Source organism: Heterodontus francisci, chromosome 4 (genome assembly GCF_036365525.1).
Source record: "Heterodontus francisci isolate sHetFra1 chromosome 4, sHetFra1.hap1, whole genome shotgun sequence".
NCBI classification, from domain to species: Eukaryota; Metazoa; Chordata; class Chondrichthyes; order Heterodontiformes; family Heterodontidae; genus Heterodontus; species Heterodontus francisci.
In genome coordinates this window covers 135,784,733-135,856,821 of record NC_090374.1, presented here as the reverse complement: position 1 = coordinate 135,856,821, position 72,089 = coordinate 135,784,733, and the positions used below count along the sequence as shown (strand labels likewise).

Below are 72,089 nucleotides of genomic sequence, written 5' to 3'. Positions count from 1 at the left end.
GTGGATCTCTCTGCTCGAAAGCCACACTGTGCCCCAGGGTAGATACGTTCAGCCAGCTTTCGGAGCCTGTTTAAAGCGACTCGAGCGAAGACTTTACCCACTATGCTGAGCAGGGAGATTCCACGTTAGTTGTTGCAGTCACCGCGGTCACCCTTGTTCTTATAAGGGGTGATGATATTGGCATCACGCATGTCCTGTGGTACTGCTCCCTCATCCCAGCACAGGCAAAGCAGTTCATGGAGTGCTGAGAGTATAGCAGGCTTGGCACTCTTGATTATTTCAGGGATAATGCCATCCTTTCCAGGGGCTTTTCCGCTGGCTACAGAATCAATGGCATCACTGAGTTCCGATTTTGTTGGCTGTACGTCCAGCTCATCCATGACTGGCAGAGACTGGGCTGCATTGAGGGCGGTCTCAGTGACAACATTTTCCCTGGAGTACAGTTCTAGGTAGTGCTCCACCCAGCGGTCCATTTGCTTGCGTTGGTCAGTGATTGTGTCCCCTGATTTAGATTTGAGGAGGGGGGGCGATCTTCTTGATGGTTGGCCCAACAGCTCTCTTAATGCCATCATACATTCCTCTGATTTTAATCGCTCCACCATTGGTGGCCTCACTTTCAACTGCCTTGGTCCTAAGCTCTGGATTTCCCTCCCTAAACCACTCTGCCTCTTGACTTCTCTCTCCTCTTTTTAAGATGGTCCTTAATAGCTACCAATTTGACCAAACTTTTGGTCATCTGCTCCGAACTCTCCTTCTGTGGCTCAGCATCAGAAATATTTTTACTGATAATGCAGTTTAAACACTTTGGCACATTTTGCTACTTTAAAGGCACTACATAAATGCAACTCGTTGTTGTTACATTTCCATCAGTTGTGCGAGCCAAAGGAATGACAATATTTAACCAAAAGTTGCTAGTGATCACAGTCTGCACCAGGGATTGGGACCAGTCAAACAACAAGTGGTACCATGTACTATCCAATGAAGTAAGACCAGAATGCCAAACTTGTTGACTTTAGCTACACTTTAGGATAGATATCAAATGGTTTATAAACCATTGGTTACAGAACTATTAATGGAATAAAAAGGGGAAAAAAAAGTATTTTAAAAAAGATAAGAACACACAGCACTTTTTAATAGCTTTTTATTTCTTTTCCTCTTTATTCAATTTAATAAATCTGTAACCTGTGCCATATCGGTCATTTTGTGTACTCTTTAACTTGTCTTTGCCATTTCCTGTTATCACAAACTAAAAAATGAACAAGAATATTCAAGTGTCAGGAGCATTTAACATAAGTGGGAAAAAGAACAGTATCCTTTCTCCCACCTCTGTCACACTGCTTCGTCCTTCACTCCCCCATGCTCTTCCCAATGTCTCTTACAATTTCTGCCATAACTTTCCTTAACTGCCTATTTCTGTCCACCTTTCACCCCTTAATTATCTTCCTCTAATGCAATTAATGAGCCAGTTAGCGGAGACCATACAACTCCCTCAGTTTATGGTGAGTCAATTACAAAGCTATCACTGATGGCAATGAAAATTTGCGTGGGACCAAATTCTCTGGGAGTGGGTGAAGCACTGGAGAGCGTACGGAGGAGATTCACCAGGATGTTGCCAGGGCTGGAGCATTTCAGCTATGAAGAGAGACTGGATAGGCTGGGGTTGTTTTCCTTAGAGCAGAGAAGGCTGAGGGGGAACCTGACTGAGGTATACAAAATTATGAGGGACATAGATAGGGCAGATAGGAAGAAACTATTCCTCTTAGTGGAGGTGTCAATAACCAGGGGGCAAAGATTTAAGGTAAGGGGCAGGAGGTTTAGAGGGGATTTGAGGAAAACCTTATCACCCAGAGGGTGGTTGGAATCTGTAACACACTGCCTGAAGGGGTGGTAGAGGCAGGAACCCTCACAACATTTAAGAAGTATTTAGATGTGCACTTGAAACGCCCTAGCTTACAAGGCTACAGGCCAAGGCTGGAAAATGGGATTAGAATAGATAGGTACTTGATGGCCGGCACAGACACGATGGGCCAAAGGGCCTGTTTCTGTGCTGTATAACTCTATGACTCTATGACTGTATGACCTCTTATTGGTAGCATGAAGTTTTGATTGACAAGCCGGAGCATGCTATGAGGTATATAGCAGCAAAAAGTACTAAAATAAAGCGGGACCTTTAGTAACTGTAGTTATAGTAAATATAGTTATAGAAAAGAATAAAGTCCCCTATATCTGCCAAGAATAAACTAACACTGCATGCAACTGAGTATTTGCCTGACTCCAGTTGTTCAATCCAATCCTTTCTCTGCTGCTGTAAGCAGAGTGGAACCACTGCTAAGGAACATGTTCTGGGCCAGCAGCATTAGGTGACATGGAACAGGCATGTGATGGCTGGGAAATTGAGAAGGGATCCATTTCTGTCCAAAAACTTTCTTATGTTAATGAGTGGAAATGACCCTAGTGTGATTTAATGGCTGTTTAGTACAGGATTATTCAAAGAGTTTTAAGGATAGTTTTATTTCCATTTCTTTTCAGTAGCTTTTGAGCACGTTCTAAAATATTTTTTGTTATCAGAACGGTTATGTAGAAATAAAAGCAGTTGAATATTTGGTGAAAGAAATCACCAAAAAAGCTGACTGATTGAAGTATTTACAAAATTTCAGCAGAACAGGGAGATCGTAAAAGAGGAGTGGAAAGAATACAAGTTTCACTCCACCTCAGGGAGTGACAAGTCTTCTAACTGCAAGTTACGCATTCTTCTGCCAGTTGGCAAATCAATGTGAAACTAATGGTGGAAGTTGTTATGAAGTGTTCAAATTCCATATTTGAAAGTTGAAGCAATAAAAGATGAAGGAGAGCAAGCCAGGGAGATCAACAGCCACCAGATCCAGACCATCTGCATCACTAACTATACCACTAACTATGGGCTGGATTTTGTTCCCAGCCTGACGTCGGGTTCTGTGGTGATGGGGCGGGGCGGGGGTGGGGGGCCGGAAAATCAGAGCTTCAGCAGCCGCCATGGAATGCAATGCCGGATTGCCAGGCCCAATCTTCCCGGCAGCGGGGAAGCTCCATGGCGGCCCCTTCACCGCTCTGTGACTGGTCCCAAGTTTGCATATTTAAATTATATTTTTGCATTAATTAAAATGTAATGCGCAGCAATCTTATCTTCAGTTCCCAACCTTCAGCGCGTCATGTGGCACTCATGCGCCTTCGCTTTCCCATCCAGGAAAAGCTGGTGCCATCGTGGTGGGGAAGGAGTCAGCTCTGCACTATGTAATGTATGGGGGGGTGGGGGAAGGGGTCAGCTCTGCACTATGTAATGTATGGGGGGGGGAAGGGGTCAACTCTGCACTATGTAACGTATGTGGGGGGAGGGAGTCAACTCTGCACTATGTAATGTATGGGGGAAAGGGGTCAACTTTGCACTATGTAATGCACGGTGGGGGGGGTAGAGGTCAACTCTCCACTATGTACTGTATTGGGGGGAATTGGTCAACTCTGCACAATGTTTTGTGTGGGGGGGGTGAAGGGTCAACTCTGTGCTATGTTTTTTGTGGGGGGGTGAAGGGTCAACTCTGTGCTATGTTTTTTGTGGGGGGGTGAAGGGTCAACTCTGTGCTATGTTGCGATGTTTGCAGGGTTGGCAGCCTTTTAAAATTGGAGCCAGTACCTGCTCCGTCAACAGGTGATGCCGTGAACAGTGTCGCTGAGACCGCCCCCACCACATGATTGCTGGGGGCGGCAACCATGCATATGCAAAGTGCCTGCCAGACTCAATATCGCGATGACGCGACGGCGCGATGGCACAGGACCCATATGTGGAGGCCACCATTTTCTGCACCCGCCGCCGGGGACAAGATCTAGCCCTATATCTGGTAATAACTGAGGACAAATGTATCTGCAGGCTCCAATTCAACATGGAAGTAACTAAAGAGCACTGCCACCTGCTGCAAGGACAATGTCAGCCAACCTGCAACACAGAGACAAAAGCTATCAACGTCAAGTAAATTGCACTAGTGACTGCTGTGACGAAACCACAGCTGCCAAATGAAAACATATCAATTTCGTCCTATGGAACACTATTTGACCTTTTACTGGACATTGACCATAACTTGTTTAAAAAGACCACAGAGCTGAATAGCTGAAAACATGGCTGCACATTTGCATTCTGAGAGACAGTTGAGTAGAGAGACAATGGAAGTGCTCCCTGATTCAATTAACAAGATTGAGCTGGTCAATAGTGACGATCAAAAGACATTGTGGGCCATTGTCTATGTAAGAGCCAGCGCTCCACCACCCCCACCAAGTGTATCTAGTAAGCTCTGAAGAATCAACAACCCTCGCTGGCGATGCTGTTTCAAACCAAGAGCTGGTCACATGACTAACCTGCTGGACAACCTGGTAATTGATTGAATTGTGCCTCACAGAAAGGTTTGGGGCAGACTGAAATTGAACTTCAGGAAGAAAGCACTACTCTGTCCCTGTATCTCTCTCTCCAGCAAAGTTCCAGGGACCCACGGAAGCAGCTTAATTGGACTTCTTCAACCTTCTGGTACCAGTGAAACAAGTTTGAAAATGTGAACTGGGCCCCAACGAGAATTGCAAGACGTAACTTCAATCAAGGACTTTACATCCAAACTAAAAGCAGTAACTGAATTCCACTTACTACTCCAACACCACCCCCCCCACTTTATTCTTTCTTCCCCCTCTGTATCTATTTGTGTGTGTGTTTATTGCGTATGCATGCTAGCATGGTTGCGTCGCTTATTTTTAGTAACTTTAACTCAAATCTACATCTTTCCTGTTTAAACCTAAGAAAGCCTGTCTGATTGGTTCATTTATAATTACAATTAGAGAGCAGTGAGCAAGGACTCACTGAGGTGAAGCTAAAAACACTGTGTTTTTGATGAAAGATCACTGACCTGAAACATTAACTCTGCTTCTCTGTCCACAGATGCTGCCAGACATGCTGTGTATTTCCAGCACCTTTTGTTTTTACTTGAAGCTGAAAGCACAGTGTTTTAAAAGTTAAACCCTGTTACAACCAAACCAGGAAAGAGGTGAGAGGGGCGCCTGAGACTCCTTCCTCACCCGGTCGTAACACTGCAACATTTTTGTCTTAAGGGGATCATTTCATAGTATGTTACGGTCAAGTGAGGAGGGGTCGAAGGGCTTCCCTCTTTTCCCTCTCGTTATTTGACCACAACAGATTTAATTCTTTCTTAAAGTCGATGTACTGGCCAATTCAGTAGGTGTTTGATTACTTACTTGCTATGATCATAACAAGAACCAACTGGATAGATTTTCTTGAGTTTAACAAACAACGAGGTTAACTTTATTGTCCCTAAGCTGAACTAATGAAAATAATAAACTGTGCGCTAACTTTCACTCTCACACACACACACATACACACACACACACACACATTAGAGGTTTACACATACACAAATAGGTTACAGAGTGGGGAAAGGTAGATTGGGAAAGTTAGAGTCCATAGAAAAAATGGGTATACAGTCTGTGGCCTTTGGTGATTCAGCTGACTTTTAGCTGAATTCAGTGCTCCTGAGGCTTTTAGTTTGAAGAGGTAGTTGACTGGTTTGGTGATCTGTCGGAGACAGCGATGCTGATATTTTCCTCCAACAGGGTTTCTGATTGTAGCCAGAGTATGCAAAGGTGGTCAGTCAACAGGCAGAGTTTGAAAGCTGAAATGGAGAGAGAGAGAGGGACCCCCACATGGGTCTGCACGTGTCAAAGTCCAGAAGCTTCTCCTTTCAGCTGCAGAGAATGACAAGCTTAAAACCACAGATGGGGACAGGCTTGTCACATAACAGTCACTCAGTCATTCAAGCATAGTAGTTAGCAGTATTCTTTCTTGCTAAAAGAAAGTGAAAGAATTCCTTTCCTGGGCCTTGGTTCTTGCTGGGGATGAGCAGACATTTTGTCTCCCTCTTCAGAGTCCTTGCAATGTACGATACAGTGTTGCAAATTAGGTGGCTCTCTTAAGCTGCTAGCAAAATCACCTTTTTTATCTGTTCTGTTTTAAATTTCTGCAAAAAATATATAATTTCAGATCTCCAGTCAGTGGATTAAAGAAAATTATCATTCAACAAAGCAAGTTGGCATGACAAGTATTCGTGTTGTTCACAGGTAATTAATGATGTACTGTTGAGCATGAACAACATTTCAGCTCCTTTCCTACTGAATAGCAATAGGAGTTATGGCTGCCCAAATCACTACACTGCTGGATTTCTCAAAAGTACAGGCGGTCACTGATGGCAGCTACATGGCATGTGCTTAGCCTGGGCCAGATTACGGAATCATTCAGATTACCAGTAGCACAATGGCTTTGTTCTAAACAATTGTGAACATTGCTATGATTTTGTCTTAATGCAATAATATTCTTGTATTTGTATCGGTCACAAAATGTGTAAAAAAAATCTTTATTCGTAGTATGCAGAATGTTCTACAGTATGATGTGCAGATCTGATTTTTGATAGTTTAAGAATTAGTTATCGTAACTCAACAAAAGAAATACTTTACCTTTAAGATATTAATCATACAGCAGGCATTGCCCTCTAAGCCCTTCCTTCTTTATGCAGTGATAGAGAATTATATGAGTCACTGAGGTCTGAAGTGTTCACAAGCACCAAATTCTTTCCAGTTGTTAGGTTGTATCTGCATACTGACTTTTCCAAAGTGCAACATTCCATTAAAGCTTGTGACTAGTGCAACACCTGCATCCATTGTAACCAGATTATACCTTGAGCAAGTTCAGATGGGTGTAGTTAATGCTTTTTATTAGTATTTGATCTATTGCACAAACTTCTGAGGGGTCTGAAAAGTACACAGACATCAATCAGCTATGGTAAAATATAGGCAGTTAACATGTTAGCAGAGGAACTGTATTAAATTATAATCAGACTCAGTGCAGAAGCTGAAGTGGCTGTAGTGCATAGAGATATTTCAAATTAAAATTACATTTATTAGTCAATTTGTGAACCCTTCAACAGTACAGATAGTAATTGTGATCATGTAATCGCAATATGTCTGAGGTATATCATAGTTTGTGAACAATTTGCAATGTTCTCCATTGTTTTGAGATATGTTGTGCAGAAGTTTAACTTTTGGCCATAATATTTCAGTCTTCCTTAGACTCGGGGGGTGGTGCCAGAGGACTGGAGAATTGCAAACGTTACACCCTTGTTCAGAAAAGGGTGTAATGATAAGCCCAGCAACTACAGGCCAGTCAGTTTAACTTCAGTAAAAGCAAAATACTGCGGTTGCTGGAAATCTGAAACAAAAACAAGAAATGCTGGATTCACTCAGCAGGTCTGGCAGCATCTGTGGAACGAGAAGCAGAGTTAACGTTTCGGGTCAGTGACCCTTCTTCGGAACTGACAAATATTAGAAAAGTCACAGATTATAAACAAGTGAGGTGGGGGTTGGGCAAGAGATAACAAAGGAGAAGGTGCAGATTGGACCAGGCCACATAGCTGACCAAAAGGTCACAGAGCAAAGGCAAACAATATGTTAATGGTGTTTTGAAAGACAAAGCATTAGTACAGATTAGGTGTGAATATACTGAATATAGAACATCAGCAAGTGCAAACCTGAAGAAAAACAACCTGAAAAAAACAGTGGGTAAGCAAACTGAACAAACTAAGATGAAATGAAATAAATGCAAAAAATGTAAAAAGGAATGCAAAAAAAAGGAAGAAAAAATAACTAAAAATGACTAAAAATGAAAGTAAAGTGGGGGGCTGTCATGCTCTGAAATTATTGAACTCAATGTTCAGTCCGGCAGGCTGTAGTGTGCCTAATCGGTAGATGAGATGCTGTTCCTCGAGCTTGCGTTGATGTTCACTGGAACACTGCAGCAATCCCAGGACAGAGATGTGAGCATGAGAGCAGGGGGGAGTGTTGAAATGGCAAGCAACCGGAAGCTCAGGGTCCTGCTTGCGGACTGAGCGGAGATGTTCCGCAAAGCGGTCACCCAGTCTGCGCTTGGTCTCCCCAATGTAGAGGAGACCACACTGTGAGCAGCGAATACAGTATACTACATTGAAAGAAGTACAAGTAAATCGCTGCTTCACCTGAAAGGAGTGTTTGGGGCCTGGGATAGTGAGGAGAGAGGAGGTAAATGGGCAGGTATTACACCTCCTGCGATTGCAAGGGAAGGTGCCCTGGGACGGGGACGAGGTGGTGGGGGTAATGGAGGAGTGGACCAGGGTGTCGCGGAGGGAACGATCCCTTCGGAATGCTGACAGGGGAAGGGAGGGGAAGATGCGACTGGTAGTGGCATCACGCTGGAGGTGGCGAAAATGGCGGAGGATGATCCTTTGGATATGGAGGCTGGTGGGATGAAAAGTGAGGACAAGGGGAACCCTGTCACGGTTCTGGGAGGGAGGGGAAGGGGTGAGGGTAGAGGTGCGTGGAATGGGTCGGACACGGTTGAGGGCCCTGTCAACCACAGTGGGGGGAAATCCTCGGTTGAGGAAAAAGGAGGTCATATCAGAAGCACCGTCATGGAAGGTAGCATCATCAGAGCAGATGCGTCGGAGACGGAGAAACTGGGAGAATGGAATGGAGTCCTTACAGGAGGTAGGGTGTGAAGAAGTGTAGTCGAGGTAGCTGTGGGAGTCAGTGGGCTTATAATGGATATTGGTAGACAACCTATCCCCAGAGATGGAGACAGAGAAGTCGAGGAAGGGAAGGGAAGTGTCAGAGATGGACCATGTAAAGGTGAGAGAAGGGTGGAAATTGGAAGCAAAGTTGATAAAGTTTTCGAGTTCGGGGCGGGAGCAGGAAACGGCACCGATACAGTCATCAATGTACCGGAAAAAGAGTTGGGGGAGGGGGCCTGAGTAGGACTGGAACAAAGAATGCTCGACATATCCCACAAAAAGACAGGCATAACTAGGACCCATGCGGGTACCCATAGCGACACCTTTTACTTGAAGGAAGTGCGTGGAGTTGAAGGAGAAGTTGTTCAATGTGAGAACAAGTTCAGCCAGGCGGAGGAGGGTGGTGGTGGATGGGGACTGGTTGGGCCTCTGTTCCAGGAAGAAGCGGAGAGCCCTCAAACCATCCTGGTGGGGGATGGAGGTGTAGAGCGATTGGACGTCCATAGTGAAGAGGAGGCGGTTGGGACCAGGAAACTGGAAATTGTCAAAATGACGTAGGGCGTCAGAAGAGTCACGGATGTAGGTGGGAAGAGACTGCACCAGCGGAGAAAAGATAGAGTCGAGATAGGAAGAAATAAGTTCAGTTGGGCAGGAGCAGGCTGACACAATGGGTCTGCCGGGACAGTCCCGTTTGTGGATTTTGGGAAGGAGATAGAAGCGGGCTGTCCGGGGTTGCGGGACTATGAGGTTGGAAGCTGTAGAGGGAAGATCTCCAGAGGAGATGAGGTCAGTGACAGTCCTTTGGACGGTGGCTTGATGTTCGGTGGTGGGGTCATGGTCCAGAGGGAGGTAGGAAGAGGTGTCTGTGAGTTGGCGTTGAGCTTCTGCAAGGTAGAGGTCGGTACGCCATACAACAACAGCACCACCCTTGTCTGCAGGTTTGATGACCATGTCGGGGTTAGACCTGAGAGAACGGAGTGCCTCAAGTTCAGAGGGGGACAGGTTAGAGTGAGTGAGGGGGGCAGAGAAATTGAGACGACCAATGTCTCGCCGACAGTTTTCAATGAAGAGATCAAGAGCGGGTAAGAGGCCAGGGTGAGGGGTCCAGGTAGAGGGAGAATACTGGAGGCGGGTGAATGGGTCTGCTGGTCGGGGGGAGGACTCCTGGTCAAAGAAGTGAGCCCGGAGGCGGAGGCGACGGAAGAAGAGCTCAACGTCATGCCGAGCGCGAAATTCATTGAGGTGGGGGCGTAAGGGGATAAAACTGAGTCCTTTGCTGAGTACAGAACGCTCAGCATCAGAGAGGGGGAGGTCAGAGGGTATAGTGAATACACGGCAAGGGGTCAGATCAGAAGGGGTGGGGTCAGAGGGAAGTGAAGCGGAAGGAGGATCTGGAGGGGCATTAGTCCCCATCAGCTGCTGGAGCTTGCGTTCCTTAACACCTGAAAGGAAGAAAAAAAGTTTTTTGTTAATGCGTCGGATGAGACGTAAGATGAGATGAAACTGCGGAGTAGAACAGATTTGAGATAAGGTGAGACGGTGCTGCTGGAGAGAGAGGTCCAGTGTGTGCATATGGCGGCGCATAGCACTGAGTGTAGATCTCAGGATGCGGCGAGAGTAGCAGTCCGAGGAACGTTGTATTTCTCGGAGATACCTGTGATCCTGGGTGGTTTCAAAGCATGATGGGTGAAACTGCAGTTGGAATCCACGTGGAATCAGTCGGAGCCGGAGACAGTCACTGAGGAAGGAGATGTGGCTGTGAAAACGAGTTTTGGTAGATACCTTATCAAACACCAGGAGGGAAATAGAAAGCAATGAAGGTGAACAAGGTAAAAGAGACAAACGAAAATCCCGTCGGAGAGAAGAGCAGAACTTCTTCAAGGTAGGCATTCCTGGAACTTCAGTGGTGGGAAAACTTCTAGAAAAAATAATTTGGGACAAAATCAGTAGTCACATGGACAAATGTGAGTTAATTAAGGACAGCCAGCATGGATTTCTTAAGGGAAAATCATGTTTAACTGACATGCTGGAGTTTTTTGAGGAGGCAACAGAGAGGGTTGATGAAGGCAATACTGTTGATGTGGGGTACATGGACTTTCAAAAAGCATTTGATACACTGCCACACAACAGATTTGTGAGCAAACGTGTAGCTCGTGGAATAAAAGGGACAGTAGCAACATGGATACGAAATTGGTTAAGTGACAGGAAACAAAGAGTAGTGGTTAATGGATGTTTTTTGGGCAGGAGGAAGGTTTGTAGTGGGTTTCCCTAGGGATCAGTGTTGGGACCCTTGCTTTTCTTGATGTATATTAATGACCTAGACCTTGGTGTACAGGGCACAATTTCAAAGTTTGCAGATGATACGAAACTTAGAAGCATTGTGAACTGTGAGGAAGATAGTGTTGAACTTCAAAAGGACATCGACAGGTTGGTGGAATGGGCAGACAGCTGGCAGATGAAGTTGAATGCAGAGAAATGTGAGGTGATTCATTTTGGTAGGAAGAACATGGAGAGACAATATAGAATAAAGGGTACAATTCTAAAGGGGGTGCAGGAGCAGAGGGGCCTCGGTGTATATGTGCATAAGTCATTGAAGGTGGCAGGACAGATTGAGAGAGCAGTTAATAAAGCATATATTATCCTGGGCTTTATTAATAGAGGCATAGAGTACAAGAGCAAGGAAGTTATGTTAAACTTGTATAAGACACTAGTTCGGCCTCAGCTGGAGTATTGTGTCCAATTCTGGGCGCCGCACTTGAGGAAAGATGTGAGGGCATTGGAGAGAGTACAGAAACGGTTCACGAGAATGGAATCTAGGGATGAGGAATTACAGTTATGAATATAGGTTGGAGAAGTTAAGACTGTTTTCCTTGGAGAAGAGAAGGCCAAGAGGTGGATTGATGGAGGTTTTCAAAATCATGAGAGGTCTGGACAGAGTAGATAGACAGAAACTGTTCCCACTCGTGAAAGGATCGAGAATGAGAGGACACAGATTTAAAGTATTTGTTGAGAAGCAAAAATGACATGAGGAAAAACTTTTTCACGCAGCGAGTAGTTAAGGTTTGGAATGCGCTGCTTGAGAAAGTGGTGGAGACAGGCTCAATTAAAGCATTCAAAAGGGAATTAGACAGTGATATGAAAAGGAAGAATGTGGAGGGTTATGGGGAAAAGGCAGGGGAATGGGACTGAGGGAATTGCTCTTTTAGAGAGCCTGTGCGGACACGATGGGCCGAATGGTCTCCTTCTGCACTGTAACAATTCTGTGATTCTGTGATTCCGGACCTGCTCGCGGCAGGAGAGACCGGCAGTAGGTCAGGAATCCAAAAGCTCTTGGAATGGGCTTTGCTGTGGCTTTTAACTCCGCCAGGGCATTAACATCCCGCTTACAGTCGGTCGGTGTAGGCGGGTGTGATCATGACTCGCACTTGACAGTTCAAGCCTCACTATTTAAAGGGACCCTGGAAGGGGTTAGAATGGATCCATTCCACAATTATCAAAACTGAGACAGCTACCATGCTGATGGAGTTTCAATATGGGAAGGCAGCACCCCGGTTCTCTGCGGCATCCCTGGAGGTAATGCTTCTGGCTGTAAGGGTCCACAGAGAAATATCCTTCCCAGTGGATGGGAGGAAGAGGCCAGCCTATGCGACCAAGCTGGCATGGCTGGAAGTAACTAAGAAGGTGAGCAGCAGTGTGTGATGACTTTCTCATGGATACAGTGCCATAAGACATCATCAGGGCAGGAAAGGCGAATAGCATACCACATTCAAAAGCCAACCCCCTCACTCTGACTTTTCCAGCTTTCTCCTACATAGCATTCCTCAAACAATCTCACCTTGCAGCTCCACACATTCCTTTCCCTCAAAGCAACTCCTCACATCCCCATCTAAACAGCCAACACTGACACTCTCCCTCATCTTTATACCATCTCACACTCATCTCTCACAGTCATACATCACAAATATTGTTGTTCCATCCTCTCAAAATATTCCATTTCTCACACTTACAGTTCTCTTCTTTCTCTCCTTGCAAGAGATGAGAGTTTCCAACTCCAGGGAGAGGCATAGAACCAGGGGTGAGCCTCTTGCCATTCTGACTGCTGCAGAGGAGGAGGCAATGAAGATCAGCAGAGTGGCAGAGTGTATGGGTATTGGAGATAAAGGAATAGGTGTCTTCCAGATGTCTGGTGACAGAATTACATATCGCACAGCCAAATGGCACACAACAACTGCTCATGTAGACTTGATGTCGTGAGTAACTGAAATATGATCATCTGCGCAATGATGACTTTGAGCCTTGTTAGTTCTAATTCATGTCTTTCACCTCCCACAGGTCCTTCAAGCGTCATGTAGAAGTTGGAGCAAGTGGAGTTCCAGGAGTCCTCAGAGGATGTTGTGCACTCTGAGGAAGAATTGTCACATGACTCATGTGCGCCTTCTCCCAGCTCAGATACACATATCTAGGTTGGGCTTCCAAGTCCGGGTTGTGACACATTATGTAAGCAAGACCAGGTTCTGGAGACAGGGACAGCAGTGAAGTACCCGCCAGAGGATGCAGGACCCTCCAAGTTCCACACAGCTGAGTGGGGTTCATCAATGAAGAGGACTATTCTGAAAGCAGTAGCATATCTGTGTGATTTTGTCAGCATTTCCAGAGGCACTGTGCACCATTGGAGAGAGACTGGAGAAGTCTGAGTCCAGCATGAGTGTCATGATGTCTCAGACTTCTGCACTGATAACCATCTCTATGGAAGAATTGGGGACCTGTGTGCAGCATCAGACACACAGGCGACCAAGTGCATACTGGACCTCACTAATGGCCTGCAAACTCAGTCTGCCTGTTTAAACAGGATGGAGGAAAGCCTCGCCTTGGCCATTCATCACCTCATTGAAGTGCAGCAAAGTGCTCTCCAGCTCTTGGCTAGCTGGGATGTGTAGGTGCATCAGAAGCAGGAAGATGGAGAAAGGGCACATGGAAGTGGGGACTCTTCTCACCCCTTCAGCTGGAGCCCGACATGCTGACTCCTGCCCCAATGACTAAAAGTCTCCCCCTGCACAGGTGCAGTTAGGGTAGTCTTTGGCAGGGTCTTCATGGGCTGCAAAACCCAGAGGACGTCCACCATGAGCATCTCATGTGTCAGAGCAGGGGAATGAGAAGACTGCCTCCAGCTGTGCTGGAACTACAGGAGAAGTACGTAGAAGTAATAGGAAAAGGAAGAGAATGAATTTGTAGCTTCACAAGGGAAATCATTTGTGTGTCTAAATGTCTGTTAATGCGTCAATTTTATTGTGAATGTTTATGCACTATCAACTTTATTTCAAGTCTCTATTGTCCAGTCATCTCCATTGTTGCCTCTCACCTGCCCACAGGCCATCAGCCTTGAGGAAATTGGTATAACAAGAGTAGAAGATAATCAGTGGGCATTGTCACAGGTGTCATCAGCCAGGTCCTCAGAGGGTAGCCCTTGTCTCCAAGGAACCATTTGTTGACTCTGCTTAGAGGTACAAATATCTGTGGGAGACTTGACTGGCACAGAATGAAGGCATCATGGCAGTTCCTGGCTATCTTGCACAGATATGCATGATAATCTACCAAAGATTACATACATTCCGAGCATTAATGGAATGGAATCCCTTTCAATTAATGAACAGTCCTAATTTTTTTTTTTATTCGTTCATGGTATGTGGGCATCATTGGCTAGGACAGCATTTATTGCCCATCCCTAATTGCCCTTGAGAAGGTGGTGGTAAGCCACTTTCTTGAACCGCAGCAGTCCATGTCTGAGGGTTCATTGAGTACCACGTGTTCAATCTATGACTCCCTGTAGCTGTGGGAATCCAAGGGCCTCATCAGCTGCAAAATGGGCATAGTTGACACCTCTGGCAAACATGGTGCCATGTATTTTGTGCAATCCTGCAGATGTCACCAACAGGTCCCTAGAAGGAGGCAAAGAAATTCAGGGCTGTGGTGACCTTGACAACCACAGGCAATGCATGCCCACTTGATCCACTTGGGAGGAGGTTTTGTTCCAGGAGGCTGCAAATATTAGCAATGACCTGCTGAGAAACTGAGTCTCATGAGGCAGCAGTGCTCAGTCATGTCCAGAAAGCTGAACCTCTGTCTGTATATCCTGTGCTGGGGGAGCAGTGTCACCTGCTGTGAGCTGCAACTCTGTGTTCATCCCCACTGTCCAATGAAGTGGCAGGTGGCTGAGGAGAAGGCAGCTGCTATTCCAGCTCCTGCTGCTCCTGGTGTTGCTCCTGCTGCTGATGCTGCTGGTGCTGCTGCTGATGTTGCTGTGCTGCTCCTCTTGTTCCTCATTGGAGGGCCTAAGTAGAGCTGCTTAATTTGCCTCCATGCTGCTGAGCAGACTGACAGCTGGAAAGTGCAGATGAGAGTCAAGAAAGTTCAAGGTAGCAGAAATGACCTCCAAAGTCTTGGAAATCACTTCTATGGCAGTGAAACACACTCTCAGAACAAGTCCTGTGAGCATAAGCCTTTCAATTAGGCAAAGAAGCAATGTCATGGTTCAGTATTTGGAGGTTTTCCAGCCTGTCAATTTCATAACCACATTAATCCCCGTTGTATTCTCACCTTGTTGACCCTTGCAAGTTTCAGATGGCCAGGAAACATGGCACTGGCAGTTAAAGCCAGAATCCAGGATTAAATCTTCAGTCAATTGACTTTTTGCATATTTAAATTGCAGGCCCGCCTGTCCCACAAGGGATTCTTACGGACTTTGAAATGCACAGCAGTTAAATGAGGAAATTGTCAGGTTCCTTTCGGCTTCCTAATACCCTGGCATTGTTTGATGTTTTACCCCCATCCCAAATGCACTGGCACCCAATACCCACTCCTGCAGGTTAAAATTACCCCATTCAGTCAGCTCCTTGAAAGGGAAGAATCTAATTGCTAAAAGATCTGATTAAAACCAGTCCAGTCCTGAACATTCAGAAATCAAGAACTCACAGAGGATGTTAGTAAGAATTTTCTGATGCCCAATTTGTTTTATATTTAAAGATATGTTAAGTGTAACCTTTTTCATGTTATTAATTTTATTTTATTTTGCTTGCTGTTTTATATTTTCTCTTTTCCTTGTTGCAATCTCTCTCCATGTTGCACCAACATGTGGATTGAATGGAGACCTATTCCTGGGTGTCCACTAATTCTGGTCTGCAGCTGGTCAGTACAAGGTATGTAACAAGATGGACTTCCCTCTGATTTTCCATCCTTTCATTATAGAGTTCTCAGCAGAAGTTCACTGTAATCCAGTCCACTTTGTGTGCATGTTTTCTCATGTCCATACTTTTGGTCTATGCCTTTCTGTATGTTTCTGTCTGTTTAATGGATTGAAGTAATTTCTTTTTGGGTGGGGAGGCATAACCCATTCCAAAATATTTTTTTCCAAAAGTATACTTTATTCATAAAATTTGTAAAAAATACATACAAAACAATTCAAACTGGACATTTCAGGAACAGCAATAAAGATCAATTTCTTTCAATACAGAACATGAGGTGCCTCATAACTCTTGCCATTCCAGGTTATATTTACACTGTTCATTTGCATTGCATACCAAAAACCATACACGGGTTCCAGCCCCTCATTATACTATGGTGGGACGACCTGACACAGTGTCCTTTCCCCATTGAGCCTTTGCGGCGGCTGCCCCAAGCTTTAGTGCATCCCTCAGCACGTAGTCCTGGACCTTGGAATGTGCCAGTCTGTAACATTCGGTCCTCGACAGCTCTTTGCACTGGATGACCAGCAAGTTTCAGGCAGACCAAAGTGTGTCTTTCACCGAGTTGATGGTCCTCCAGCTGCAGTTGATGCTTATCTTGGTGTGCATCCCTGGAAACAGCCCATAGACAGAGTCGTGCATTACGGAGCTGCTCGGGATGAACCCAGACAAAAACCACTGCATCTCTTTCCAGACCTGCTTTGCAAAGGCACATTCCAGGAGGAGGTGGACAACGGTCTCTTCCCCACCGCAGCCCCCTCGAGGGCATTCCAAAATATTACAGGTCTTCTTCAGCAATTGAAGCCATGATGTGAACTGAATATGTGGAGCAGCGTATGCATGAACCCACATCACATCACTCCTAACACTATGCTGAAGTTCAAATCACCGTGTCGTTCCCCAACATTGTATTACTGGTTTTAGTTTTTTGTATGTCAATATATTCTAGAAGTAACAGAAGTTTTGCAATATGATTTAGAGAAGATGTTAGAAAGAGTAATAAGTCTTTATGTAAAATTAGTCAATTGACAGAAGGGATTTGCCACTCAGTCGAGACATACTCTGACAGAGGGCAAATTTACATGTGTTCATTTCCCAGGATCTATCATTCTCATTTGTAGCAAAATCATGAACACAAGTATAAAGAATGCATTTATATCATTACAAATAATGAACAGAGGAAATTTTTCTTGAAAATTTATTTTGTCAGGGTTCTCTATATGCATTTTACGAAACATTGTCAAGTAGTTAGTATATGGGATACATGTGTCTACAGAGCTTTATTCATAAAAGTCACTGACCTCATTTCTCGATCCATCCTTTTTGCACCTGTGTTAGTAAAGGTCAAAAATGTCTGGCCTGTTTCACATAATTCAGTGATTGATGTGAAATATAAATATACTGAAAATAGTAAATTACAGAGGAGATACAAGAGAATTTCATGCACCTTTTGGCAGAGAGTGAGAAAACAGATACTGCTGAGGTCTGAGAACAGAATGCCTGCACTCAGTCAGTAAGGAAATGGTGCTTGGTGTAAAGGAATAGTGGGCAGGGGGTAGTGGTAATGTTACCGGACTAGTAATCCAGAGGCCTGGACTAATCCACTGGAGACATGAGTTTAAATTCCACTATGGCAGCTGGTGGAATTTAAATTCAATTAATTAATAAATTTGGAATTAAAAGCTAGTCTCAGTAGTGGTGACCATGAACATATGAACTAGGAGCAGGAGTAGGCCATTTGGCCCCTCGAGCCTGCTCCTTCATAAGATCATGGCTGATCTGTTTATCGACGCAACTCCACTTTCCTGCCTACCCTCAATACCCTTTGACTCCCTTCTTTGTCTAGAATCTGTCTACCTCTGCCTTACAAACATTCAATGACCCTGCCTCCACCGGTCTCGTGGGAAGAGAGTTTCACAGACTCACGAACCTCTGAGAGAAAAAAATTCTTCTCATCTCTGTCCTAAATGGGAGACCCCTAATTTTTAAACTTTGCCCCCTAGTTTTAGTCTCTCCCACAAGGGGAAACATCCTTTCCACATCCACCCTGGCAAGTCCCCTCAGGATCTTATATGTTTCAATGAGATCACCTTTCATCCTTCTAAACTCCAATAAATACAGACCCAACCTGTCCAACCTTTCCTCATAGGATAACCCTCTTATCCCAGGAATCAGTCGAGTGAACCTACTCTGAATTGCTTCCAATGCAATTATATCCTTTCTTAAGTAAGGAGACCAAAACTGTACTCAATACTCTAGATGTGTTCTTAACAATGTCCTGTACAACTATAGCAAAACATCTCTACTTTAAATTCCATTCCCCTTGCAATAAATGACAACATTGCATTTGCTTTTTAATCGCTTGCTATACCTGCATACTAACCTATTGTATTTCGTGTACTAGGACACAGAATCCTCTGCGTCTCAAGAGTTCTGAAATCGCTCTCAATTTAAATAATATGTTGCTTTTCTATTCTGCCGGCCAAAGTGGACAAGTTCACACTTTCCCACATTATACTCCATCTTAAAATCTTTGCCCACTCACTTAACCTATCTATATCCCTTTGCAGACTCCTTATGTCTTCTTCACAACTTACTTTCCTACCTATCTTTGTGTCATCAGCAAATTTAGCAACCATACATTCTGTCCCTTCATCCAAGTCATTGTTAGAGGGCTGAATTTTACAGAGCCCCTGACATCGGGGCTTGTGGCGGCAGTGGGAGTGAACGGAAAATGCTTCCGAGAGAGGGCCATCACACACCCTGATGCTGGGAGCACCGGCCCAATATTGTCGGTGGTGGCGAGGCCTCGTGGCAGACACCCGCCGCTCAGTGACAGGACCCCCCAATTACATATTCAAATAAATTAAAATTAATGCATTAATTATACTTAAGCCGCCACCTACAGTCCCGGTGAGATCTTCCTGCCGCTGGCCGGCGCACCCATGCCTTTGGATCCCAGACTGGGGAAACAAAGCGGAACACTGGGAACACTTGTGAGGAGGGGGGAGGAGGTAAGTTTCTCAGTGCGGGAGGAAGGGGAACGGGGTCAAAGTGACATCATTGGTGTAGGGGAGGGTGGGAAGGGTTTTAGGTTAAAGTTTATGCACTTTGTGAGGGGAGGGGGAGGTCAGGTGGACAAGGTAAGTGTTTTGGTGGGGGAGAGGGCAAGTAATTAATTTAACTGTTATTGGGGGTGGTAGAGGGGCAAAATAAATTTATTTAATTTTTTTTCATTCACTTTAGCTTTAAATATTTAAATTTAATGGTAGGGCTCAAAGCCCTTTCAAAATGGCGTCAGCGCCTGCACACAGACAGCTGACGCCATTGCTGGGGACGGACAGCACATCCACAGGTTCCCCTTTATCCATGTTGCTTGTTAATTCCTCAAAGAACTCCAAAAAATTAGTCAAACACAATTTCCCTTTCACAAAACCATGTTGACACTGCCTGATTGCATTGAGATTTTCTAAATGACCTGCTATAACCTCCTTAATAATCGATTCGATCATTTTCCCTCTGACAGACGTTAAGCTATCTGGCCTGCTAGTTTCCTGCTTTCTGTCTTCCTGCATTCTTGATAGTGGAGTTACATATGCTATTTTCCAATCTGATGGGACCTTTCCAGAATCTAAGGAATTTTGGAAAATTAAAAGCAATGCATCCACTATCTCAGCAGCCACTTCTTTTAAGAGCCGAGGATGAAGTCCATCAGGACCTGGGGACTTGTCAGCTTTTAGCTCTAATAATTTTCTCAGGATGTGGTGTAGCTGGATTTCCAGAAGGCATTTGACAAGGTGCCGCATCAAAGGTTACTGAACAAAATAGAAGCCCATGGTATAACGAGTAATATATTAGCACGGATAGAGGAATGGTTAGCTAACAGGAAACAGAGAGTAGGCATAAATGGGTCATTTTCGGGTTGGCAAGTCAAAGTGCCACAGAGATCTGTGCTGGTGCCTCAACTATTTACATTCTAGGGGCTGAATTTTAGAAACCCGCTGACAAAATCAGGGGCTGGCGAAAACAATGGTGGCCCGCCCTTTCCCTGGTAATGGTAATTGTTCTAAGTTCCTCCATCCCTTTCAACTCCTGAATCACATTTATTTCTGGGATGTTATTTGTATCCTCTACAGTGAAGACAGATGCGAAAAATCTGTTCAATTCCTTCTCCATTCCCTTATTTTCCATTATTAACTCCCCAGATTCACTCTCTAGAGGACCAACACTCACTTTACTTACTCTTTCCTTTTTAAATAGCTGTAGAAACTCTTATTATACATTTTTATATTTCTAGCTAGCTTTCTCTTGTACTCTAATTTCGCTCCCCTTATTATTCTTTTAGTCATTCTTTGCTGTTTTTCATATTCTGTCTAATCTTCTGACCTGCCACTCTCTTCTCTCTCTTTGGCCTCCTTGTCTCGAGAGACAATGGGTAAGCGCCTGGAGGTGGTCAGTGCCACTACTGCCACTACTCTTCATTGAATTGTACACTTTTTCTTTCAATTTAATACTATCTTTAACTTCCCTAGTTAGCCACCGATGGTGCGTCCTACCCATAGCTTCTTTCTTTTTCACTGGAATGAATCTTTTCTGAGTGTTATGAAATAGCTCCTTAAATGTCTGCCACTGCATCTCTACTGACCTATCCCTTAACTTAATTTCCCAGTTTACTTAAGCTAGCTTTGTCTTCAATCTCTCATAATTACCCTTATTTAAGTTTAAAATAAACTACCTGATTATTGTAAAAATAAAATCTAATTCACTCATGCCCTTTAGGGAAGGAAATCTGCCATGCTTACCTGGTCTGGCCTACATGTACCTCCAGTCCCACAGCAATGTGATTCACTCTTAACTGTCCTCTGAAATGGCCTAGCAAGCCATTCAGTTGTACCAAACCACTACAGAAATTGATACAGCATTGATCTAGGCACTGGAAACAACAACAGCCCACCCTGCCCAGTCGACCCTGCAAAGTCCTGCTTACTAACATGTGAGGACTGGTGCCAAAATTGGTAGCGCTGACCCACAGACTAGTCAAGCAACAGCCTGACATAGTCATACTTACCGAATCATACCTTACAACCAATGTCCCACACTCCTCCATCACCAGAGGTGGCAGCACAATGGTATACAGTCAGGAGGGAGTTGCCTTGGGTGTTCTGAATCCAGACTCTATGAAGTCTCATGGCATCAGGTCAAACATGGGCAAAGAAACCTCCTGCTGATTATCACTTACTGCCCTCCCTCAGCCGATGAATCAGTGTTCTCCATGCTGAACACCACTTGAAAGAAGCACTGAGGGTAGCAAGGGTATTCTGGGGTTAGTGGGGGACTTCAATGTCCATCACCAAGAGTGAATCGGTAGCACCACTACTGACTGAGCTGGTCGAGTCCTAAAGCCATATCTGCCAGACTGGGCCTGCGGCAGGGTGATGAGGGAACCAACAAGAAGGAAAAAGCTATATGACCTTGTCCTCACCGATCTACCTGTCGCAGATACATCTGTCTATTACAGTATTAGTAGGTATGACTGGTGCACAGTCCTTGTGAAGACCGAAGGCCCGACTTCTCACTGAGGATACCATCCATTGTGTTGTGTGACACTACCACCATGCTAAATGGGATAGATTCAGAACAGATCTAGCAGCTCAAAACTGGGCATCGATGAGGCGCTGTGAACTATCAGCAGCAGTAGAATTGTATTCAACCATAATCTGTAACCTCATGGCCAGGCATATCCCCCATTCTATCATTACCATCAAGCCAGGGATCAACCCTGGTTCAATGAGAACTGCAGGAGACCATGCCAGGAGCAGCACCAGGCATATCTAAAAATGAGGTGCCAAACTGGTGTAGCTACAATACAGGACTACATGCATGCGAGTCAGCAGAAGCATCATGTGATAGACAAAGCTAAGTGATCCCACAACCAAGGGATCAGATCAAAGCTATGCAGTCCTGCCATATCCAGCCATGAATAGTGGTGGACAATTAAACAATTAACCTGAGGAGGAGGCTCCACAAACATTCCCATCCTCAATGATGGGGGAGCCCAGCACGTAAGTGCAAAAGACAAGGCTGAAGCATTTGCAACCATCTTCAACCAGAAGTGCTGAATGGATGATCCATCTTGGCCTCCTTCTGAAGTCCCCAGCATCACAGATGCCAGTCATCAGCCAATTCAATTCACCCCACATGATATGAAGAAATGGCAGAAATCACTGGATACAGCAAAGGCTATGGGCCCTGACAACATCCCGGCAGTAGTACTGAAGACTTGTGCTCCAGAACTAGCTGCGCCCCTTAACCAAGCTGTTCCAGTACAGCAACAACACTGGCATCTACACGACAATGTGGAAAATTGCCCAGGTATTGTAGTATAAGGGTTTGAAAGGGTTAATGTTTGAGACAGAGTGAGGAATACCTCCCACCATAATGAAGTAAGAGATCACATCAGAGAGGGACTGGAGGGAAAAGCAGCATGGCTTCAGAGGAATCACAGAGACTTATGTAAAGCTGTATATGGTTAAAATGTAATAAACGAGTTAATGTTAAAATTACTGAAGACTCAGTAATCCCTCCTAGATAGATTAACCAAGTCTACAAATGGTGGCAGACTAACAAAACATACGATATGGTGCACAGTGGTGGTTCTTAACATACAGCACCCAGAAGAATTTGAAAAATACTTTAAACAAAGCTGACCTGAAAAAAAGGCGCCAAAACTGCAGAATTTGAGAAGAGGCTGTGAAAAAGCTCCAGAGCTCCTCCGTTTTATTTTGGATGAAGGAGGCGTGGCGAGTTAGGGAATCGGCTTGCAGAGGCATTCAGGCTGCACCATAATGGCATGGTGGTCAGTGAAAAAATACCGGTCCAGCGATCACAGGCTTCGAGTCAGGGAACCAAGCAACAGTCGGGGATCTGGTGAGAAACCTGTTAAGAGGGTAAAAATTTGTTCCTAATGGCACTAGGCTAGCAGCACCGGGAAAATCAATAGTCCTTAGTGAGGGCAGATCTGTGAGGTAGAAAACAAAACAAAGAGGCTGCAAATACTCAATACTCTAAATGAAGGGAGTAAAAAGAGTATTAAAAAAGTTGCAAATCTGCATTTAAAGGAAGAAAGAAATACAGAGTCTAGCAGCGACGTTTCACAGGGAGAAATGGTGACCTTAGCGGGAGTCAGCGCGAGGCTGAGAAGCACAGGAAACTTCCAATACTGGAGGGAATTTTTTTTTTAAGTAAACCAATGTATCTCTAAATAAATAAATAAATAAAAATACAAAGCCATGAATCTTAATTTCACAATGCCAGAGAGGTCTGGACACAAGGAAGGACAAAATCAAACTCAAAAGATTTTTGAGATATAGAATTGCTTCCAAATTAGACAGCCAGTCTGAAGCAGAGCAAGTTAACACATTGGGCTGTATTCCATCAGAGCAAAATCAGATGATGTTATTGCAAGACAGGGCATTAATGAATATCAGACAAATTTGATGAAGTTTTAAAAGCCTTTGATAGTTAATTCAACCTGAGGAGCAATAAGATTCTGGAAAGGGCAAAATTTAACAGAAAGGTCCAGAAACCAGGTGAAACAGTTGATGCTTTTATTAATGACCTTTACAGACCAGCTGAAGTATGAGAATATGGAGACCCAAAAGCAGAATTAATAAGAGACTGCATTTGTGGTAGGTATTGCTGATGAATCCCTATCAGATTTATTGACCCCACCCTCGACAAAGCAATTCGGTTGGTGAGACAAGCAGAGGTCCGAAAGAACAACTGAGCAATCCTGAGAGGTGAAGAAAGACTTTGGTTCAGGAAACCTCCAGTCCAGTTCCTTAATCACAGGGCTGTAAAAGAAACACCAGAAAAGTAGATACACTAAGGCAGGGATTGGGGGGACGGGGGGGGGGGGGTAGTCGGGGGTGGGGGGGGGGGGTGATGTTAAGTGAAAGATGCCATCAAAACACCACAGGTGCAAACAGTGTCCAGCAAACAAAGCAGAATGCTTCCAATGTAAGAAAGTTGACCATTTTGGGGAGATATGCCAAAGTAAAATCTCGACTCCCACAGGTTCAAAAGAAAAAGTCTTTTTGCATAGAGCTGTTAATGAAGTTGAACAAACTTCATCATAGAGAAATCAGAAAACTTCCTTGGTGAGATCAATGTCCCTAATCAGGCATTCTGCAGATATATATGCCAATGGACATATCACCAATTTTAAACTACCCACTGGAGTAAGTGTTCTATCAGACAACGAACCGTGGTTATCAACGCATGACCTGCAACCAACAGAAAATCAGTTACATGACCCAGGAGGGATTGAACTGAAAGTCAAGGGAAAGCTACAGGCTACACTCCAGTACAGGGGAAAGCAAATATTGGATACACTGTATGCTCTACAGAATCAGAAATTCTCTCCTTTCATTCAGAGCTGGTATTGACCTTCATCATTTCAGAAAAGTGGAAGAAGTTAAGCAACAAGAATCCAGGAGTCACTTCCAAAAAGACTTTCCAAAATTATTTACAGGTCTGGGAAGACTGAAGACTGAATGCAAAGTTACGTTGAGAAAAGATGCTGTATGTCTTTTCATGCCTAGGAAGATACTACATCCACTAATGAAGCAAGTTCAACATCAGCTTGAAGAGATGACCAGGATGGGAGTCATTTCTCCTGTCACTGAACCTACAGAATGGTGTTCGGGAATGGTTCCACTTCCTAAACCTAACGGTACTTTTCGCATTTGTGTTGACATAACTCAAGTTCATAAGACAGTAGCCAGAGAAGTTCATCCGATGTCCTCAGTAGCGTGGCAAGATTATCCAAAAGTACCATGTTCACAACGCTTGATGCTAATAGTGGCTTTTGGCAAGTTCATTTGGATAAGAAGTCAAGGTTATCGACAACCTTCATTACTCCGTTTGGAAGATTTTGTTTTGATTGTTTACCATTTGGTATAACATCAGCATTAGAAATATTCCAAAGAACTATGTTGAAAATTCTACAGGGCCTTAAAGAAGTAGTATGCCATATGGATGACATCTTAGTCCAAGGGGAATCCATCGAAGAAAATGACCTGGGGGTTAGAGTGGTTTTGAATCGTCTACAGAAAGAAGGTGTGACACTTCATGAAAAGTGCAAATTGTCGAAAATGTCGATTGTTCCTTAGTTACAGTTACAGTTACAGTTACAGAGATACAGCACTGAAACAGGCTCTTCAGCCCACCGAGTCTGTGCCGACCATCAACCACCCATTGATACTAATCCTACACTAATTCCATATTCCTTAGGACACATTGTCAGTAGCAACGGCATAATTGCAGACCCGCAAAAGACGAGAGCCATTAATGAACTCCCACTTCTGTCCAAGATCTTCAACGAGTCCTTGGAATGGTTTCTCAGTTGGAAAAATTTTTACCTAATCTAGTACAAGTTACTGAACCCTTACCACAACTATTAAGGAAAGCTTAAGCATGGTGTAGGGATGTACATCATGAGCAAGCATTTGAAAGGATCAAGCAGATGTCAGATTTCTTAATGCATTATAACCCCTCGCTACCAACCACAATTGCAACAGACATCTCATCTACAGCGTTTGGGGCAGTCCATTTCCAGGAACAGCAAGATGGATGTCTCTCTCTTTGGCCTCCTTATCTCGAGAGACAATGGGTAAGCGCCTGGAGGTGGTCAGTGGTGTGTGGAGCAGCGCCTGGAGTGGCTATAAAGGCCAATTCTAGAGTGACAGGCTCTTCCACAGGTGCTGCAGAAAAATTTGATTGTCGGGGCTGTTACACAGTTGGCCCTTCCCTTGCGCCTCTGTCTTTTTTCCTGCCAACTGCTAAGTCTCTTCGACTCGGTCAAGGACCAGTTTATTATGCATCATGAGCATTATCTGAGACTGAGACAAGGTACACTGTCATAGAGAAAGAAGCTCTCGCATTCACGTGGGCTTGTGAGAAGTACTCAGATTATATTATCAGTTTAAAGGTTGTCATAGAGACAGACCACAAACCCCTAGATTCCTTACTTGATGAAAAGGAACTCATTAAGATGCCTCCGAGAATCCAGAGATTCTGGTTGAAGCTAATGAGGTTCACGTATGAAACGGTATATCTACGGGGAAAGCAACAAACGATAGCAGATTCATTGTTCAGAGCTACTGTTGACCATCCTGCACAACAGGATGCTAACTTTATTAATGAGATTGAGTCACATCTCAGTTTACTGCATCACAATGGCCGGTAAGTTCAAAAAAGCTCCAAGAAATTCATCATACTCAGATACAAGATGAGGAATACATCTATATCTACCAATATTGCAAGCAAGGCTGGCCGTGGCAGTGTCCTAGTGGTAAGAGGATGAAAATCTTTTCAGAACACAGAAGGCACTTTACTACTGTGGATGATTTGCTGGTATATGATGAGAGACTGGTGATGCCAGACTCACTCCGGGTAGACATCTTGGAGAAAATACACCAGGGCCACATGGGTGTAACGAAATGCAGAGCATGGGCTTAGTCACCCATGTGGTGGCCGGGAATATCAAAAGACAATAAAGAATTGATTTCTAATTGCCCGGTATGCGCAGTGCACAGACAGGATAAGAGGCAAACCCTTATCTTGACCCAATTTCCAAACAGACAGTGGGAATGTCTGGGATGGATATATTCATGTTTAATGGAAAATCCTACCTGATTGTCATCGACTATTTTTCAAGGTGGATTGAGATCAAATGTTTGTACACAATGACTACTGAGACGGTCATTCGAGCTTTATTGGAGATCTTTGCAACACATGGTATACCTGACCAGATAGTTTCTGATAATGGACCACAATCTGCAAATGACAACTTTATGGAAAACTGTGGCTTTGTACATCTTACAAGCTTCGAACACAACTTTGCTTCCTACCCAAAAAGTTACTTCCAGGGCTGCAAGTCCTGGATTATCAGAGAGTTCAAGACAGAGAAAAAAGTCTTACCAAAAGCAACAAGCCTATAATTATAATAGGAAATCACAGAATCAGAATCACAGAATCAGAATCACAGAATAATACAGTGCAGAAGAGGCCCTTCGGCCCATCGAGTCTGCACCGATGCATTAAAACACCTGACCTGTCTGCCTAATCCCATTTGCCAGCACTTGGCCCATAGCCTTGAATGTTATGACGTGCCAAGTGCTCATCCAGGCACTTTTTAAAGGATGTGAGGCAATCGGCATCTACCACCCTCCCAGGCAGGGCATTCCAGACCGTCACCACCCTCTGGGTAAAAAGGTTCATCCTCAAGTCCTCCTTAAACCTCCCGCCCCTCACCTTAAACTTGTGACCCCTCGTAACTGACCCTTCAACTAAGGGGAACAGCTGCTCCCTATCCACCCTGTCCATGCCCCTCATAATCTTGTAAACCTTGATCAGGTCACCCCTCAGTCTTCTCTGCTCCAGTGAAAACAACCCAAGCCTATCCAACCTCTCTTCATAGCTTAACTGTTCCATCCCAGGCAACATCCTGGTGAATCGCCTCTGCACCCCCTCCAATGCAATCACATCCTTCCTATAACGTGGCGACCAGAATTGCACACAATACTCCAGCTGTGGCCTTACCAAAGCTCTGTACTACTCCAACATGACCTCCCCGCTTTTGTACCCGTCAGGAACCTATCCAAGTTGAAGGAAGGAGAAAAGAAATGGGTACGTGACCAAGGCAGAGAAGGAGTAATCGTCCAGAAAGATGAGAATCAACAGAGATCTTATTTAGTACAAACTTCAGAAGGTACCATAAGATGAAACAGGAGCAATCTTATTTCTATTCATCAAAGATGTCAATCAGTCATACATTTCAGCGAACCAGAAAGCACCGGATACTCCAAACCTCAATGACGGCCATCCAAGTCAAGAAGCAAGAATTCAGAGAAAGATTACTAATCTTCCAAGTCTAGTAACAACACGATCAAGGAGGGTTGTGAAGCCTCCTGACAGATCGAATCTGTGATGTCAGAGACTTGGGGGGAGATGAGGTAGTATATAAAAATAAAAAAAGGAATGTATAAATATATAAACCGATAAAGACTCAAAGGGGAGATGTAGTATAAAGGTTTGAAAGGGTTAATGTTTGAGACAGTGTGAGGAATACCTCCCACCATGATAATGTAAAAGATCACATGTGAGAGAGACTGGAGAGAGAAGTAGCATGGCTTCAGAGGAGTCACACAGACTTATGTAAAGCTGTATATAGTTAAAATGTAATAAATGAGTTAATGTTAAAATTACTGAAGACTCAGTAATGTCTCCTAGTTCGACAAATGAGAAGCTTTTTTTATGCTGTCTGAGAAGCTTTTTTTATGTTGTCTGAGATGTGTGGGGTTCAGGTTGTTTGAAGATCTCAAAACAGGTTTATTAAACAGTGCATTAATATATACAGTACAGAGCTAACTATTACAGGACTTGCCTCTTGGTGTTACAGTAGCAGAGTGAGACTGGCATGTAGTCACATAATCACATCCTGACACTTAGCTAATTAGCACACTAAGATCTTAAAGGGACATCACTCTTAAGGGCAATCACATAACCTCCCCTTTCTTTCCAAAGATAAGTCTCATATGCTAATGGTGAAAGTATATAACGTTAGATAGCATCAAAATTATTTACACATGACTAGAAAATATGAAATTTACAAGAAAATGAGCTCAAAAGTCCATAGGTTGTCTTGGTGGTTTGACAAATCTTGCTCGGAGACTTTGCGTCTCATCTGTTGCTGTTCTTTCGGAGGTTTCTCCCTCTCTGCATTCATTTTCTGTTGCTCTGCCTTCAGCCTGATGACATACGCTGTTGTTTTTGTCAAGGTGACCACTTTTGGGGTCTTGTCATTCTTGGAAAGTTCTGGCACCTCATCGTGAAGAGCCAATAGACAATGCTTCAACTCATTCCTCCTCTGCCTCTTCAAGACATTGCGTGTCCTTTGCCTCTCCTCATCCTCCGCGACTGAAGGCTTGGGGACTTGTTGGGAGAACAGTACTTGGTCTCATGAAGATACCTGTCCATTCTGGCTCTTTGTGTTGCTGGTGGTTCTCTAGAGAGCAGAAGTGAAGGCATAGCATAGTTGTGCTGTTGCTGGGTTTCCAGACTGCACCACTGGACAGAGTCTGTGAGCAGGTTCTGGGCCTTGGAGATTTCTCTTTGGCAGCACTCTCGTGAATAGTTATGATGTTGAGGTCCTTATGCGCTGGTCGTCCTGCCACTGCTGGTCTGCTCCTGTTTACTAGGTAGAGCATTTGTGGTTTCTAAGCCGACTTGCCGTATCTGCATTGCATTGTTAATGTGCCACTGCAAGGGATGGGTGACCTGTTTTATGCAGATAGCTTGGCAGTTGTCATTGTATCATCGATCTCCAATGACTCTGGTACATATCTTTGAGGATTCGGACTGGGGTAGGATATTTGCACTAGCACCAGTGTCAATCTTGACCTTGAGTGTATGTTTGCTAGCTTTCTTTTGGCATGTGATGTTGATGGTTCAGGTCTGTGACCTTTCACCATTAACCAGAAACTGAACCGGACCAGCCTTGTAAATACTGTGGCTACAAGAGCAGGTCAGAGGCTGGGAATTCTGCAGTGAGTAACTCACCTCTTGACTCCCCAAAGCCTCTCCACCATCTACAAGACACAAGTCAGGAGTGTGATGGAATATTCTCCAGTTGCCTGGACGGTTGCAGCCCCAACAACACTCAAAAAGCTTGACACCATCCACCATTCACCACCTTCAGCATTCACTCCCTGCAGTGGCAGCAGTGAGTCCCATCTACAAGATGCACTACAGCAACCCGCGAGGCCTCCTTCCAAACCCGCGACCACTACCACCTAGAAGGACAAAGGCAGCAGATGCATGGAAAGACCACCACCTGCAAGTACCCCTCCAAGCCACACATCATCCTGACTTAGAACTATATTGTCATTGCTTCACTGTCACTGGGTCAAAATCCTGGAACTCCCTTTCTATCCACACTGTAGGTGCACCTACCCCACATGGACTACAGCGGTTCAAGAAGGCAGCTGACCACCACCTTCTCAAGGGGAATTAGGGTTAGGCAACAAATTCTGGCCTAGCCAGTGGTGTTCACATCCCAGAAAAGAATTTTAAAAATCCATACCGGTGTCAGGAACCCACATCGCGGTCACTTCTGGATCCCAACACCACACTGCATCGGCAACGCACACGTGTTGCAATTTTGTTATAGAAATGAGCTTATTGGCCTAGAGTTGCATTTGCCACCCAATTAGCAGGTGTGGGCACAGGTAGGAGGTGGGACATAGGCAGCGGCCGCCTAATTTAAAGGGCAGCCGGCAGTCATTCTTGAGGTTACCATTCGCTCAAGGGGTGGAGGAAGGAGCAGAGCAAAGAGCAGTGAGATGGGAGGCCCCCTCTGCCAGGCAGCCCCCCATTTTTCTGATGCCTCATTGCTGGAGGCAGTGACTGAGCACAGAAGCATCCTCTTCCCTAGCACTGGCAATAGAAAGCCTGCATGGCTCACCAAGTGGGAATGGCTGGAAATGGCTAACGAGGTGATCAGTAGAGGAGTGGTGAGGAGGAACTGGCTCCAGGACTGGAAGAGTTTCAATGACCTTCATGGGTCTGGAAAGATGAGTCCAAAGATAGACCCAGAAGGCCTATCTCCTGGTCAGGAGTCAGCAGAATGCAAAAGAGAGGGACAACCTGAGGGCGCATAGAGTTCTCCTGACCATGGAAGAGATGTGTGCTCAGCAACATTGATGATCCATAAGCATAGATAAGAAATCTAGTGCTGTTGGACAAGACACTGGAGTGGAGACTGCAGCAGCGTATGCAAATGAAAAGTTGCTCTTCCCTCCAGCGATCAAGGGTGCCCTGAAGAGGCTGAGGAGGCAACAGACGGTGATGAGGGGGGCTCCATCATCCTCGATGGCCTCTCTGACAGGCAAAGCATCTGTAGAGTCATGCCCTGTGACAGAGGCTGCCACCGTAGTGATGTCGGTGCAGCAATCTTTGGAGGTGCCCCCACCCACCCCTGTCAGCCGCCATGGGTATCTCAGGCCCAGACAGACACTAGTGAGCAGTCTGCCTCCAACTCATCCTCAGAAACAAGGGGAGAACCTCGTAGGTGTGGCTGTGAGCACAAGTCACTGTGTCAGTAATGTGATTTTGTGGGTTACTTGGGTGTCTCTGATGTAAATAACTTCACTCTGTACTTGGATAAAGCACTGGGCATTTTATTGCACTAAGGCAGACTTGTGTGTCTTCATTTCATTATGGCAATGTCTGCCACGAATCCTCAGATAAGCCTCAACAAGGACACACATGGACAGGCGCAGTCTTCTGCAGCACTGACTCTCCGACATGTCCAGGTAGCTTCTCCATTGGTGGTAGACCCTATGCTGATGGTATCACCTTCGTTGCCTTCCTGCCCCTCGTTTCTGACCCCTGCGCCCCTGTTACCCCCGTGTCTGCCTCTGCTCCTGGAGGTGCTGCTCCTCGTCGCTAGTTGACCCTTATCTCGGAGTAGCTTAATCCCATGTTCTTTTATGTCCTTCCTTCCTTTGCACTGGAATGTGCAGTCTTCCTGAGCCTCCCTCACATGAACCTGTGAGGCCTGTAAGCAGAGGGACCTGTCAAAGACCGCAAAAATGCCCTTGCCAACAGTGAGGAAAGATGACAGATATTTCTCTAAACTCTGTACAACTGGTTGCCTGTGACTGAGGGCCTTTTCTAAGCCTTCCCTCTTTGATGGAGCCTCTTGCTGCTGTGCCACTGTTCTGACTGGCTTCCCACTTTGTCTGCACCTCCTCCTCCCTTTCATAGTTCGGACCCTGCATGGATCCCGTGCCTCTGAATGAAAATTCAAAACTAGCCCTTAATGAGCTGACAACAAGCTCATTAAGTGGCTTAAATGGTCATTTAGCGATGTCATAAGAACAAAAGAAATAGGAACAGGAGTAGGCCGTTTGGCCCCTCAAGCCTGCCCCACCATTCAGTAAGATCATGGCTGATCTGCCCCAGACCTCAACTCCTCCCTCATGCCAGCTCCTCATAGCCCTCAACTCCCGATATTTCAAAAATCTATCTTCCTCCTCTTTAAATACTTTCAGTGGTCTAGCCTCCACAACTCTCTGGGGTCGAGAATTCTAGATATTCACTACCTTCCGAGAGAAGAAATTCCTTCACATCTCAGTTTGAAATGTGTGCCCCCTTATTCTGCAACTATGTCCCCTAGTTCGAGATTCCCCCACTAGTGGAAACATCTTCTCAACATCTACCCTGTCAAACCCCCTCAGAATTTTGTGCGTTTCAATAAGATCACCCCTCATTCTTCTAAATTCCAATGAATAAAGGCCTAACCTGTTTAGCCATTCTTGATAAGTCAACTCCATCGTCCCAGGAATCAGCCTAGTGAATCTCTTTTGAACTGTCTCCAATGCCAGTATATCCCTTCTTTAATATAGGGACCAAGACTGTACATAGTACTCCAGGTGCAGCCTCACCAACACCCTGTACAGTTGTAACAAGACTCCAACCCCCTAGTAATAAAGGCCAAAATTCCATTTGCCTTTTTAATTACTTGCTGCACCTGCATGCTAACCTTTTGTGTTTCATGCACAAGAACATCCAGATCCCTCTGTGCTGCACTTTTTTGAAGTCTCTCTCCATTTAAATCTTTTGATTCTTCCTACCAAAGTGCATGATCTCACACTTTCCTACATTAAACTCCATCTGACATGTTTTTGCCCACTCACTCAACCTATCTATATCCCCTTGCAAATTCCTCATGTCCTCATCACAACCATGCCCTCCCACCTATTTTTGTATCATCAGCAAATTTGGATATATTACACTCTGCCCCTTCCTCCAAGTCATTAATATAGATAGTAAATAATTGAGGCCCGAGGACTGATCCTTGCGTCACTCCACTAGTTACATCTTTCCAACCTGAAAAAGACCCATTAATCCTGACTGACTGTCTTCTGTGAGTTAACCAATCCTCCATCCATGCCAATACATTACCCCCAATACTGTGAGCTCCTATCTTGTGCAATAATCTTTTATGTAACACCTTATCAAATGCCTTCTGGAAATCTAAATATACTACATCTATCAGTTCCCTTTATCAACTCTGCTTGTTATATCTTCAAAGAACGCAAGCAAATTTGTCAAACATGATTTCCCTTTCACAAAACCATGTTGACTCTGTTTGATTGCTTTAAGCTTTTCTAAATGTCCTGTAATATATTCCTTAATAATGGACTCTAGCATTTTCCCAACAACCGATGTTAGGCTCACTGGCCTATAGTTTCCTGCTTTTTGTCTCCATCCTTTCTTGAACAGGGGCGTCACATTAGCGGTTTTCCAATCCGCTGGGACCGTCCCAGAATCCAATGAGTTCTGGAATATTTTGACCAGCACCTGCACTATCTCTGCCTGCCTGATGTAGGCCATCAAGTCCTGGTGACTTGTTTGCCATTAGTCCCATTAGTTGGTCAAATACTTTGTCCCTTGTGATAGAGACTGTTACCTCCCATTTGCTCCTTGCTTATCTGATATCTGTGGGATGTTTATCCTCCACTGTAAGCACCGATGCAAAATATTGGTTTACATTATCTGCCATTTCCAGGTTGTCTCTTCTGGCTCTCAGCAGAGCCTTTTAAACTTGGAGCGTGCCGGTTTCGCATTGGGAAACCAACATGACAATGCGAGGGGTGAGTTTAAGTGCCCTCCTGCCCCAAACCCACCCTCTCAAACAATTAACTAACCGCCCACTAACTAGGTGAAGAAATAAAAAAATGAAACCATGGGGGCTAAATATGATAACCCTCGCAGGGATCGCGATGACCATTTATCCCGTGCCTGTTGATTGTAATGCAGGCTGCATGGCAACATTGAGCAGCCTGCTCATTTCAAAGGTTTCACCATCCAGTCAGCACGAAGTGCACTTTTGATTGGCTGGACACATCAGCAGGAGCCAATATCATGAGTGGCCAGTACCACTTAAAGCTAGCCTGCACTGCTTAATGCTGGCCTGCATTGTTTAAAGTCTAGCCAGCACTGCTTAAAGGTTTGCAGTGCAGCATCTGAAAGCCTGGGGTGCTATGTTATCCCATGTTATACCATTTTTCAATGTTTCCCAGGACGGAGTCATTTCCTGCAAAACTGCCAGGACTTGCTCCAGCCTTTGGGGAGGAGATGAAAAGGAGGAGAGATGTCCTGTATTTGTAGTGGGCCAGGAGGCTCTCTAGACACATTTTCAGCAGCAGTGGGAGCAGATAGCCATGGAGGTCAATGCCAATAGTCAAGACCTGAGGACCTGGATGCAATGTCAAAAGATGTTCAATGACCTCACATAAGTGGTGAATCGCAGTGAATGCATCTTCAAATGCCATATCCTACCAACTATGTCACTGGCCTCAGACACTACACAAATTAGCATATCTCCAGCGCTCCTCTACCAATAATCTCTATCAATTAGATAATTCATTTGCTTCACCTTCCCCTTATACAATTAACACTGCTTGCAAGCCTCACACCCACATCTCACAGCTTGCACACACTGCCAGCTATTCAACCATGAAAGCCACATCACCCAAACAGATTGCACCACACTCACTGACATACTTCTCTCCTTCTTGCAGGACAAGGTGGTGCACAATTGGAGGCGGTAGGAGCTAACCAGAGGGGGACACACGTGCCTTCATAAACCTGTGGAGATGGTGCTGGCCAGGATTGGGGTGACCATTGCTGAGGCTGTGGCCTTCAGCGAGGCTGAAACCAATGAAAACGATGGTATCCTTATACCTAATTCTACTTCTCACATCCCACCACCCACTCATCCCACACTGCCTTCTCACTTATAAGCTGCAGTAGGAGTAAGCATGCACCTCTTGCTTACCCTTCCTCTCCGCACCACAGCTTTACGCTGGTACCTTTCTCCCTTCAAACACTCAAGAAGTGCAACCTGACCAGGAAACAGAGGAACAACAAGAAGACTGGGATGATGTAGACGCGCCGTCACTCAATTTCACACTCACAGCCACCAGCTCAGATATTGGCACTGCGCGTAATTTAGAAGAGAGCAAAGAGGCAGGATGGTGAGTTTGTGCAGCATGCAGCAGGCCACCATAAATCTTGACATGTGCTCTGCCAGGTACTGCAGGGCTCAACCAGCGCGGTCCAGACAGCTGAACTATTGTTTCAGCACACCAATGGTCTGTTTCATGTGGCATGGCTTTCACTGTATGCATGCTGTACACATGTGCGTGGGTCATGGACAGCAGTCATGAGCTATGTGATCAGCAGATAGTCCTTGTCACCCAGCAGTCACCCTTTGGTTTGCCATGGTGGCTCAAATGTAACTGGCACAGCAGATTGCCGCAGAACAAAGGCATCATGACTGCTCCTAAAATAATGGGCATTGACCTGCATGATTTGTTGCATATGGTCACAGACTAGCTGGACATTGAGAGAGTGGAATCCCTTTTGGTTCTGAAATAGGGCAGAGTTAACATGCAGAGCCCGCAAAGTGATGTGCGTGCAGTCAATGACACCCTGCACCATGGGGATACCTACAGTCCGAGCGAAGCTGTGTGCTCGCTCCACCTGCTGGTCTCCAGCAAGAGAGAATGATATGTAGTTAGATCTCATTATATAGAGAGCATCAGTGACTTCCCTTCCTCAATAGTGGATGGCAAACTGTGAGACGTTGCAAATATCTCTAACTCCAGCCTGGAAGGAGCCAAACTCATAAAAATTCATTGCCATGGTCCCCTTCACAGCCACTGGCAATGCAGTCTGTGTGCTACTCTGATAATGTAGTTATGACAGCTGCAGGTGACAAATGTCAGTGAGGATGTCCTTACTGACGTGCAGACATATCATACATAGTTCCTCTCAGAGGTTCAGATAGGAGAATTGCTCCCTGAACACTCTGGATGGATATGACCTGCTGAGAGCCCATTTGTCCCCCTTCTCCTCCCTCTTTCAGCAACTTGTCCTGCTCTGTGTGGTCTCTGTTCATTTTCTAAATCAGGCTGTATTCCAAGGGGAATGCCTGCTAGTGTACCCAGGTCTGCAGCAACCTTGAAATTAGCAAAAACTCTTTCAGCAACAGACACACCACTCTTTGGAGACTTTTGAAGTTTGAAACAACTATAGAAAGCACCAAACACTTGTTAAATCGAAACAGCAGCCGGAAGAAACCAGTGGAGGTGGTGTCGTAGTTGTAATGTCACTAGATAGTAACCCAGAGCCCCAGGCTAATGCTCTGGGGACATGGTTTTGAATCCCTCTGGAATCAAAAAGCTAGTCTAGTGATGATCAAGAAACCATTGTAAAGTATTGTAAAAACCTATCTGGTTCACTAATGCCCTAAAGAAATATGCCGTTCTTACCTGGTCTGACTTGCATGTGACTCCAAACCGACCGCAATGTGGTTGACTCTTAAAATGCCCTCTGAAATGACCTAGCAAACCATTCAGCTGTATCAAACCACTACAAAGTCTAAGAAAAGGAATGAAATTGGACGAACCACCCAACATCGACCTAGGCACTGGAAATTACAATGGCAAACCCAGCCCTGTCGCCCCTATAAAGTCCTCCATGACAGTATTGGTAGGAGTGACCACCACACAGTCCTTGTGGAGATGAAATCCCGTCTTCACACTAAGGTACCTACCAGCGTGTTGAGTGACACTACCACCATGCTAAATGGAATGGATTTCGAACAGATCTAGCAACTCAGAACTGGGCATCCATGAGGTGCTGTGGGACATAGCAGCAGCAGAATTGTATTCAACCACAATCTGTAACCTCATGGCACAACATATCCCCCAGTCTACCATTACTATCAAGCCGGGGACCAACGCTGGTTCAATGAAGAGTGCAAGAGGGTATGCCAGGAGCAGCACCAAGAAAACCTCAAAATGAGGTGTCAGCCTGGTGAAGCTACAACACAGGACAGCATGCATGCCAAACAGCAGAAGCAGCAAGCAATAGATAGGGCTAAGCGATTCACAACCAACGGATCAAATCTAAGCTCTGCAGTCCTGCCACATCTAGTCATGAATGCTGGTGGACAATTAACAACTGTAACCTCATGGCACAACATATCCCCCAGTCTACCATTACTATCAAGCCGGGGACCAACGCTGGTTCAATGAAGAGTGCAAGAGGGTATGCCAGGAGCAGCACCAAGAAAACCTCAAAATTAGGTGTCAGCCTGGTGAAGCTACAACACAGGACAGCATGCATGCCAAACAGCAGAAGCAGCAAGCAATAGATAGGGCTAAGCGATTCACAACCAACGGATCAAATCTAAGCTCTGCAGTCCTGCCACATCTAGTCATGAATGCTGGTGGACAATTAACAACTGACAGGAGGAGGAGGAAGCTCCACAAACATTCCCATCCTCAACGATGGGGGAGCCCAGCACATCTCTGCAAAAGACAAGGCTGAAGCATTTGAATCCATTTTCAGCCAGAAGTGCAGAGTGGATGATCAAGCTCGGCCTCCTTCTGAGGTCCCCAGCATCACAGATGCCAGTCTTCAGCCAATCCGATTCATTCCACGTAATATCAAGAAATTGCTGAAGGCACTGGATACAGCAAAGGCTATGGACCCTGACAACATTCCGGCAATAATACTGAAGACTTGTGCTCCAGAACTAGCTTGCACCCCTAGCCAAGGTGTTCCAGTACAGCCAAAACACTGGCATCTACCCGGCAATGTGGAAAATTGCCCAGGTATGTCCTGTGCATAATAAGCAGGACAAATCCGACCCAACTAATTACCATCCTATCAGTCTACTCCCGATCTCAGCAAAGTGATGAAAGGGGTCATCGACAGTGCTATCAAGTGGCACTTGCTCAGCAACAGCCTGCTCAGTTTGGGTTCTGCCATGGCCACTCAGCTCCTGACCTCATTATAGCCTTGGTCCAAACATGGATAAAAGAGCTGAACTCCAGAGGTGAGGTGAGATAGACTGCCCTTGACATCAAGGCAGCATTTGACTGAATATGGCATCAAGGAGCCCTAGCAAAACTGGAGTCAATGGGAATCAGGGGGAAATCTCTTCGCTGGTTAGAGTCATAACTAGCACAAAGGAGTTCCTCAAGATAGTGTCCTAGGCCCAACCATCTTCAGCTGTTTCATCAATGACCTTCCCTCCATCATAAGCTCAGAAGTGGGGATGTTCACTGATGATTGCACAATGTTCAGCACCATTCGCGACTCTTCAGATACTGAAGCAGCCCGTGTAGAAATGCAGCAAGTCCTGGACAATATCCAGGCTTGGGCTGATAAGTGCCAAGTAACATTCGTGTCACACAAGGGCCAGGCAATAACCATCTCACAAAAGACCATCTCCCCCTGACATTCAATGGCATTCCCATCACTGAATCCCCCACTGTCAACATCCTGGGGGGTGACCATTGACCAGAAACTGAACTGGACCAGCCACATAAATGTTGAGGCTACAAGAGCAGGTCAGAGGCTGGGAATTCTGCAGCAAGTAACTCACCTCCTGACTCGCCAATGCCTGTCCACCACCTACAAGGCACAAGTCAGGAGTGTGATGGAATACTCACCAGTTGCCTGTATAGGTGCAGCTCCAACAACACTCAGGAAGTTCAACACCATCCAGAACAAAGCAACCTGCTTGATTGGCACCCCATCCACAACCTTCAACATTCACTCGCTCCACCACCGACGCACAGTGGCAGCAGTGTGTACCATCTACAAGATGCACTGCAGCAACTCATCAAGGCTACTTTGACAGCACCTTCCAAACCCACAATCTCTGCCACATAGAAGGACAAGGGCAGCAGATGCATGAGAACACCAATACCTGCAAGTTCCCCTCCAAGCCACACACCATCCTGACTTGGAACTATATCGCCGTTCCTTCACTGTCGCTGGGTCAAACATCTGGAACTCCCTTCCTACAGCACTGTTGGTGTACCAACACCCCAAGAACTGCAGCGGTTCAAGTAGGCAGCACACCACCACCTTCTCAAGGGCAATTGGGGATGGGCAATAAATGCTGGCAAAGCTAGCGATGCCCATATCCCCCCGAATGAATAAAAAAAACTAACCTGTAAGTAATTGATCATTTCTTTAAATAGCAGCTTCTTGCTGCTGAACACTATTTTAGCTGTGCAGGCTTTAAGGAGCATGTTAGCTGGAGTATTAGGCCCCAAAATGGCAGCATCAGCTCAACAAAAATGTACAGATATTTGGACGTGACATGTGTTCTGTGTCTGCACAATCAGAACAACAATAACTGACCTCAAGGAAAATTGTAAGCAGACCAACAATTTATAGGAAGAATATTTGCAGGGCTGGGCAGACTTGTGTGGAGGCTCTAAAACAAAATATCAATAACTTCTGATTGTTGAAATTGAATTAGGAATGATGCTGGAGAATGGAGTGAACAAGTTATTTCTGTTAAAAGGTGGCAATAGAAAAGCGTCTAAGAACAACAAACAGTAAAACCTAATCGATCCTGTCAGTGGGCTTATGTTGCAAGAAGGAGGAGGCCACACCCACAGAGTTCTCCAACTCTATCTTCTTAAATAATTTAAGTATATAAGGTGCCACATGGTAGGTTCATGATAAATGTTAGAGCATGTGGAGTCAGCCGAGAAATAGCTGAATGGATAGCAAATTGACTAAAAGTAGAAAGCAGAGAGTAAGGAAAGGGTAGCTATTCAGATTGGAAAAAGATAGAAAAAGCTCTTCGTCAAGGATCAGAGCTGGGACCGCTGTTATTCACAATCTACATTAATGACTTGGACTTAGGAATAACTCAACGTCCAAATTTGCAGATGATACCAAACTGGGTTGTATCACTAATACTGAGGAAAAATGCAACATAATACAATAAGACATTTGAAAACTTGTAGACTGGGCAGTTAAGTGGCAAATGAACTTTAACATAGAATACTGTGAGGTGATGCAATTTGGTAGAAAAATCAGAAACATTACCTATGTCTTAAGAAAATATAAAACACTGAATAGGGAAGAAAAGCAAAAGGGTGTAGGGATACAGGTGACCAAATCATCAAAAGCAGTATTGCAGGTCAGCAAAGCAATTAAAAATGCTTGCAAAGCACCTGGATTTATTTCTTGGTGTATAGAATTCAAAAGAAGTGAAAATATGTTAAACTTGTATCAAACCCTGGTCAGGCTGCACTTACGCTACTGAACACAGTTCTGATCTCCACACTATAAAAAGGACAGAGAAGTACTGGACTAAGTGTGAAAACAATTTACAAGGGTGGTCTCAGACGTGAGAGATTATAGCCATCTGGAAAGATTGAACAGGTTGAAGCTTTTATTTTAGAAAAGTGAAGACCTAGAGAAGACCTGTTAGAGGTTTTAAAAATTCTTGGACAGGGTAGATTTGGAGAGCATGTTTCAACTTGCAGGAGAATCCAAAACTAGGAGTATTAAATACAAGATAGTTATTAATAAGTCCATAGAGAAATAAGGAGAAATTTCTTTACTCCAAGAATGGTTAGAATGTGGAACACTTTACTACAGTAAGTGATTGAGGCAAATAGCTTAGATGCTTTCAAACGGAAACTAGACAAGTACCTGAGAGAAATGGGAATAGAAAGATATGCTATAAGGCTGAGATGAGGTAGCTGGAATGGAAGGAGATCTGCGTGGAATGTAAACAGCAGCACGAGTTAGTTGGGCCAAATGTTTCTGTGCTGTATATTTTATGTATATTCTAAGCAAATTGTACCATAGCAAATTTTTAGGAGAAAGAAAAAGTCATCAGTCACGACAAGCCAGTTCCTTTTTATTAATGACATTCACACTGTAAAGATTTTGACCACATATAATAGATTATCACTTCATTATTTTTTTAAATTGAGAAGATCCTTTCTATGAGGTAGGCTTATTTCCAGAACTTTATCTTTCCAGTACTTCTGACATGCTGTTGTGCTTTTATCTTCATTTGGTGTCTTCATTTTGTTGATATGTGTACATGGAAGGTGATTTTCTTTGTGTCACGTAAATAATAAAAATAATTTAATAGAGTGCATGTCCATTTATATAATTATTGTAATGTCACTTTAAATCAATAATATGGTTATTGTTTTTTTTATTCTTTCATGGGATGTGAGCGTCACTGGATAGGCCAACATTTGCCCATGAGAAAATGGTGGTGAGCTGTCTTCTTGAACCACTGCAGTCCATCTGGTGTAGGTATATCCACAATGCTGTTTGGAAGGGAGTTCCAGGTTTTTGACCCAGTGACAGTGAAGGAACGGTGATATAGTTCCAAGTTAATATTTTGCTTTGTTGAATTTTTATGCTTTTCAATGTGACAGATGTTAGTAACAGGCAATGGTGTACATTTTCTGGTTTCAGGAACCCAATATCAGCATCAAACAGTTCCAGGTCAGGCATAGCACAGCTACAAGCAGATTAAAGCTCCCTTTAACCCTGCCCAACCTCAGAAAAGCACCCCCTACCGCATCAGTGTGACACTCTCTATTTTCCGCACCAACACTCTTTATGAACTTTCTGAGTCAGATGCTGATTAGTGGCAGTTGTATATCCACTTGGAACTGGATAAACTGTCTGCAACTTGTTTTACATAAAACCCTTACAGTGGACAGACTGAAAAGGCATCAATCTATACTAGACTTAAACACAGATCCCAAAAATGAAAGGCCAGTGTACTATCCCACCTTATTTCCCTTTTCATTCCTGTTCTCCTTATGGTAGGCAATTTTTAAATGTCATATGTATTGTTCTCAGATATTTTTAAAAATCCTATGTGACTGTATTATAGTTACATTAATGAATCTCCATACTTAAATAAATCACAGCAGTTTAAAATGTAAAGAATTATGTATGAAACAGTTAGCATTTAGCATAAGATACATTAACTAAATTATGAAAATGTTTTACCCCCTCAATTTTTTACTACAAAATCTGTCATCTTGATTTATTTTAATTGGGTTTGATGCTTAAATTGTTTAATTATCTTAGTCATTGTGCACTAATCTATCATAGTGCATTTATTTCAACCAGTACCCTTGGGGTATTCATGCTAGAATTAGAATGACTGCCAAAAAATGACACCTCTTTTATGGAATCTGGGTAGAAATTTTAGCAGTTACAATCACTATTGCGGCACAGTGGCGCAGTGGTTAGCACCGCAGCCTCACAGCTCCAGGGACCCGGGTTCGATTCCGGGTACTGCCTGTGTGGAGTTTGCAAGTTCTCCCTGTGTCTGCGTGGGTTTTCTCCGGGTGCTCCGGTTTCCTCCCACAAGCCAAAAGACTTGCAGGTTGATAGGTAAATTGGCCATTATAAATTGTCACTAGTATAGGTAGGTGGTAGGGAAATATAGGGACAGGTGGGGATGTTTGGTAGGAATATGGGATTAGTGTAGGATTAGTATAAATGGGTGGTTGATGTTCGGCACAGACTCGGTGGGCCGAAGGGCCTGTTTCAGTGCTGTATCTCTAATCTAATCTAATCTATTCATGAGAAATTATCTTTACTTCAAATGGGTTATCACCTCCATTAAAATAGCAGAGACATATACAAGCACCAAAATTGCCAACTGCAATTTCTAGCCTAAGTCATTAGCTGACACGGTGCATCATACAGATAGCCTGCATAAATGTTGCCACAATATTCAATATGGGTGATTTTTCCTATTTATTAACCATATGAAAGAATACAATAACAAATTAGATAAAGTTTTGATGTTTTTCTATCATTAAAATTAAAGATATAAATTAAATTAACAAGATCCTGTAGAAGTTAGGCAGGAATAATCTTTTTACAGCTCGTGTTTCCGTCCCATCATCTTAAGGATTGCCGGTGAACCATTTTATGAGTCAATAATATGCCACATACACTCAGAAGAACCAGGTTTGATTACTTAGTCAGGTTTCTTCATCTTGAATGAAGAATTTTCCAGTGCTCCAGACATTACACAGCTCTCTATGGAAGTCTGGACACTGCACTGTGATGGCCATGCGAGGTCACACGCCAACAGAACATCACTCATATACACGAGGAGGGAAAAATCTGTTAATAATTAGTATCTTCCCAGGTTACGGATAACACATCTAAGTAGCTTGGGATTCTTTACTGCCAGCTTCCTGCTGAGCCCAGGAGGTGTCTTGAGATGGTATGTGGCTAGCTGATGGAGGAGCTTTGTGCGTCCTCTCAGTGCTACACTATACTTTAAAAAAAAATCAGGATAACAAGTGCAGCTGTCACTAAGAAAAATCATTAATTAGAGTGCATGAGTTCCAGCCTAACACTGAAAATTGTATGTTTAGCAAAGCTTATGTCTTTATATTTGTAATCAAATTTATTCATTTTTACACTCAGATGTATGTTTTATACAAGACATTGTAAGTAAAAGTATGGAAAGAGAATAGTTGTAAATGAGCAGTAAAAAAGTGCCATCTAAGTATGCTGGTTTCTGTTAATTGTAACAGTCATTTGCCCTTAATAAAATTATATAACCATTTTTTTAAACTGTAAATTATTGATTTTCCTCTCCTTTCTGAAGTGTCCCTAACATTATTTACCTTTCCCAGTTGATTGGGTGGGCTGGACACCTTCAACTGCCTATAACAGTCCTCTAGAAGGTAGGAAAGATGGGCCTTTTGCAATTTTTTTCATCAGATTTCTGTGCATCTCTGATTTAATTCGGTCTCTGAGTTGTTGCTGGTACAGTTGTAGTTGTTGTTGATGTAAAGGTTTCTACCTCTTCAATAAAGGATACTTGCTCAGGTCTTGCAACTGGGATATGAGACAACACGTCTGCTCTGATTTGCTGCTTTCCTAGAACATATTCTGTCTTTGCATCAAACCTCATCATCCTCAGTCTGAATTTTGGTACTTGTGGAGGCATCTTTGCTAATTCCTTTGCATATTAGCAAATTACCAATGGTTTGTGGTCTATCTCTATCTTAAAGTTAAGACCGATGACATAGTCTGCAAACTTTTCACGAGCCCATGTAGCCCCAACTGCTTCTTTTTCCAATAGTGCATATCTCTGTTCAGTTTCTGTCAGTGAATGGGATGCGTAGTAAACTAGTCTGCACTTTCCATCTGTCTGTAACTGAAACAGTACAGCTCCCAATCCTGTAGAAGATGCATCCACAGCAATGATAGTGGGTAGCTGTGGGTCATAGTGAATTAACACATCTGGTGATATCAGCATTTCTTTGATTTTTTCAAATGATCTCTGTTCCTACCCAACACCATGTATTGTTCTGTCTTAACAATTGACATGGTGGCTCACTGACTACTGCTAGGTTGGGCAAAAACCTTCCAACTTGATTCACCATTCCCATAAATCTCTGCAGCTTGGTCACATTCCTAGGAGCTGGAAAATCTTTGATTGCCCTTGTCTTCTACGGATCAACTCTTACACCAGAACCATCTACAATATGTCCAAGGAATTTGGCAATCGCCGACGAGTATTCACATTTGTTACTGAGTGTAAGTCTTGCTTTCTCTAAGCATTGCAGTCTGCTCTCTAGTGTCATGTTCTGCCCAAGTGGATCCATGGATCAGGACATCATCCATATGACATAAGACTCCATCTAGTCCTTCTAGAATGCGTGACATTGTCCTTTGGAAAATTTCAGGCACTGACATGCTACCAAATGGTAGTCTGTTGAAACAAAACCTTGCAAATGGGGTGACGAAGATTGTGAGCAACTTAGACTCTTCATCGAGGGGTAGTTGCTAAAAACCACTATTTGCATCCAGCTTCGTGAAAACTGACCTCTTCCCCAGTTTGGCCAAGCACTCCTCTACAGACAACATTGGATGGACTTCACGTACAACTGCTTTGTTTAACTGAGCAAGATCAACGCAAATTCTAATCGATCCATTTGGTTTTTGTACTGGGACCATACCTGAACACTAGCTTGTAGGCTCTGTCGCAGGTGAAATAACTCCTTGCTTCACTATAGAGTCAATTTCTTTCTTTACCTTTGGCAAGAGTTGGTGAGGAACTTACCTGGGTGTAAACAGGCACACTGGCTTTGCTTCTAGCTGTAGGGTTAGATGGTACACTGTCTTCAGCTTCCCTAGTCCTGTGAATAGCCTTGGGAATTCAGCTCTAAAATTGCTAGGCTGATCTTCCCTGCTTTAGAGTTCCTTCCTTCTGCAAATCAAATGCAAGTTGGAGCAAGCTTTCCTGCTCAAGAGTGAACAATTTTGATTTTGAATTACATATAATGTTTCTGTGATTTCTCTTTCCCGATATTTGAGGGTTGCCTTCAGTTCCCCTAGGACTTTTAGTTCTATTCCTCCCAGCCCGTATAATTTCTTGCCTGATGGTTGAATAATGTTCTTCTCTAACCACGGTTCGGCATCGGAAAGAATCGAAACTGCTGCTCCAGTATCCAATTTAAAGTGTGTCTTGTTTCCTTCTGCAAGAATTTCTGCACTCCAACAGCTGCCACTTGGTTCCTGGATCTCTCCCAAAAAGGTATCTCAACATCGTGGATATCCTCCACTTTGTGGATTTTTCCACTTTTCAAAGGTTTCCCTTTCTGTCCGATCCGTACTAGCTTTTTGCTATGGAACACCGGTTGGAAGTGGCCCTTTTTACCACACGAATGGCATTCGGCCTCTTTGGTGGGACAGTTTTCCTGCCTGTGTCTCTCTCGACCACACCTACTGCTGTTAGCCTAGGGTGCCGCTAGAAATTACTCCTGTTTCCCTTGCTTTTTGCTGCCATCTTCCCCTTTCTTATGCCAACAAACTCAACTGAATCGCCTGCCCTCGTGGTGGGGCTCTCCCTGTCACCTCGGACCATGGATTGATTCTGTTTTCTGACTTCCGCTTGTCTGCTCAGTTGGATTGCTTTTGCTAGGGTTAGATCATCTCTTGACTGCAAGTGGTCAGACAAGGCATCATCAAACACTCCAACAACAATTCTATCCCTGATCAGCTCGTCCTTCAAGCTGTCAAACTCACAGTCTTCTGTAAGTTTGTATAAATCCTTTATAAATGCATCCACGCTTTCCTCTTGACGCTGTGTGCATTTGTTAAATTTGGCGTGCTCCGCGATGATATTTTTTCTCAAATTAAAATATGCATCACCGTCATACATAGCTTTCTCCGTGTTGATACTTTGCGTTATGAGAATATCACCAGCTTGGTGGGGGGACCTTACACTGTGGTCTTTCCCCATTGAGCCTTTGCTGCGGCTGCCCCAAGCTTTAGTGCGTCCCTCATCACGTAGTCCTGGACCTTGGAATGTGCCAGTCTGCAACGTTCGGTCATGAAAACTCTTTGCGCTGGAAGATCAGCAAGTTTCGGGCAGACAAAAGGGCGTCTTTCACCGAATTGATAGTCCTCCAGCAGCAGTTGATGTTTGTCTCGGTGTGCGTCCCTGGGAATAGCCCGTAGAGCACAGACTCGTGTTACAGAGCTGCTTAGGATGAACCTCGACAAAAACCACCGTATCTCTTTCCACACCTGCTTTGCAAAGACACATTCTAGGAGGAGGTCGGCAACCATCTCTTCCCCACCACAGTGATGCCCTGGAGCTGAGATGATTGATCTCCAACAACCACAACCACAGTAACCCAGTAACAACCCAATGTCTAGTCTTCTTTTTCTTTTGGGCCTCCTTATCTCGAGAGACAATGGATACGCGCCTGGAGGTGGTCAGTGGTTTGTGAAGCAGCGCCTGGAGTGGCTATAAAGGCCAATTCTGGAGTGACAGGCTCTTCCACAGGTGCTGCAGAGAAATTTGTTTGTTGGGGCTGTTGCACAGTTGGCTCTCCCCTTGCGCCTCTGTCTTTTTTCCTGCCAACTACTAAGTCTCTTCGACTCGCCACAATTTAGCCCTGTCTTTATGGCTGCCTGCCAGCTCTGGCGAATGCTGGCAACTGACTCCCACGACTTGTGATCAATGTCACACGATTTCATGTCGCGTTTGCAGACGTCTTTATAACGGAGACATGGACGGCCGGTGGGTCTGATACCAGTGGCGAGCTCGCTGTACAATGTGTCTTTGGGGATCCTGCCATCTTCCATGCGGCTCACATGGCCAAGCCATCTCAAGCGCCGCTGACTCAGTAGTGTGTATAAGCTGGGGGTGTTGGCCACTTCAAGGACTTCTGTGTTGGAGATATAGTCCTGCCACCTGATGCCAAGTATTCTCCGAAGGCAGCGAAGATGGAATGAATTGAGACGTCGCTCTTGGCTGGCATACGTTGTCCAGGCCTCGCTGCCGTAGAGCAAGGTACTGAGGACACAGGCCTGATACACTCGGACTTTTGTGTTCCGTGTCAGTGCGCCATTTTCCCACACTCTCTTGGCCAGTCTGGACATAGCAGTGGAAGCCTTACCCATGCGCTTGTTGATTTCTGCATCTAGAGACAGGTTACTGGTGATAGTTGAGCCTAGGTAGGTGAACTCTTGAACCACTTCCAGAGCGTGGTCGCCAATATTGATGGATGGAGCATTTCTGACATCCTGCCCCATGATGTTCGTTTTCTTGAGGCTGATGGTTAGGCCAAATTCATTGCAGGCAGACGCAAACCTGTCGATGAGACTCTGCAGGCATTCTTCAGTGTGAGATGTTAAAGCAGCATCGTCAGCAAAGAGGAGTTCTCTGATGAGGACTTTCCGTACTTTGGACTTCGCTCTTAGACGGGCAAGGTTGAACAACCTGCCCCCTGATCTTGTGTGGAGGAAAATTCCTTCTTCAGAGGATTTGAACGCATGTGAAAGCAGCAGGGAGAAGAAAATCCCAAAAAGTGTGGGTGCGAGAACACAGCCCTGTTTCACACCACTCAGGATAGGAAAGGGCTCTGATGAGGAGCCACCATGTTGAATTGTGCCTTTCATATTGTCATGGAATGAGGTGATGATACTTAGTAGCTTTGGTGGACATCCGATCTTTTCTAGTAGTCTGAAGAGACCACGTCTGCTGACGAGGTCAAAGGCTTTGGTGAGATCAATGAAAGCAATGTAGAGGGGCATCTGTTGTTCACGGCATTTCTCCTGTATCTGACGAAGGGAGAACAGCATGTCAATAGTCGATCTCTCTGCACGAAAGCCACAATGTCTAGTATAGCACATTATACTACACCCGCAACCTTACCATCCCCCATGTGACCTATTTTCCTTCTCATGTGTGGTCATAATGGCAGTAAGAATAGACACTCACTTTGATTCCCACTTTTTCAAGGCATTCTCCCATCAAACATGACTGGAGTCTTTGTTTGAGTGGAGTAAAAGTCCAGTAGTAATCAGTGGGGCCCCGAAGAAGTGTGTTTCAAGACTGATCTTCTTCTTTGGACTCCTTGTCTCGGGAGACAATGGGTAAGCGCCTGGAGGTGGTCAGTGGCTTGTGGAGCAGCGCCTGGAGTGGCTATAAAGGCCAATACTAGAGTGACAGACTCTTCCACAGGTGCTGCAGAAAAAATTGGTTGTCGGGGCTGTTACACAGTTGGCTCTCCCCTTGCGCTTCTGTCTTTTTTCCTGCCAACTGCTAAGTCTCTTTGACTCGTCACACTTTAGCCCCGCCTTTATGGCTGCCCGCCAGCTCTGGCGAACGCTGGCAACTGACTCCCACGACTTGTGATCAATGTTACAGGACTTCATGTCGCGTTTGCAGATGTCTTTAAAGCGGAGACATGGACAGCCGGTGGGTCTGATACCAGTGGCGAGCTCACTGTACAATGTGTCCTTGGGGATCCTGCCATCTTCCAAGCGGCTCACATGGCCAAGCCATCTCAAGCGCCGCTGACTCAGTAGTGTGTATAAGCTGGGGATGTTGGCCGCCTCGAGAACTACTGTGTTGGAGATACAGTCCTGCCACCTGATGCCAAGGATTCTCCAGAGGCAGCAAAGATGGAATGAATTGAGATGTCGCTCTTGGCTGACATACGTTGTCCAGGCCTCGCTGCTGTAGAGCAAGGTACTGAGGACACAGGCTTGATACACTCGGACTTTTGTGTTCCGTGTCAGTGTGCCATTTTCCCACACTCTCTTGGCCAGTCTGGACATAGCAGTGGAAGCCTTTCCCATACGCTTGTTGATTTCTGCATCGAGAGACAGGTTACTGGTGATAGTTGAGCCTAGGTAGGTGGACTCTTGAACCACTTCCAGAGCGTGGTCGCCGATATTGATGGATGGAGCATTTCTGATGTCCTGTCCCATGATGTTCGTTTTCTTGAGGCTAATGGTTAGGCCAAATTCGTTGCAGGCAGCCACAAACCTGTCGATGAGACTGTGCAGACACACTTCAGTGTGAGATGTTAATGCAGCATCGTCAGCAAAGAAGAGTTCCCTGATGAGGACTTTCCGTACTTTGGTCTTCGCTCTTTGACGGGCAAGGTTGAACAACCTGCCACCTGATCTTGTGTGGAGGAAAATTCCTTCTTTTGATGACTTGAACGCGTGTGAGAGCAGCAGGGAGAAGAAAATCCCAAACAGTGTAGGTGCGAGAACACAACCCTGTTTCACGTCACTCAGGATAGGAAAGGGGTCTGATGAGGCGCCGCTATGCTGAATTGTGCCTTTCATATTGTCATGGAATGTGGTGATGATACTTAGTAGCTTTGGTGGACATCCGATCTTTTCTAGTAGTCTGAAGAGACCACGTCTGCTGACGAGGTCAAAGGCTTTGGTGAGCTCAATGAAAGCAACGTAGAGGGGCATCTGTTGTTTGTGGCATTTCTCCTGTAGCTGACGAAGGGAGAACAGCATATCAATGGTCGATCTCTCTGCTCGAAAGCTGCACTGTGCCTCAGGGTAGACACGCTCGGCCAGCTCTGGAGCCTGTTTAAAGCGACTCAAGCGAAGACTTTCCCCACTGATCTATACTTAACAAATAGACTGATTCTTCTGCCATCTCCACTACACTGACAACAGGCAAAAACAATCAAAGTCCTTTGGGTATAAATTTAAATAAAAAAGCATGGCAATTAATCCCAGCAGGAAAAAGCCCAAAAGTTGAAAAGGTGCCTGATGAGTTAAAATCCAATGCATTGTTATTCATGATCAGAGCAGTCGGAATATCAAAAACCACTGTCAAGAACAACATGACAGACCAACAAAAGTGCAGGATTCCTTTTAAGGAAAAGAGCTTTTGTGAGTAACAGAGTTTTCCTGTTAAAATTGTAATGTCATTCGGCCTTTATCATGTGACTTATCCATGGGCAAAGGGCATTATGAAGTTGTGACTATATTGTGAGTCTTCTTATTCCACAATTTTAAGAAATTTTTCCCCAGTCTGTCACATCAATGGGTCAAATGCTCATGGGCTTTTAGGTTCATTGGCCATAATTTCCTCAAGGCTCACAGAAAATGCTGAAGTAATGTTTGAAAGCTCAGAAATAAAATATTCACTGTAATAAACATTGTCAAAATATTTTTGTTACTGGTAAGGAAAAACTGATTTGACTGATTTGTTCAACAGTTCTGCCTTATAAATAGCAATTTTGAACACCGATTGATTTTTTTAATGCTTTATCACTGGCAAGGCCAGCATTTGTTGCCCATCCCTCATTGCCCTTGACAACTGAGTGACTTGCTAGGCCATTTCCGAGAGCAGTTAAGAGAATCTGCAGCCATATGTAGGCCAGACCGGGTCAGGACGGCAGATTTCATTCCTTAAAGGAAATTAGTGAACCAGATGGGTTTTTATGGCAATCGATAATAGTTTCATATCACCATTACTGAGACTAGCTTTCAATTCTAGATTTTTTTGTTAATTAATTGTATTTATTAATTAATTGAATTTAAATTCCACCAGCTGCCATGGTGGGATTTTCACCCGTGTCGCCAGGGCAGTAGCCTGGGCCTCTGTATTTCTACCCCAGTGATATTACACTACACCACCATCTCCCCGCTATAGCAAATTATATGGCACAGATTATACATAGGAATACAGTGGTAAAACAATATTACACTAGTTAAACAGCTACTAAATAACTTTCGTCGTAAGATAATATTAGCAACCCTGCTTAGCATTCGTGGCAATCTGAACAAATCCTCTTTAACTTTCATTCTCAGGCCTTATTGACAACAAGGCCCCAATTTTAATTGCCTCCACTTGATAGAAATGGGATGGGAGGCAGTTAAAATAATGGGAGTCATTTACCCACCTCCTTCCCATTGTTACCCTATATTAACTTGCTATTTTAAGCAGGTGAGCAGGAAGGAAGTGGGGTCCTACTTTAAATATGCCAATCCGGTCCAATTATATCATCGGGAACCAAAATCTGCAATTTCAACCAGAGGCCTAAGTGGGGGATAGTGCCGCCTCCTCCATTAGGCAAACCTGCCACCAGCCAGATCTTAGGCCAAAAGAGGCCCAGAAGGGCCAAGAGAAGCAGGACAATCCTGCAGTCCACAGGAAGCTTTAAAACCTCCCTTGCACTGAGGTACATCACCTCCTCCCAATCGCAGCCCATCCACCCACTGACCATGGGAAGAATTCCTGATCATGGCCAAACCCCCGATCACAGGCAGACCCCTCACTAACTGCAAGGGACTCTTCCATGGGTTCCCAGCTGTGGCTTTCAGTTGCAAATTCCTGATCCCATTTGCTGGCCAGGCTCTGAATCTGGCCACTTTTGGTGTAGGACTCTACATTCTTTTATTTGTGTAGGCCATACCATTAAGATTGGCAGGGCATCCATGTCCCTGACCTTGAAGGGTTCATTGTCGATTATGATGTTTCTCCGCACGCTCCTGGCCTCCCCATTAATATTGGAGCCTAGAGCATCCCATGGTTATAACATTTATTACAAGAAAGATACATAGAAAGAATATGCAGGAGATGTAGGATCACAGCATGGGATAATGTCATAATCAACTTAAAGAAAAGAAGTTTCAACGCAGATGAGGAGAGCATCAATGGAACAAAATACTTTTTATCAATCTGTAAATTTATTCTCAGCCAGGTTTTACTTTTTTCCTAAACTCAGGTCAAAATATTTGATGAAATTATTTGTGAGTTATATATTATCTAGGTTTCAACTATTATGTTTCCTTTGTATACTTTTTAGACAAAATTAGGGCTCATGGGATTGAGGATTGGTTAACAGAGAGAAAATGGAAAGAAGGAGTAAATGGGTAATTTCCGGGTTGGCAGGTTGTAACTAGTCGGGTGCCACAAGGATCAGTGTTGGGCTTCTGTATGAAAAATAGAAAAACAAAATTTTTTTTTAAATAGTGAGAGATTGGTAAATGTTGAAATTCAGAGAAATCTGGGTGTCCTTGCATGTGAATCCCAGAAAGTTAAGATGCAGGTACAGCAAGCAATTAGAAAGGAACATAGCATGTTAACCTTGGAGAAAAGAGTAAAGAATTCTTGCTATAATTATATTGTGCTTTGGTGAGACCATACCTGGAGTATTGTGTACAGTTTTGGGATCCTTAGCTAAAGAAGGGTATACTTGTCTTAGAGGGGGTGCAACAAAGGTTCACTAGACAGGTTCCTTGGATGAGGGGATTGAGTAGACTAGGGCTATATTGCCTAGAATTTACAGAGGTGTTGTCATTGAAACATAAAAAATTATTAAGGGGCTTGACAAGGTAGATGTTTGGAGGATGTTTCCTCTGGCTGGGAAGTCGAGAACTAGGAGCTACAGTCTCAGAATAAGGGCTCACCATTTAGGAACTTAAGCAAGGAGTCAGGAGGATTAAAAGAGGTTATGAAAAGTAATTGGCAAACAGGATTAAGGAAAATCCCAAGGCTTTTTATAGGTATATAAAGAGCAAGAGGGTAACCAGGGAAATGGTTGGCCCACTCAAGGACAGAGAAGGGAATCTATGTGTGGAGCCAGAGGAAATGGACGAGGTACCAAATGAGTACTTTGCATCAGTATTCAAAAAAGAGAAGGACTTGGTGGATGATGAGCCTAGGGAAGGGAGTGTAGATAGTCTCAGTCATCTCATTATCAACAAGGAGGAGGTGTTGGGTGTCTTGCAAAGCATTAAGGTAGATAAGTCCCCAGGGCCTGATGGGATCTACCCCAGAATACTGAGGGAGGCAAGGGAAGAAATTGCTGGGGCCTTGACAGAAATCTTTGCATCCTCATTGGCTACAGGTGAGGTCCCAGAGGACTGGAGAATAGCCAAAGTTGTTCCTTTGTTTGAGAAGGGTAGCAAGGATAATCCAGGAAATTATAGGCTGGTGAGCCTTACATCAGTGGTCGGGAAATTATTAGAGAGGATTCATCGGGACAGGATTTACTCCCATTTGGAAACAAATGGACTTATTAGCGAGAGGCAGCATGGTTTTGTGAAGGGGAGGTGTGTCTCACTAATTTGATTGAGTCTTTTGAGGAAGTGACGAAGATGATTGATGAAGGAAGGGCAGTGGATGTTCTCTATATGGACTTCAGTAAAGCCTTTGACAAGGTCCTTCATGGCAGACTGGTACATAAGGTGAAGTCACACGGGATCAGAGGTGAGCTGGCAAGATGGATACAGAACTGGTTCGGTCACAGAAGACAGAGGGTAGCAGTGGAAGGGTGCTTTTCTGAATGGAGGGATGTGACTAGTGGTGTTCCGCAGGGATCAGTGCTGGGACCTTTGCTGTTTGTAGTATATATAAATGATTTGGAGGAAAATGTAGCTGGTCTGATTAGTAAGTTTGCGGATGACACAAAGGTTGGAGGAGTTGCAGATAGTGATGAGGATTGTCAGAGGATACAGCAGGATATAGATCGGTTGGAGACTTGGGCGGAGAAATGGCAGATGGAGTTTAATCTGGACAAATGTGAGGTAATGCATTTTGGAAGGTCTAATGCAGGTGGGAGGTATACAGTAAATGGCAGAACCCTTAGGAGTATTGACAGGCAGAGAGATCTGGGCGTACAGGTCCACAGGTCACTGAAAGTGGCAACGCGGGTGGATAAGGTAGTCAAGAAGGCATACAGCTTGCTTGCCTTCATCTGTCGGGGCATAGAGTATAAAAATTGGCAAGTCATGCTGCAGCTGTACAGAACTTTAGTTAGGCCACATTTAGAATATTGCGTGCAATTCTGGTCGCCACACTACCAGAATGATGTGGAGGCTTTGGAGAGGGTACAGAGGAGGTTTACCAGGATGTTGCCTGGTCTCGATGGCATTAGCTATGAGGAGAGGTTGGATAAACTCAGATTGTTTTCACTGGAACGACGGAGGTGGAGGGGCGACATGATAGAGGTTTACAAAATTATGAGCGGCATGGACAGAGTGGATAGTCAGAAGCTTTTTCCCAGGGTGGAAGAGTCAGTTACTAGGGGACATAGGTTTAAGGTGAGAGAGGCAAAGTTTAGAGGGAATGTGCGAGGCAAGTTCTTTACACAGAGGGTGGTGAGTGTCTGTAACTTGCTGCCGGGGGAGGTGGTGGAAGCAGGTACGATAGCAACGTTTATCTTGACAAATACATGAGTAGGATGGGAATAGAGGGATACGGTCCCCGGAAGTGCAGAAGGTTTTAGTTTAGGCAGGCATCAAGCTCGGTGCAGGCTTGGAGGGCCGAATGGCGTGTTCCTGTGCTGTACTGTTCTTTGTTCTTTGACAGATGTGGAGAAACTTCTTTACTCAAAGATTTGTGGCTCTTCGAAATTCTCTACCCCAGATTTCTATGGATGCTCAGTCGTTGGATATTTTCAAGACAGAGGTCAATAGATTTTTGGACACTAAGTGAGTTAAGGGATATGGGGATAATGCGGGAAGGTAGAATTGAGGTAGAAGATTAGTCATGATTGCATTGAATGATAGAGCAGACTCGAAGGGTCAAATGGCCTACCCCTGCTCCTATTTCTTATGTTCTTATGTTCTTACCGAATATATTACTCCGTAACTATTTCTGCAAAGCATAAAATTTTAATGGCACTGGAATACTGTTGCAAATATTATAAAGTATGTGAACTGCTTCAAACTTTAAACATTCTTGGGGAGTCCTATGTTAAAATGAGTAGTATTTAGTTATGGAGGAGCCCCAATAGATTGTGGGTCAAAGGCAAAAACAACTATACATTCCTGAAGAGTTATGAATTTGATGCTTTTGGGTTTTATTACGTGGTGTAAATTTGCAGTACAGACATATAGGAAATAGGGGAACACCATGGGAAAAACGCCTGTCAAGATAAAACTCTAAAAAGATAAGGTATGCAAATATGTCTAATGAACAACAGTCAAGAAGGACATTGAAATAAAAACAAAACGGCAGCATCTGTGGAGATAGGTTAGTGGAGTTAACATGTTATAGACTAACAGCTTATAAAGAGAAACTGAGCCAGGGAAAAGGAGGCAGGGGAAGAAAAGAATTTTCTGGAATTAAGAGGAATACAGGAGATGATTAAATAATAGAATCAAAAATGGTGTTATAAAAAAATGCAACAATGAGAGAAATTCGAGAAATAAAAGATGTATCCAAGACCCAGATGATGTGTGAATAGTAACAGCAACAAAGGAAAGAAAGGCTTGCATTTATATAGCGTCTTTCATCATCTCAGGATGTCCTAAAGCGTTTTACAGCCAATGAAGTATTTTTGAAGTGTGGTCACTGTTGTAATATGGGAGACGCTGCAGCCAATTTGTGCACAGCAAGCTCCCACGAACAGCAATGTTATAATGACTAGATAATCTGTTTTTGTGATGGTGATTGAAGGATAAATATTGACCAGAACACCTGGGATAACTCCCCTGTTCTTCAAAATAAATAGGATCTTCCCCATCCACCTGAGAGGGTAGAAAGGGCCTCAGTTTAATATCTCATCTGAAAGATAGCACATCTGACAGTGTAGCACTCAGTACTGCACTGGAACATCAGCCTAGATGTTTGTGTAAAAGTCCTAGTGTGGGACTTAAACCCATAAGCTTCTGACTCAGAGGCAAGAGTGCTACTGACTGAGCCAGAGCTAACAGCAGAAAGGGAAGGAAGTATGGTATTTATGGCAATCCAAGAAGGCTCCAGTAGCCCAGGCAGATGAAAATGGTAGGTGAAACCAGGGGTGAAAGCCACCTTGCTGTTGTGTACCAATAGAGGATCCATATCCAAAGCACCAACCCACAAACTTTACCATTCCAAGAAGCGCTGGTGCACCAATTCTACATTATCAGCAGCCTCTGTCCAAGAAAAAATGGGAGCTGCCGTTAAGCCCTGAAGCAGCCAAAGAATTCCCAAGGAACTAGTTTGGAACTAGAGCACAAGATGCTTATGTAAGATGCCTGCATAATAACTGTGACTGCACTTAAAAGAAATCAATTTTGTGAAGCACATTGACAAATGAAATATCACATTATTAAAAATGCAAAAGTGGGAACAATTTCAGATCTAAGATCTACAATGTTATGAAGTCTCTCACTGAACAGGAGAGATCATCAAATAATACCAGATGATTCAAAAGTTAATACTTCATGCTTATTGTGGGTGGGATGCCCAATATGCAAGCTGCAAAGACCATGAGATTAGATTAAGGTAAAATTTTGCTGAGAACCTCACAGTCAGCAAATGACATTATTTAGAAGTTTCTAAATCTTCCAATCAATAGTCCGCAAGTTAAGGATTATGGAGGTAATGGGCAGTTTGTGATGTTACCAGGTAGAAAGAGGAGATTCTCCTTTGGTCAATCACTATGAAAGCATTCCTGTGGGTTGTGAAGCGTAGTAGAGCACAAATCTCAGGACATTAGAGCATGTTGATGAAATAGACAGATCTAAGGTCAGATTATCCCATGAGTACCACAATTTTTCCACAGATATTCTTTCCTACAGAAAGGGCATCTGCTACTACATTCTAACTCACTGGAATTTATGTTGCTGAAAATATGTGGTGTGAATTATTATCTGGACAGAATTAGTGTCTCCTCCCTCTCGAGGCAAGTGTGCACTCAACATTTGTCAAGATAATCTGCTTATGTATACCACAAAGAGCAAGATTGCTGCTTGTCCAAAGCTCCTTCTCCTGGGAAGGGAAAGCATATCCTCTTGAAAATGGAATTCCTATCAGGACATTCCAAACATCATCAGTGGTGTCAATTTCAGGACATTTGGAGAAGGAAGAGAAAGAAAGAACACCATAGTAAATATTGGTTTAGTGATGTTTAATGTCTTTGCTCAGAAACATTTATTTTATTACTTCAAGAAATACTTTTCTATTTTATTTCTTACTTACATATTTTCCAGATCGGAAGACTGAGACTGAAATTAATGCTCATTAAGAACCACTCATGGATATTCCAAACATATTATTGCAAAATATTTAAATTTGTATTGTACACAAGTTTAAAGGAGTAGTAAGTCCTTAGGCAAATCATTTAAAATACTTAACCATATATATTCCATATTCTTACTTTATAACTTTCTTCACAAACAAATTCAAGTTGAAGGACTTAAAACTGCTATAGAACTTACAAGAGAGCAATTTCAGTCGAACATAAGTAAGATCAATATGCTCCATTCTTATGAGACAGGGAGAAGCAGCATCAGTTTGTCATTAAAATCTCCACCAGGTAGGAACATGAAAATATTAAATGTGGATGGTAAAAAAACTAAATCTTGAAATTGAAGTGTTTAGCCAATTTATTGAAATAATTCTAATCTAATCAGAAGTAAGTCCAATTTTCCATCTTAAGCATTCAATGACATGTACAATTTAGACCTTCTCAAAGCAGATTCAGAAGTTTCTTTACAGATGCATTTTTGCTATTGTACAATTAGTCTTTTATTAAAGTAGTCAGTATTTTTCTCTGATAAGGAGAATGGGATGCAACAGGTTCAATGATTGTCAAATAATCAAGTCAAGCAAGGTAGACCCCAAGTAGATGAATATACAAGTTGTCATGATCTTGTTTTTTTTTTCTCTCCAGGAAATACGTGGTGTGTCTTTAAGACAGCAAAGGATCAGCACTGCTTTAAGAACAAGCACGCCTCAGGAGTACCGAGAAGGTGCATTTTGGTTGCCATTGGACACAACCATACAGAAAGGATACCAACCAGCTTCAAAGGGTGCATCCTGGTTGCCTTGGATACAGCCACTTGGACTGAGCATCGAGAGATACTTTGTTACAATTTAATTTTGAACTGGCTTATAGTGGAAACAGACAGTTCTAACTCAGAGGACACAGACAGACAGTTGTGTGTTAGCACCTGAAAGGAGACCTCTCAGACCATTTAAATTGAAGGAAGAGAATTAAGTCTGTTTATTTATTATTCTCTCTCAAAATTCTAAAAAAAAGTCAAGCCACACAGAGAACTCTGATAATTTAAACTGAAGGAAGGGAAGTTAGACTGCGACAATCTTTTATCCCTCAAAAATTCTAAAGCCAAATTGATTCATTAAGAAGTGTTTGCAAGTTGTTAATTGCTAAAATTCATCGCTGGAGAAGGAAAGCAACAACTTCGACGTCTGGATTAGACTACGGACTGTTCTATTGTTGAAAATCCTTTTTTGTCCCATCGAACGGCTGTGAGGACTTTAAGCAACCTTGGACTGTTCCACAACCAGCAGGAGCGTAAATCTACAAGGACTCTATTTTTTTCTATTTTAAATGTTGTTTATGTCTTAGTAGTATTTAAGAATTTAATTTTTCTAAACAGTTAATTTGTTGATTTAAAGACACCTGGTTTGGTTAGCCTCATTCGGGGGTTAATAGATGGTACAATTTGGCTGGATCTTTCTCTAATTTGGAAAGTTTAAAATGATATGTTAGGCAATCTGTGGAGGGACAGGACTGAATTAACAGTGTGTTTCTTCCACCATAATCAGAATCGTATCTTTTGATTGAGGGCTTTGACTGGAGCAGTCGGTTGTAACATAGAGAAGAATTACCTTGCTCTCTTGGAAGGACAAAATATGAGAACCTTCAGACTGAGCTGGAAGATCATTTGAACGATCTGTGAGTTGGATATGTCAGATGTAAGCACTACTTCAGTCAATCCCACACTGTACTAGGCTAACGAACCAGGTAGGTTTTCCCCAGAGAGCCCTTCCCAGCTCAAAGTGTACATATCGAGGAACCACATTCAAGTGTACTCAAAATGTTATTGAAGCCTCCATGATGCTTTCTTCATAATTAATTCATGTTTCTGTCAAAGCAGCAATGATTCAAAAACATTGCAGAAATCCAAAAGTGAAGATGTGCATGGGTAGACACACATCACAATAAGGGTGTCTGGATAGAAAGGACTGAAACAAATAATGTGCTGAATATTTGTGAAATATTTGATTGTATAAAGATGTTTTTTTCTCCTATAATCCTCAAACATTTACTCTCTGAGGTCCACTAGCAATAGATTATCACTTTTGACAGAAACTGTCATAGCAGTACCAGTTAAATCATAATTATGAACACAAGTAAATGTGCAATTTGTTCATTGTCTATAGCAACAGGGAAATTAATGCCTAAAGCCATTTGAATGGAGATCCCACCTTGAGTTAGATCTCATAATCTTCACTTGAGGTAAAAATTAAAGACAATTCACTATTAAAAATTCAGTTGCCCTGCCTTTGCTGTCCCAAATTTTATTTCACTGTTGTTCCATGTATTTTTTATGTCAGACATTTCTCAACAGAATTTTGGGGCACTTGTTTCAATTTTTCAAAGACACAGGGTGGAATCTTAACAAAACTGAATCGCATACAGCAGGGAGTCCAGCAGTGGGCTGGAAACCCATTAGCAATTGAAGCAGGCTTTGTCCTGGCTCTTTAACTGAGCTGTGGTATTAGCATCCCACTTTCAGGATTCTCAGCCAATCAGAGAGGGTGGCAGGATGATGCGCTGAATCTGTCAAAGGAAGAATTTTTAAATAAAGGGAACCCGGCAGTGGTCAGAATGCCTGAACTGGACATTGATTCCTGTTGCTTCAGCAACCAAGGAATGGAGAGGAGACCATGGGAAGGCTGCCCTCCAGGTCTCAGACTCTTACCTGGAGGTCTTGCTGTTGGATCTGAGGAACTGAAGTGAGGTGATGTTTGCCAAGGATGGGAGGAAGAGGCCGGCCTCTTCAACCAAGATGGCATAGATGGAAGTGGCCAAGGAAGTCATTAGCAGAAGTGTGATCCCTCCAACCTGGAGACAGTGCCCTAAGAGGTTCAAGGACCTCAGGAGGGCAGGAAAGGTGAGTGGCATAAAATTTTCAGGTGCTAAGTCCTACACTCTGACTTTCCCAGCATTCTCCTGCACAACACTCCTCAAACCAACACACCTTGCAACTCCACTCATTCCTGTCTCGCCATTCACCTCACATTCCCATCTGAACAGCCAACATTCACACCCTCATCTTTGTGCCATCTCACTCCCATGTCTCACTGCCACCCCCACAAATGTTGTCCTTTCCACCTCATCACACAATCCATTTCTCATACTCTCTACTCTCAGCTTACTCTCCTTACAGGAGAAGAGAGTGCAGAACTCCAGGGAGAGGCAGAAAACCAGGGCAGCCTCCAGTGATAGTTATCTTGATGGCCACTGGCAATGCATGCCCTCCTGGTCCACTGGGAAAATGGCCATGGTCCAGGAGGCTGCAGATGTCACCAATGACCTACCATGAAAGCCTTAGCCTCCCGAGGCACTGGTGTTCAGACATGTCAAGGGAGTTGATCCTCTGCCTGTAGACCCTGTGTTGGAGGTCTCGCCTCCTTTGAGCTGGATTTATGTGTACATCCCCTTTGTCCTATGGAGAGGCATGTGGCTGAGGAGAAGACAACTGGTGCTCTTGCTGGTGTTGCTCCTGGTACTGTTGGTGTTACTGGTGCTGCTCGTCTTGATCCTTATCAGGCATCCAAGGTACAACTGCATATGTTGCTTCCATGCTTCAGTGAAAGCTGATAGCAAGGAAGTGCAGATCAATATGAGTGAAATGCAAGGCAGCTGAACTGACTTCCAAGAAGTTGGAAATCACCTGTTAAGAGTAAGAGCACACTGTCAGAAGAAGTTCTGTGAGCAGCAACTCTCATTTAGGCATGGCTGCAGCAATTCAGTTTCACTGTTTGAAGGCTTCCCAGCCTGTCGGTTTCACTGAACAAGCACTCCCTGCTGTGTGCTCGCCTGGTTGACCCTGGCGATATGCAGCGAGCCCGGGGAACCAGTGTGCTGGCTGTTAAAGCGAGAATGCAGGGTTAAATTTAAAGTTATTTGACTGTTTGCATATCTTAATAACTTCATAGAATCATACAACACAGGAGGAGGTCATTCGACCTGTTGCATCTGTGCTAGCTCTCTGCAAGAGCAACATAGCTAGTCGCACTCCCCCACTCTTTCCCGACAGCCCTGCAAATTTTTCCTCTTCAGGTGCTTATCCGATTCACTTTTGAAAGTCACAACTAAATCTGCCACTACCATACTCTCAGGCAGTGCATCCCAGATCCTAATCACTTGCTGCATAAAAAAGTTTTTCTTCATGTCACCTTTGGCTCTTTTGCCATTCACCTTATATCAATGTCATTCTATACTTTCCACCTTGCCACCAAGACCAGTTGGGTGTCACATGATCTGAGGTGACACATAGCACACCAGTCTTAATCAAATCACAGCACGGCACAACAGCAAGCATGAAAGATAATTCTTCTGGTAGAAATGGTAAATGTATTGTTTATGTGCATGTCTTTGTCCCTTCACGAGGCAGATTTCTGTAATCATCTCCACTCCTGGAATACAAACTGCATCAGACCATGTAGGCTTCTCTAATATATTGGTGCATTTTCTAATTTTGATGAAATTTTACCAGGTCAAAGACATGTAAAAGACTTTAAAGTTTTTGCTACATACATCACCCGTCTTTGAAAGTCGTGCTCCTTGTGATTTTCTTTTGGTGAGTGAGCCATAAACAAAGTGTGTTATATTAGAGCTTATATTACTTATCCAGTAATCAACAAGTGATAATTATGGCTATAAAATTGACTGGGCTTGTCTCTGATATTTCGCACTTTTGCCACTTATCATTCATGCAGTAGAGAGGCCAACATCTCCCTTGCTCCTGTCTAGGTAACAAATCAAGCAGGGTGATTGGTAAAGTTCATTTTTCAAAAGTAAATACAGTAAGATGAAAGCAGTTGAAAAGAATCCTGTATATTCTGAAGATGGGATAAAGTTGACCACATGTGTCACTACAAAGGGAAGTTTTGCAGTTTTATGGTGTTTAGTGTTAAACAAATGGATAAACTACTTATGACACAGAAACCTTGGGGATGTGGATTAATTTCAATCTTTTTTCAGATAGGATACTTCCTTAAATCAACCCCTTTACTTAAAATGTGCCTTTCAGGATTATATTTTGCCACTCTACATAAATCTTTTGCTTCCATATTATGTGTTGCCCCTCTGATGTCTTTAAAGCAGTCTTGTGCAGTCCGTTCCAGCTGAACGGCATATGTTAACCTCCTGCAAATTTTCAAAGGCAATCATAGTAAATTCAAACAGATAAGTATTTCGTGAGGGACTGCAGCATTTTCCTGGTCATATATTCATCAGTACTTCAGTCACTGGTCGTGCAGAATAAAGGCTTGTGCGTGGTCTCAAGGAGCCTCAATAGGAAAGGGACAGAAGTGTCGGGAATTGTAAAATTGCAGTCTGTTAAAATTGAACTAAGCATTAGAACTGCAGTATTATATTGCCAAAAAGACACCAAAATGTTGCAACTATATTATTTTCTTTTAGAAGGTGATGGTTGAAAAAGAGATTTGCATCTTTGAAAGACAAAATGGGTGGTGAGTAAAAGTAAAAATACTCTAGTCCCAATTTTAACCCCTGTGTCCAATGAAAACAGGGCATATAGGGTTAAAAAAGAGGCAGCATGGTACTCATCTGGTAAATGCTGCACTCTTGATCTACACTATTTTATCAGGCACGTTTCTGGCCAGCCTACAAGGCCCTCGCCTGTCATTAAAATGGAAAAAGTGAGGTCCAATGACTGCAACTCGATTTTATCCCCGGACTATGTGGGTCATGTGGCGGTTGTATATAGACTCCCAAACTGTAGCGGTGATGTTGGGAATGGCATTAAACAGGAAATTAGAGATGTATGTGATAATTATGGGTGAGTTTAATCTGCATATAGATTGGGCAAATCAAATTAGTCACAATACCGGAGAGGAGGAATTCTTGGAGTGTATACTGGATGGTTTTCTAGACCAATACATTGAGGAACCAACTGGAGAACAGGCCATCCTAGACTGGGTATTGTGTAATGAGAGAGGAATAATTGACAATCTAGTTGTGTGAGACCCCTTGGGGATGAGCGACCATAATATGATAGAATTCTTCATCAAGATGGAGAGTGACGTAGTTGATTCTGAGACTAGGGTCCTGAATCTTAGTAAAGGAAACTACGAAGGTATGAGGCGAGGGTTGGCTATGATGGATTGGGAAACGTTACTTAAAGGGATGACGGTGGAAAGGCAATGGCAAACATTCAAAGAGCACATGGATGAACTGCAACAATTGTTTATTCCTGTCTGGCGCAAAAGTAAAATGGGAAAGGTAGCCAAACCATGGCTTACAAGGGAAATTAGAGATAGCATTAGATCCAAGGAAGAGGCAAATAAATTCGCCAGAAAAAACAACAGATCTGAGGATTGGGAGCAGTTTAGAATTCAGCAAATGAGGACCAAGGGATTGATTAAGAAGGGGAAAATAGAGTACGAGAGCAAGCTTGCGGGGAACATAAAAACTGACTGTAAAAGTTTCTATAGGTATGTGAAGATAAAAAGATTAGTGAAGACAAATGTAGGTCCCTTACAGTCAGAAACAGGGGAATTTATTATGGGGAACAAAGAAATGGCTGACCAACTAAATGCATACTTTGGTTTTGTCTTCACAAAGGAGGACACAAATATCATACCAAAAATGTTGGGGAACACAGGGTTTAGTGAGAGGGAGGAACTGAAGGAAATCCGTATGAGTAGAGAAATGGTGTTGGGGAAATTGATGGGATTGAAGGCCAATAAATCCCCAGGGCCTGATGGTCTGCATCCCAAAGTACTTAAGAAAATGACCCTAGAAATAGTGGCTGCATTGGTGGTCATCTTCTAAGATTCTATGGACTCTGGAACAGTTCCTACAGATTGGAGGGTAGCTAATGTAACCCCACTATTTAAAAAGGGAGGTAGAGAGAAAGCAGGGAATTATAGACCAGTCAGCCTGATGTTGGTAGTGGGGAAAATTCTAGTGTCCATTATTAAAGATTTTATAGCAGAGCACTGAGAGAACAGTGATAGAATCGGGCAGAGTCAGCATGGATTTACGAAAGGGAAATCATGCTTGACAAATCTACTAGAATTCTTCGAGGATGTAACTAGTAGGGTTGATGAGGGGGAGCCAGTGGATGTGGTTTATTTGGACTTACAGAAGGCTTTCGATAATGTCCCACATAAGAGATTAGCATGTAAAATTAAAACGTATGGGATTGGGGGTAGTGTCTTACGATGGATAGAAATTTGGCTGGCAGGCAGGAAACAAAGAGTAGGGATAAATGGGTCTTTTTCTGAATGGCAGATAGTGAATAGGGATCGGTACTAGGACAGCAGCTATTCACAATATATATTAATGATTTAGATGAGGGAACTAAATGTAATATCTCCAAATTTGCAGATGACACAAAACTGGGTGGCAGGGTGAGTTGTGAGGAGGATGCAGAGAGGCTTCAGGGCGATTTGGACAAGTTGAGTGAGTGGGCAAATGCATGGCAGATGCAGTATAATGTGGATAAATGTGAGGTTATCCACTTTGGTAGCAAAAACAGGAAGGCAGATTATTATCTGAACGGCTATAAACTGACAGAGGGGGATATGCAATGAGACCTGGGTGTTCTTGTACACCAGTCGCCAAAGGTAAGCATGCAGGTCCAACAGGCGGTAAAAAAGGCAAATGGTATGTTGGCCTTCATAGCGAGAGGATTCGAGTACAGGAGCAGGGATGTCTTGCTGTGATTATACAGGGCCTTGGTGAGGCCACACCTGGAATATTGTGTGCAATTTTGGTCTCCTTATCTGAGGAAGGATGTTCTTGCTATAGGGGAGTGCAGAAAAAGTTTACCAGACTAATTCCTGGGATGACGTGACTGACGTATGAGGAGAGATTGAGTCGGTTAGGATTATATTTGCTGGAGTTCAGAAGAGTGAGGGGGGATCCCATAGAAACCTATAAAATTCTAACAGGACTTGACAGGGTAGATGCAGGAAGGATGTTCCCGATGGTGGGGGAGTCCAGAACCAGGGGTCATAGTCTAAGGATATGGGGTAAACCATTCAAGACTGAGATGAGGAGAAATATCTTCACCCAGAGAGTGGTGAACCTGTGGAATTCGCTACCACAGAAAACAATTGAGGCCAAAACATTGTATGTTTTCAAGAAGGAGTTAGATATAGCTCTTGGGTTTAAAGGGATCAAAGGATATGGGGCGAAAGCGGGAACAGGTTACTGAGTTGGATGAACAGCCATGATCATAATGAATGGCGGAGCAGGCTCGAAGGGCCGAATGGCCTACTCCTACTCCTATTTTCTATGCTCTGTGCTGACTGTGACCAGGGAAGCTGTCAGGAAGGAAATCCAGAGCCACAAGAGGCAAAACATGAAATAGAGTGAGTAGTTAGTTTGTACTCCAACCTCAGCAATAAGTTAACTGACTTTTCAAAGTTTAAAATCCAACCTTTAAAGTTTTTTAAATATTTCCTTGTTGTCCAGGAGGTGCAGGAGTATTCCTCCCCTTCCCCAGGCTTCCTACGTGCACTGCAGACACTGCCACCTTCACTTAACTTGTCACGGACTGTTCGCACGGATCCTGCCATGCTTGTTGACTCCTGAGCACTGACCTGACGTCATTAATACTGGGTTCAGGCAGGTGCTGGGCTTGTGTATTTAATCAGGCTCGGGAGATAAAATGGCCTGGGCTTCATGCCAGTGAGCCTGATGCTTGACCCTCTGGTTTCATGTTTATCACTCACCCCAAGTTAAAATTGTGGCTTCTGTTAAGGAGTGTTTCCCATTTCCCAAATATTTAGGGCTGATTTTAACTTCCCCCCAACCCAACCCATCATCAGAAGGTGCCCTGTGCCCAATGTGAACAGGGCATTTGGGAGATTAAAATAGAGGCAGTGTCCTGCCCTTCTCCTGCAATAATTTTAACTCCAGGTTTCAGGCAGGTGAGGTGGTTGATATGGAATCAGCATTTAGATATATTTGAATAATCTATTCAACTAACAATCAATTTGCATAAAATGACAATACAACTCAGTGGATCCAGTCACTAAAGCACCTTTGACTTAATCGGTTTCCGAACTGATGCATTGATTGCTTCCCAGAGAAACATCACAGTAGTTTTCCCAACTAACAGTGTTAGCATTACCATTGGAACTAAAGTGTTTGGGAACTGGAAATTTGTACTTATCACTCCTGCGCAATTGCTGCTGCAAACTTTCCTGTTAATATTTTCCACTTGGATTGTATACCTGTGTTATTTACTCCCTTTCTGCCTGTTAATGAGGATGTTTAATAGGTTTTTTGGATCTCCTGTTTTTGGTGTGGAACTATGTAGAATCAGACCAGGTATTATTTATAAACTGCATGGGTATAGCAAACTTAAAGGAATACAGTTTTTTTTTAGGTCAATTATCTTGGTTGCACTTTACTGTTTCTGTGGATTGGACCTTAGAGGAAATTCTTGACAAGAGTTCAGCAGAACAGGATCCTTAAAGAAGAAAAGATCTGTACAGTGGCTGTCACAATAACATCATTCATTGTACCTCAAAATGTGCCAAGACATCTAACTGGAAGCTACCAAATCCAGTTGGACCTTTGGAATGCCACTGTTAACTTAATGATGGAGGTTGCAGTACAAACTAACCAATCACACTGTATTTCATGCTTCGCTTGATACAAGATGAAAGTGGGCATATGCTGGCACCTTAATTTGCCACAACAGGAATAATTCTCTGGACAAAGTGATTATAAATTAAAGATAATTATTTCCATATTGTATTCAGTGTACATATGGGCAGTGTGTCTTACCCTGGTGCTTCCCTTTGATAGTAGCATATGTTTTCTGTGTTCTACATACTAATCGTATGCTCCTTTGTTGTATTATCGCTTTCTAGATTAATATAAATGAAGCTGAAGGGCTGGCATAGAGGATTTTAGTAAGCTGTACATGGATTTTAGTAAGGTATTTAACAAGGTCCCACATGGCAGACTGGTCAGTAAAAAGAAAGCCCATGGGATACAGGGGAATGTGGTGAGTTGGATCCAGAATTGGATCAGGGACAGGAAGCAAAGGGTAGGAGTCAACGGATGTTTTTGTGAATGGAAAGCTGTTTCCAGTGGCAGTCCACAAGGCTCTGTGTTGGGTCCCTTTCTGTTTGTGGTATACATTAATGATTTGGACTTAAATGTGGGAAGCATGATTGGGAAACTTGCTGATGACACAAAAATTGGTCATGTAGTTGATAGTGAAGAGGATGGCTGCAGACTCCAGAATTATATCAATGGTTTGGTTGAGTGAGTGGAAAAGTGATGAATGGAATTCAATCTGGAGAAGTGTGAGGTAATGCATTTGGGGAGGGCAAATAAAGCGAGGGAATACACAATAAATGGGAGGATAGTGAGAGGGGAAGAAGAAGTGAGAGACCTGGGAGTGCATGTCCACAGGTCCCTGAAGGTGGCAGGACAGGTAGATAAAGTGGTGAAGAAGGCATATGGAATGCTTTCCTTTTTTGGCCAAGGTATAGAATACAAAAGCAGGGATGTAATGCTGGAACTGTATAAAACATTGGTTAGGCCACAGCTGGAGTATTGCGTACAGCTTTAGTCGCCACATTACAGTAAGGACATAGTTGCTCTGGAGAGAGTGCAGAGGAAATTTACAAGAATGTTGCCAGGGCTTGAAAATTACAGCTATGAGGAAAGATTGGATAGGCTAGGGTTGTTTTCCTTCGAACAGAGGAAGCTGAGGGGTGACTTAATTAAGGTGTACAATATTATGAGGGGCCTAGATAGAGTAGACAGGAATGACCTGTTTCCCCTAGCGGAGAGGTCAATTACCAGGGGGCACAGTTTTAAGGTGATTGGTCGAAAGATTAGAGGGGATATGAGGAGAAACCTTTTCACCCAGAGGGCGGTGGGTGTCTGGAATTCACTGCCAGGAATGGTGGTGGAGGCAGAAATCCTCAAATCTTTTAAAAGGTACCTGGACATGACCCTGAAATGCTGTAACCTGCAAGGCTATGGACCAGGTGCCGGAAGGTGGAACTAGATTGGGCGGCTAGTTTTTTCAGCTGGCACAGACACGATGGGCTGAATGGCCTCCTTCTGTGCTGTAATTTTTCCATGTTCTATAGTTGAACATAGAGCTTTAATGAAGACTTGTTGCTTCAGCTTACACGTGCTAACTGTGCAAGAGAATAGAATCAAATGATATCACTTCCTGTGATGACATACATATTAACATAAACATGTATTTAAATAATTATATTTAACATACTGACAAATACACTATCACCACATCCCCTTCCCTTAAATGACGATCCTATATATTATAATATTAATATGAATATGAATAAGCAACCCTTATGAAGTATAAGAAATGTGATAACTATAACACTATTTACATAAAACATTCAACTGAAACACTCCTTGGAACACTCCTCTTTGGTCGTCAGCTGAGTCGACCAGACCTTGTGACAACGACATGTGAGTGTGTTCTCGAACTGAGGTCATCCACTTTGGTAGCAAAAACAGGAAGGCAGATTATTATCTGAACAGCTAGAAACTGAGAGAGGGGAATATGCAACAAGACCTGGTGTTCTCGTACACCAGTTGCTGAAGGTAAGCATGCAGGTTCAACAGGCGGTAAAAAAGGCAAATGGTATGTTGGCCTTCATAGCGAGAGGATTCGAGTACAGGAGCAGGGATGTCTTGCTACGATTATACAGGGCCTTGGTGAGGCCACACCTGGAATATTGTGTGCAGTTTTGGTCTCCTTATCTGAGGAAGGATGTTCTTGCTGTAGAGGGAGTGCAGCAAATGTTTACCAGACTGATTCCTGGGATAGCGGAACTGACATATGAGGAGAGATTGAGTCGGTTAGGATTATATTCGCTGGAGTTCAGAAGAGTGAGGGGAGATCTCATAGAAACCTATAAAATTCTAACAGGACTTGACAGGGTAGATGCAGGAAGGATGTTCCCGATGGTGGGGGAGTCCAGAACCAGGGGTCATAGTCTAAGGATACGGGGTAAACCTTTCAGGACTGGGATGAGGAGAAATGTCTACAGCCAGAGAGTGGTGAACCTGCGGAATTCGCTACCACAGAAAGCAGTTGAGGCCAAAACAATGAATGTTTTCAAGAAGGAGTTAGATATAGCTCTTGGGTTTAAAGGGATCAAAGGATATGGGGCGAAAGCAGGAACAGGTTACTGAGTTGGATGATCAGCCATGATCATAATGAATGGCGGAGCAGGCTCTAAGGGTCAAATCGTCTACTACAGCTCCTATTTTCTATGTTTCTATGTTTCTGTGCATCCTCTCCTCCTGAAGATTGTGTTTGGGAGGATTGTCCTCAGTTGTCACTGTGTTGCTTGTTGTTTCTTCATCTGCAAAAATATACATGGGTACACGTAGGCGATGCGGGTTGGCCACCTTGTGCATGGCTAGCAGAGAATCCCCTGAGATGAAATCAATTCCTTCGCATTATCGCTCCATTTGGTGTTAACATCTCATACGAACATGGCTCTTTGTACACCTTGGATACCTCTGTTGGGATCCACGTCTGTTCTTGTGGGTGTTGTACCCTCACCTTCTGGCTAACATATAGTGGTGGCAATTCTGTACCTGCATGCACGTTATGTGAGTCTTTCATCTAATCTTGTTTCTGATGTAACCGGTCTGTGATCAAGGACGACTTGGTGAGATGATAACTTGGTAATGTGGTTCTCGCTGGTCGACCAAACAGAATCTCTGCAGGTGATGGCAATCCGGAGTCCAATGGCATTGTGCGAAGATGCAATAATGCAACTTGGATATCTTGTCTAATTTCGGAACACTTTTTGATCAGTGATTTAACTGTCCTGACCATATGTTCAGCCATCCCATTTGAACAAGGATGTCAGGGTGATAATGTGACATGGTTGTTGGACCATCGTTCACACATATCCTGGAACAGTTTTTTTGTGCACTGCAGACTGTTGTCAGAAATCACTTCTACTGGGGCACCAAAAAGACTAAAGATGGCACTAACATTGTTAGCCACTGCTGTACTCAATGTGTCTCGAAGCTTCTGCACAATAGGAAACTTGGAGTGATAGTCAATCACTAGCAGATAGTCTGCCCACAGAGCACAAACCTTTTGCTATCTTTATCCATGATCATGATGGTATGTCATGTGGTTGGAGAGGCTCTTTCTGTTGACTATCCTGGTGTTCCTGGCCCGCATCACAACATCTCACCATGTGGTCAATGTCCTTGCTGATGCCGGGCCAGAACACTGACTCACGAGCAGGCCATCCTCTCTATTCCCATGTGTCCTTGCTGGAACTGTCCAAGTATGTCAGACTGAAGTGTCGTTGGAATGACAACTTGGCGTCCTTTGAATAGTACACCATTGGATATACCGATTTTGTCTCGATCTGGCCAATAAATTCTTAGATCCATAGAGATCTCCTGAATGGTCTCGGGCCAATACTCTACAATGATCAGCCACAGAGCTCGGAGTTTGGGATCTTGAGAAGTCTACCTCTGGAGTTCCTCTCTCTTGTTTTGACCGAAGCACATGAGATCTACGTTGTAGACATCCTCCAAGCTTACACAGTCTTCATCCATCTGGAAGTCGAGTGGTATGTCTTGCGTCTTCCTAGGGTTGGGCAGTCTGCTAAGAGTGTCTGATAGGACCATCTGACTACCGGGTTTGTATTTGACATCACAGTTGTAGCCCTGAATCTTGATGAGTAAATTCTGGAGTTGAGCTGGTGCACTCGTGAGCAGTTTTCTCCAGATCATCTTCAACAGCTTATGATCTGTTTCGACCTTGAACTCTTTCCTGAATAAGTATATGTAGAACCTGGTGATCCCGAAGACAAGAGCGAGAGTTTTTCATTCGATATTAGAGTAGTTTGCTTGTGCTGGCAATAGACTTTTTGAACCAAATGCAACAGGCTTGCTATCTTGAAGACGACATGCACTGAGGCTTTTCTGTAAAGCGCCCACTTCTAATGCTGTTGACTTCCGAGGGTCATAGTATTGAAGACATGAGACATAAGAATGGCGTGTCTTTCTTCAGCAATTCTCTTAGTGGAGATGCCTTCTCTGAGAAGCTCGGTATGTATGCAGCAAAGAAGTTGAATAGACCTAGACACCTTTGGAGATCATTCTTGTCCTGCTGTGTTGGTATTGACAGGCTGCCTTCAATCTTCCCAGGATCTGGGCAGATACCTGAGCTTGAGTAAATGGCACACAAAATGTTTAAGGTGAGCCTTAATGGAGCACTTTTCGCTCTTAAAAAGCAAACCTTTGTGTCTGGTGGTCTCCATTAATAAGTGTAAGTTTCTGTCACGCTCTTCCTCCATGTGTCCTACTACTGCAATGTTGTCCACAATACACACAGCCCAGGACTTGTTCCGTTATCCAGTCCATATGCTGTTGAAATATATCCTGGCTGACCAACAACCCGAATGGTAAACAGAAGAAACATTACCTGCCAAAGGGAAGCTTTTGCGACTCTCTTGACAAGTGGTTAGCACCGCAGCCTCACAGCTCCAGCGACCCGGGTTCAATTCTGGGTACTGCCTGTGTGGAGTTTGCAAGTTCTCCCTGTGTCTGCGTGGGTTTCCTCCGGGTGCTCCGGTTTCCTCCCACAAGCCAAAAGACTTGCAGGTTTGTAGGTAAATTGGCCATTATAAATTGCCACGAGTATAAATAGGAGGTAGGGAAATGTAGGGACAGGTGGGGATGTGGTAGGAATATGGGATTAGTGTAGGATTAGTATAAATGGGTGGTTGATGGTCGGCACAGACTCGGTGGGCCGAAGGGCCTGTTTCAGTGCTGTATCTCTAAACTAAACTAAACTAAACTAAAAAGTTTGGCCCAGTACCCTCTAAGCCCACATGCATTTAATTGGAGAGTCAGCAGTTACTACACACTTTTTCTGCCTGGGTGCCTTGGATATTGTACCAACAGGCATTTTAGACCCTAAGGCTTACAAACACTGTCTCCCTCATATCTGCGTCTGTCCTGCAGTATGCTGTCCACAAAGCATCTCT

The 72,089-nt window shown here is 43.8% G+C and overlaps 1 long non-coding RNA gene across 1 annotated transcript; it reads left to right on the top strand.

Moving 5' to 3' along the window:
* The first annotated feature begins 22,439 nt into the window (after positions 1–22,439).
* On the top strand, positions 22,440–59,314 carry LOC137368723 (uncharacterized). The gene is made up of 3 exons (XR_010974819.1): positions 22,440–22,786; positions 41,011–41,088; positions 57,715–59,314. It is a non-coding gene; the product is annotated as an uncharacterized lncRNA (long non-coding RNA).
* The last annotated feature ends 12,775 nt before the right edge of the window (positions 59,315–72,089 follow it).